At 40.5% G+C, this 65,479-nt stretch overlaps 2 long non-coding RNA genes across 3 annotated transcripts; one reads left to right on the plus strand and one right to left on the minus strand.

Moving 5' to 3' along the window:
* Window positions 1-30,923: 30,923 nt before the first annotated feature.
* On the minus strand, window positions 30,924-60,431 carry LOC112947526. 2 transcript variants are annotated; one of them, XR_003249421.1, is made up of 3 exons: window positions 60,383-60,431; window positions 33,838-33,948; window positions 30,924-33,758 (listed from the first exon to the last, which is right to left on the minus strand). It is a non-coding gene; the product is annotated as an uncharacterized LOC112947526 (long non-coding RNA). The 2 variants fall into 2 exon arrangements; XR_003249422.1 differs by lacking the exon at window positions 60,383-60,431 and adding an exon at window positions 47,063-47,208.
* A 3,370-nt stretch (window positions 60,432-63,801) lies between these two features.
* On the plus strand, window positions 63,802-64,358 carry LOC112947544. Its single transcript, XR_003249424.1, has 2 exons — window positions 63,802-63,896; window positions 64,266-64,358. It is a non-coding gene; the product is annotated as an uncharacterized LOC112947544 (long non-coding RNA).
* Window positions 64,359-65,479: the final 1,121 nt, after the last annotated feature.

Below are 65,479 nucleotides of genomic sequence, written 5' to 3' on the forward strand. Positions count from 1 at the left end.
CTTCCTGATCTTATGTGTGTGTTTGGCTGGGGGCGGGGAATCCTGCACAAATCAAACCTAAAACCAGTGTCTTAATTATATAACACACAATCACTATATATAAAGACAGAGGACAAGAGCAATCCAAAGCACTCCCTAAGGAGCCACTTGCTGAGGCCTTCCCTCTGGGTGAGCTTTTCTGTCCAATATTTCCTSAACCAGAGGCCTTAGGTGGATGCTGGCACATCTCCAGGTAGAGCCTGCCTGGGAGAACTGGGTGGGACTTTCCGAGAGCGCCAACAGATGGAAAAACAACAGCTTAGAAACACAGGCCAGACTGATAAGGGCTGGAAGCCAAAGAAAAAAAAATCTAAAATGTAAATGAATGGAGGTCTCAAGTTTAATATCCCTCCAAAAAGACAGTTGGCACTGAGCAGTCTTATTCAGTCCATGAGCATAAGTGTGGAAAAGAAAAGTGCCCATCTCAAAAAGTGACAAATAGTTCCTTTATCATGCCTAAGGGATCAACAGCTAACTGCAGTTTGCTGCTTTGCAAAGACCCAGAAACCTTAACAGATATGTCCAAGTGTAACCTTCTCATTGTTCTCCATCTCTGGTATACAAGAATTGGCGTGGTGGCAGGCGAAGACTAGCATAACGTAGGCCTCCTTTCCTGCTTAGACATTCTTGTGTTAGGTTGGATACCAAGGACCAACATTTAAGTGTCTTGTGCCCAGTTAGTCCCCTAGATAAATTCCTTTGCTTTTTTTCTAAGAAAATTTCTAAGAAATTTTCCTTATAAGCTTAAAATTTGTGGATTGACTCCTCAAATGGAGTTTGCTTAAAGTATTCTAAGATTCYCAATAAATTAACACCAGGGAAGTACAGCATATTATTTAGCTCCCCTTTTTGTAATATTTAACCTTGCATTCATTTTATATAGTATATAGAAATATATAGCCCWTAGTGTTCTTACCATTAAATATTCAACCCCTTTGAGTATTCCTTACACAGTTAATTGATCATTTTAATGGTATTGTATTTAGTTCAGAGAAATTAAAATACCAAATTGCTGCCAGAAGTGATTTATATAGTTGAATTCTTAACCACATTCAAGCTCTTGCAGACACAGAATAGTTTGTCTTCCTTTTTCCTCTTTCATTACTGTGGCAATAGAGATTTTATTCCTTTCTTAGTGCACATTTGGATTAAAGGGAAGCTCTTCAAGGTCAAAGGATCTTAATTTTGGGACTGGAGCATCTAACTTATAAGAAAAGCGTAAGCAAGCTGGGCCTGTTTAGCCTGGAGAAGGTTGAAARGGCATCTAATCAATACGTATAAATATCTGAGGGGAGAATGTAGGCAGGAAGGGGCCAAACTCTTTTCAGTGGTGGCCAGTGACAGGACAAGGGGCAATGGGTGTAATTTGAAACACAGGCAGTTCCATCTCCATGTGAGGAGGAACTTCTTTCCTGTGAGGGTGCCAGAGCCCTGGCACAGGCTGCCCAGGGAGGCTGTGGAGTCTCCTTCTCTGGAGATCTTCAAAACCCGCCTGGATGCTGCCCTGTGCTCTGGGTGTCCCCCCTGGGAGGGGTTGGACTAGATGATCTCTAGAGGTCCCTTCCAACCCTCAACCATTCTATGATTTTTTTTTTTTTTTTTTTAACCCTCATGTCCCATGAGCCAAAATATGGCCTCACCATCTAAGTTTTAATAAATATAAATAATCGTATATTTAAAACCAATAAAGCAAGTCCTGCTTACAATGCAGAGGCCTCAACTAGCTCCAAAGCAAAAAACTTACCCTGACTTCAAAAGGAGTTGACTCAAGCCCTAGGAAATGGATTTGTAAGTGAATAGCGTCAGCACTTTGTTTTAGAAATAAATCATAATAAAATGACTTTTGTGGTGAGTAACAAGAGTTTAACATGAATCAGTGAATAAGATTTTCTCTCATTTAACTTAAGAGACCCAGGGCTGTGAGGAAAAGAAGAGTCTTGTTATGTTATTACAACCCAACCTTGCAGTAATGAAGGGTGGGTTGTCATTCCGCAATACAACAGCATAACTGAACAGCACTTAATGTTACCACAGCACAAGCTCCCACTGTCATACTTGGAGTGAAACCATAATCAGGTCATTAACCAGACATCACAACCAGTGTCTTACAAGAGGGTACACAAGAAAAAAATATCCCTAGTTCTTAGCTTCATCTAGCCTTGCAGAATCAAGGTTGCTGTCCAAGTGGAGTCCCTAATGATAAATATCTTTTCCTGCAGGATATCTATGAATTATGCAGATGTTTGATTTGAAGATGCACTGCTCTCTAATGCTCTGAAGAATTTGCTTCCTCTAATTGGAAAGAAATAGTAAATAGCTATAAAAACATACTCACTGTACCCATCTCAGGCATGTCTTCACTGCACCTCTCCCCTCCCTGCTTTTCCACCTGCCTTTTCTCCTTCCCTCCTTTTTTGCATACATCTAATGCAAGGGTCATTGACTTAATGCCCTTCTCCTGTTACTAGGTCCACGTCCACAGAGAAGCATACAGGTCTTCATATCGACTGCAAGGGTTACTACCCCTGAGCAGACTTCAGGCCAGAGATTCCAATGATAAAAGGTAGTTTGGGCTTTAGCAATAAGCTTCCATTTGATTCAATATACTGAGAACTATAGAAGATATTTAAAAAGTTAAGGAGCAGGGAGATGAAAACAAAGCCAAACAATCAGAAAAAACATACAGACATTTGAGCAACTAAGTCAGTATTTGTGAATATGGAAMGATCACGAGCTATGACTTGTGGCTGTAATCAGTAAAAGCTTCTTATCTCAGTACAGACTAACTTGACCTGCAATGTAGAGAGCGGGGGAGCCCCTCAGGCCTTGTCCAGCAACCTCACTAAGCTAAGTGAGTTCACATACTGGTACAAGAGCAGCTCAGAGGTCACCCGGAGCTCTTTGCAGGCCACAGTGAGGCTAGTTCACAAGAGGTTCAGCATTATTAACAGACACGCTAGTTTAAAACTAGCCCAAGCACAGCAGGTAGCAGCCTATGGAAAACATGCAGCTTATYTACAAGGCAAGCATTTCTGAGTATTTTGGGCTGGTCTTAACAGACCAAAGACTCATTGCTGCATCAGCCTGGATTTGCATTCAGCTCCTGCAGACCCRGGAGTCACAAGGGGGTAGGGGACCCAAGATGGGCTGTCCTGGCACCGAATGATCCATACACCCAACAACACACAGAAACCACACAGGAAGACACCTGCACTTGACCTGGGGAACTCTGATAACACCCACAGCTTTGATTATGCTTTTGCTGTAAATCATACTAGTGTAGTAGTTCTTAAAGGCATTTCTTTGTACTAAGATCTCCAGAAACAGCATAGCATGACAAGCAGGCTGGCATACCTGAGGTTTTCAGCCTTGCTCCTTCAAAAGAGATTCTAAGTCTACTGGGAATCAAGCAGACTCTTCTCCGTATCAGTTTGCAGTAGGTTAACTATTGATTGCAACTGTTTAAAATTTAACAGCGCTTTAGTAACTTTCATATTGATCTATTAAACTTGTCATTATTAGTTTTATGGAGGTTCTGTTAAAGATACAGAGGCCAGGTGCCTCACTCAATACCTATATATACTATTTTCAATCATCTCACTTGAGGAGGAAGGGGAGCGAGAAGGAGGGAAGTCCACGGAGCATATCATTGGATATTTATTTTACTAGTCCCTRCCTTGCGTGCTTATGCAGCTGACCAAATCAATGTTTACAACAATGTAACACAGATGTAAGTCATTGACATTCAAGAAGAGTCTGCTAGCGTTAACTGCTTAGAGTTGCACAAAACATACTAAGCAATGCAAACGCCAATAATTTCTTAGCTCATTTCCCAGCTTCATCTTCCCCAAAGACTAGGGTTACATGTTTGTTTGTACTCCATTGCACATCCCCTATATGAGGGGGTTGAGTTTACAAGAGAAATTAGAGAAATTTTCGTGCACTACAAAAGCCCTGCCAATAAGAGGGAAGGAAGGGAAGGCTTGCTCACTGTATTCTTAACTCACGTTAAGAATCTTTTCTTAACATGAGGAAAGAGATTTTTAAACAGGCAGATTTGGTACCAAAGTAATTTCCTGTCCCCCTCCCTCTTTTTCAGGAGAAAGAAAAAAAAAAATCACTTTTTTTTTTTTTCATTTTATAGAAGTTATTCTCCATTGTTACAAATGCAAGAAGGAAGAAAACATCTTTTTCTCATTCAGGACCACACCAGTATTGTCAAAGATATTTCTTATGGTTTATTTCAGCCAATGAAAGGCTGGCCTGCCAGTTTCACACCAAGCTTATCACAGCTGCTACAAATCATTCCTGTCCATCACRGCTGCAATATGCCTCAGTCATCCCCCAAAATCTAGAGAGTGCTTTAATCATTTCACTGGCTTTTGCTGGTATTCGGGCCTCGCAGACTATTAAGAGAAGGAAAAGTTTTGCAACTAGGTCAGCTACATTGTCAGCATAATAAATCAATTCTTTTTTTTTTTTTTTGCACCTAGGTTTATTCTACTTTGCAGTTTTGGAAGTGATAATGATGCATATTTACTTCAAACTTCCATATATAAAAAAGCATCTCTTCCCTATTTTTCTTAATTATTTCATTTCCTTTTGCCAGACCCTACATGCTTAGACTTTCACATCACAAAGCTGTCAACTGCTTCATGATGGGAAGTCCCTCTTTTCCACCCGCTCCCCGTCAAAGGAAAAAAAAAATCATCACAGAATTAAGAGTCTTCAGCTAATTGAATTTCTCCTGTTGTTCATCTGTGGTTTAAGTACATGTTATACCACACATCCTGGAGCTGTCTTTCTTGCTTGTCTTATATTTTTACATTCATTTAATCAAAATCAAAAAATAGAGACCCTATTCTCGCATATTATATAGGGAAAAACTGACTATAATGTGCAGCTTGAAAACAGATCAAGTTATCATAACACAACAAAAATCCTCATTCAAAGCTCAGAGTCACTAAGTCRCATCTTGACACAAGAAGTCAGAAATATTTCTCTGTTCTTGTATTATATTCTGAGAAATTCAGAATGGGGACAAGTTCGAGGAAAGTTTCTGAGCTATAGACAAGTGTCCCTCCACAGTGGAAAMTGCTTTTCCAGAAAGGACCACAGCAGGTTCAGGAAGCAGTAAGATATCACTGCCTTCAACTCCTGCTAGTGCAGATCACGAGTTCTTAAGGTAGCACAAGCTAGGTGTTTCCATGAYGTTTCTTGGATTATTTGATTTTCAGGAATAATATATTTGTGTTACTAAGTGTATGAAGGAGAATTCTTAATTACTGTTCCTAAATAAATGAACACAAAAGAAGTAAGTATTCCTTCTGGTCACCAAAGGAAAGCAAAATACGATACAGCAGGGTGTCATGAAAAAAAAAAAAAGTCACAGAACTGCTAAGGTTCCTCTAAAAAAGCTGAAATCTCATCTGAATTGAGAAAATCCCAGTTAGAGCTGAYTGAAGGACACAAATGAGCTTTACAAACATGGCAGACTTCCTCAAAGAAGAACCTTCCCAAGCTCATGATACTCATGATTGATAGCATCTGTAGAGAGTTGCTACTCCCCTCATGCATGCTGTGATCTAATCAAGGTTAAGGTTAGTAGAGAAGATGTAGGAGATGTCACAGAAGTCACCTCACAGAAGGATCCAGAGACAAGTTTTTATGAAAGGTCTCTCTGATATTAGATGTATTAGGCCTAGTTCCATACACAAAACTTTCAAGTTGTGGCACTCGGCATCAYTACCACACAAATGAAATCAAAAGAGGAGGTTTAACTGAAGTATCAATAATACTTGGAGAAGTTTTAAGCTTGGCCAAGATTCTAACTCCTTTTACAAAAGGGGACCAGGCTGCAGTCACAAAAATAAGTATTTGAAAAGAATATTTGAAAGCTCATTGAGAAGCTTTTCCAAWTAGATTATTCAATTAATTGTCTTCGTCTTTCATCCTGCTCCTACATCTGGAAGAACAACTTAGGGATACACCTCAATAGATGTGTATTTCTCAATCTTTTTAAATAAAAGATGTATGACAATAAGCCAATTGCCCTGCTTTCTACCTCCTCCACTTAGGCTGATTCTATTGTAGAAAATACCACTGGCTTTTTCTTTTAACAGGACTTTTGATTCCAAGAATTAAAAATGTTTACTTAGAATAGAGAAAAATAGACATTTTTTTCTTTTGCACCCAAGTTTTAAAAGGTTTTGAAGATGGCTATCTAGAACATCAGGCATATAAATTCAGTGATATTTGGCTTGACCTATCATAGAGCGACCTCCCAGATTATTTTGGGGGATGCTTGTCTACCAAGAAGAATGGCATTGTGYTTCTAACCATGCTAGCTTCAGTTAAAAGGCAGTTACAGGCTGGCTCAAGTGAGAATTCAGCAGGGGTCCGCTCTTCACTTAGCAGGTTGGTCTTCAAGGGCACCAATGCAGACTCATGTACTTCCCACGCTTGACTTTGCTTCTGCATTTCACCACGTGTTGCATCAGCCTGGGCAAACCAGGGCATGGGTGAACACCACATTGCACTTGAGAGCCCGGCTAGGAGCTACCACCAGCYCTGCAGCAACGCACCACTGCTGCGACCACAGAGCATCAGACGTGCTCTTTGAAGCAGATAAGGACTACTGAGAGACTTAAATCTTCTCCAGAACAGACAAAATCTCCTTTTGTGACAATTGATTAAATTCTACCCTCTTTCACCAAATAAGCCAGGTAGAAGTTTAGGTTTATTTTCCTGCTAAGAAAGGCTACAGGAATCTACAACTAAACAGACAAACATGAATATTACATCCCCAACAAATCCCCAACATGCTGGAAGGAGCTCTTGGGATGCAGAGCAGCTCATATTATGCCGCCCAAACAAACTGAGTCATCCTCTCTCTAGACACAAGTACCCAATTCAGCCTACACAATTTGACCTTGGAATTCATAAAAGTCAGTGGAAGGAAAGATCWTTGAGAGTCCAGAAGCCTGACAGACAATTTCTGAGAGATATCAAGTTCCCTTTTTCTCTTCCCCCTCCAGAGAAGGACAAGCTCACACATCACACTTGTTTGTTTGTGGGAGGCTTGTCTTTGAACAGTTGGCACTACAAAGCGCCCCACAAGCTTTTCATTTGACTTACCAAGTTGCATTTGCAGGTATGCAGCATACCAGCTAGCAGCACCATTCCCAAATACACTGACCCTGTTTGCAGCACTAAACTCAGTAACACCRTCAATACAGTATGGTTTGACGCTGAAAGGGTAGCAGGCAGCTGGAGGGTTGACAGGGCTAAGAAGATGTTGTTGAACAACAAAAATAAGATTTAAAAATATTCCTTAGCAAGCCAAAATATTTCCTTTAGCATGAAGGAACAGAGGAAGTTCATTATAACACTGTACAGGCCACAAGTTGCCTTTTCAGGAAGATCTACACAGCATAAAGTCTCTGGGCTACCATGAATCTCTACTAACTAGCTAACAATTCCCAGACAGTTTAAATGAGAGCACATCCTACATTCCTTGGATGGGTTATTTGGTAAACAACTCTCAATACACAGAGGCAACATTTTTTATATAAATATCTAGAATGTTACAACTTAAGCAAAAGTGATCAAGCAACTCCTCTGTTGATAAGCTTCAGCAATGTCTTCCAATTTTGAAGTTTTCACATATATTTTAATACATGCATTCAAGACACTACATTCTCCTCTGTTACTCTTTGTTAGACAAGGGTGCTAGTCTCAGTAGCACAACTACAATTCACAGCATACATCACTTAGGCTAACCAGACTCAGAAGACTCAAACTCATACGTAAAGACAGAATTACTCTTCTCAAAGTCCAGAAGAGCCAGGTCACAACACACAAGGAACAAAAACAATTGAGCAGAGAATTATTATCACCTTTAAAAAGGTAGAATCTCAGCTTAAGTAAGTCAAGTACCTGTCAAACACATTCTCAATCACTCTGCTTACCTACCTCTTCGTAGGGGCCCAAAACACAGCAGCAAATCCAGCCTTRTCCAGACAGGCAGCTGCTCTACTAAGCAGAACTTTCAGCCTCATAGCACACCTACTAAAACTGAGCCTGCAGGGCTAATGGGACTGGGGAGAGCAACAGCCCTGCTCAGGAATTTTTCCCAGGCATCTGCATGGGATTATCACTTTGGGGTGGTCAGGTGTGATTTATCAAGTAGATGGTCCCCAGCTGCTGTTAGCAGCTGCAGAACAATACCAGGAATRCCCATTAACTGATGAGCAGTTAGTTCAACTAGTCAACACTCAGTTTTTGAGTGTTCCCAGAGTCTTTTTACTGGTCTCTGCATGCTTATGGGGAGAATGTTCCAACTTTGCTTAGCCTCACAAAGYCAAATATTAACATTTATGTTAAACTGAGCTTGTGACATTAGGACAAAAACTCAAGACAGTTACACATGAGGCTTTCTGAAAAGCCTTTTGTAGAAAACCTTTTGGAAGCACTGAGGTTCTCTTATTATGATGCAGGTTTCATTTAGTCCCCTTTAACTGGCATTAAATAGATGGGGCTCTCTCATCTGACCTGGGTTTCCTCAAGGAGAGCAATGATGCAGTCGCTCTTGATGGTTTKTTTGTTGTCAAATTTGGTTCTGGAAGGTTTTCCCTAATAACAAAGTTAGACTTTCTTTCTCCACCTGAAGCCTTTGGCTTCTTATCGAGATTAATCAGCTATGACRGCAACATGCTCAATGTACAAAACTTTTTTTTTTCCTTGTCAGGCATACCCAGCTCTGGCTTGCTCTTCACCCAAWCTTATTTTCCACAACATTTACTTGTGCTTTGCTATCTCTAAATTTTCTATTTGTCTGTCTTTCAAAGAATGTGTCTCCCCTAGTCAAATGAGGAGCTCTGTGTGAGGCAAGTGAGTTCTTGCAAAAGTGACAGTGTGGCATAATATCACTCCTGCTTTTCACACATTGCTGACACATTATCCACATGTTTCTGATCCACCTCCATCCTCACTCCTCAAACATCTTGTCACTGCACATCTTAGGGAAGATCAAACCTCAGAATGTGTCAGATGTGCACTGTAGGTAGAGCTGCCAGAGCAATTGATTTCAGGTTTCAATTCTAGAGAGTCTTATAAAAGAAATTGGACGGAGGATGGGAAAAAATGATAGTTCATCAAGAACTAGGAAGGTGTGGGGGCTCTGCAGTCTGAAGTTATTTAGGAAAGTAGGAAAGAAAACAGAAGAATGAAGGGAAGAGCCAAATCAAGTGGACATAACTTAAAAAAAAAAAAAAAAAAAAAAGATAAAATCCAGATTTAATTTGGGAGATAAGATAAATAAATCTTAAATAAGCCCAACTTGTATGGGCTTATTAGGTTGACTTGATTATGTCTTCCCCAGAACTTCTGTTCCAACATGGCAAAATCCCCATGCTCCTATGTTATACTTATATATGTAAATATGTATGACAGTTCCTCCGGAGTTCACAGGACAGGTCACTCCAAAATAAGCCTCCAAAAATGGCATGACAGACCTTCTTGCTTATATTCTCTCTAATTCTGTAGTTTAGGCATTAAATTCCTGTCTGGAAAACTTAGCCAGATTCTGAGAGGACTACCCAACCAAAATAAGGTTATGTAGAACAAATCGAGAAGTCTTTTATATCTACAGAGCCTTCATTGTCTTCAAATGATGTTCTCACTCACACAGAACAAAATTTACAACCRCAGTTAAATAAATAAACGTTTTGATCGTGTGGAGCAGTGCATGGAGCACAATTTAGTTCCACCAGAACATTAGGACAATAAAACTTTTTTTTTTTCTTCTTTTTGTTAGTGAGGTTAGCAGACAGAGGCTTAAATGCCAAGATGTGTCCTCAGATCAAGGAAAGAAGACTGACCACTTTAGGCTCCCTTTTTTTTAAAAAAAAAAAGAAAACACTTTTTAGTCCATATCTTAATTAGTCAATAAAATTGCTATGTTTCAATCTTTTCCCCAAGTATGTTAAACTCTGCCCTGATCTATGTTTTCTTCTGAATTGCATCCTCATTTTGTTCTCCAACTTTATATTTCAGCAAACTGCTGCTAATATTCAGATGTGTGTGTGGGGGGGCCGGGGGGGGGGTTGTTTTGTTTTGTTTTTCTTTCCTAAATATTTTCTCTTCCCCTGCCACTCTTCCACAATACTGTTTAGGCAGACAGCTATCCATCACTACTGCTGTTTCAAACAATTGATATCTCCTTTTTTATTTTTTTTAATCCCATCTTGGGATAGTYCAAAATGTTGTTGACTCTGAACACTCAAAAACTTCAATGTTTAGTTTAATGTTTAACTTTGCTGCAAGAAATTCTTGCATTTTCTCACAAGCGGTCATAACAATTATACTTACACGGATGTGCTTTTAAGCAAGGAGAGTTATATTCTACTCTACTATAGAATCAAATGTGCCAAGTTTGCAGATCATACAGCTTATCTTATGTCAAAACTCACTATAAAACACACCTTTCCTCCAATGAATGGCRGAAGTTTTTAGCTCCCAGCTCCCACTGTCCTTGCAAGCAGCATTTCTTCCCTTGGAGGCCAAAAACCTCCAATGTGGGGATTGCCAGTAGCTGCCTTCCACGAGAGACAGTCATTTAGGCATCTTTAGATGAGCAAAGTCACAGGAAGAGACTATCTATGTGACTATGCCAAGCTCCAACACCTTGTATGGCATGGAGTTATTTGGATCTGCAAGACAAGAACTAGCAAAGGCAATTCTTTTTCAAATTAAAGTTTTTTTGGAAACATTCTTCCAAAAAAAAAAAAGTCATGATATAGCCTCTACCCACAAGGGACACATGTAGACCTATGTTTTTATTTCAGTTTCTTGTTATGAATCACTTGTCATGACCAGCTAATGTGCTGATTGCCTCATATAGTGCTTCACTGTGGCTAAAGGCTTCAGTTATACTGTCTAACATAACCCTGCTGAGCTGCTCTGCCAGCTYYTGATATACTGACWTACTGACATACTGACGTAACATCAGTGTTTTACTGATATCTGCCAGAACTACTCAATGGATAGCCAGATACCACTCAGCCAGATACCAGCAACCCATTTCAGGTTGTCAGTGACCATTTAGACATCAGAGCTTGTGTGGTTGTTATACAGAACGTTATATATATTTGGTTTTCTTTCCTTTAAGGACTGCTTTTCCCCAGGTACCTTTCTCTACACGGCCCATCACGGAGGTATGAACCCTCCGCTTGGGCTGTGCAGAGCACAACAGACAGGAGCTGTGRGCGGATTTCAGCCACCAAGGAGCCTGTCAAACACCCAGAACTCAACGGAATTTGCGGGAATGTTTCCGCCCTGCGCTCAGGCAGAATCAGTCTTTCACTGCTATGAGTCCAGATCGGGTTGCTCTAAAAATTGTCAACGGCATTTTGGAAGGAGAATGGCTTTCCATGATTTTTTCCAAATGGAAACAGGCTTCCAGCATGTTATTGGCCTGTGCTTATGGTTTTGAGAATAGCAGAGGAGGGATAAAACAGGAAAGTATTTTTTGTCCCTCATGGGAAGTCTTATGGGGGAAACAACTGAGACTGGGATTGGTAGATTCAAGACTGAGTGGGCCCATACTATTTTTAGTAAAAATCTTCTCATTTACCCTTGGTGGGCTAAGGATTGGGCCATAAATCAAAATCATATTTAAATAGTTGGATGGGGACACTATGGAGAAACTATTCAGTGGGGCTTTGGGAGGAACTAACTACCGATATTTAACTCTGTCACTGTCCTTTGCATCCTCCTCCTGCCATTCTGCTGTCAGGCGCAAAGGGGATGTTGCTTACAGACTACTAAACCAGAGTAGTTTAGAGGACAACGTAGTATTAGATCTACAAGCAGTTGCTTGTGAGGGTGAGTCATTTACTACGTATACTCCTCCCCACCATGAGTACAAAACAAACGCTTTGTGTGGAAGTCTTTGGCATCTACAGTCTTGCTGTTTACCCAAGCGCTCTGCCTTGTAGCTAGTTGCAACTGTCACACATTGCTCTCTTGGTGGTTTCCTCCTTGCATTAGCCTTCCTCTGCAAACAGTTTGTTTTCACGCTGGCACTTGTGGGTGATCCGTTCTCCATCAAATACTACCCAGGACTACTAGGAGGATCTACGCTGGGAACAGGCCCCCAGTGTAAGGAATGAGCAGAATTCCTTTTCTCACTCTTCAAGCACCCTTTTGAAATTTGCACTCTGCACTTGTGCAAGGTCATGACCAAAATGCCATWATCTTGCATGTATTTAAGTACACAAGTTAAATTAAGCATGTGCAGAAGCATTTGCAGGATGCGGATTTAAATGGAGATTTTATTTTAAAAAGACATTTATGTATGCAGTGAAATGCCGTTTGGAAGGAACATTTTAATACCTGGTGTGTCTGCGTTTCCCAGATATTTAGCAATTGAAAAAAACCCAAACTTTTTAGCTCTGGTGTAGCTTTGGATTAGCAGGCAGGTCCTGAACATACAATGTATTTTATTTCCTGTGAATGGTTTCCTCTTTATTAATCCAGCATGTAAGACTTTCATTTCTTACCGCGGCCCATCTTTTTATTTCTTKCAGATTTAAAAATCTGTTGTGTTGGCACTTTACTTCTTGGAGACCACTGGTGTCATTTTCTCCAAATTGTTAGCGTAAACAGTCTGTAACTCGAGTAAGCCAAAGGTGGGTGTATTAATCTTCCTAGCGCCAGCTAAGCAAGCCTGGCAAGGCACAGTTCAATTCTGATATCAGGAAAATAGTAAATAATCATCTTTTTTTTTTTTGTTTCAGTGCTGAAAAACCTACACCCTTGTAAGTTTATTTGGCTTTTAGAAGCTAAAAAATGGTTGGGGGAATGACGAAAATGCTTTTTATATTTGTACACAGGAGCAAATGTGAGGAACTTAGAAGCAGAACAGCATGGAATATTTTAAATAGCAGTCAAATAGGAGACTGGCATATTCAGACATCTGGCATCCTCAGCATGGGTTAAAGGCGGCCCCATTGCGTCACATAAAGCAGCACATGACTTAGTGAGTTAGCAAGCTAATAAGTGGCTAAAAGTCAGATATCATTAAAGAAACCAGCCACTCTTCTTGGGGAGAAGTATGCCCAGCATCCACCTCAAAATCCAYTGCATCAGCTGCAGCATGTGGTTGTGGAGCAAGCTGTCCCTGTCCGTGAGCAGAAAGTGGTCCAGGTGGGCTTCCTGTGGGAGGTGACACCCGACTGTCGTGGCTGCAGATACAGCTCGGGGTTCCAAGCTCCAAGCGGGCTTTCCATGAGCAGTTGGTGCGGCGGCAGGATTCCCGCTCCTCCAGCAGAGCGGCGGGAGCTGTTATCTCCACAGCAATGTCCCCGCTTTGCCTGCAGCCCTCAGATAGAGCTCACTGGGTTTCTGGACGGGGACAGACTGCGCAGGGACGCAGAGGGGCAGGAGGTGGGATGATGCCAAGGGAATGATCCAAACCTTTCTGGCAGYAGTGCCTTCAAGTGAGGAGATAAGAGCAGCTTTGGACAGTCAGTAAAGCCTCATTTGAGGGACGTTACTGGAGGTTCAGGAACACTCATTACCTCCTCCAAAGCATTCAACACATCCCAGGAGATGATGAGTAGCCTGAAGCTATTTTATGCTTCCTTCCAGGAGGGTCAACACACTTCCTAGCACTTTYAAGTGGGGAGCAGAGAGAAGATCCCATCAGAGGTCTGTTCCAGCCAGGTTTACCTGTAACCTTTGCTTGCAGGGGGCCACAGTGGCCCTACTGCCTATGCATGGGTACCAGCCTGAGCATCCAAAAATCATCATTTAGCAGTTCACCCACAGGCTTCAGTAAGACCCAAAATAAAGCAGTTAGGCTGCCAGCCTTTGAGAAGCCCAAGCACTCTTAGCTCCTCTYGATGTGGGCAGGGGCAAGTAAGTTGCTCGGGATGCTTCCATCCCCAAGATTTCCATATCTACAGCCAATGGAATGGTTTGGAGACACAGTGGCTCCTSAATTTTTCTGATATGTTCCCTACCAGAGGAGGTGATAACATTTCTCAGGAAAATACATCGAGAAATCTGTCCCAGAAGCTTTACACACAACCATAATTTGCAACCTGCCTTCCAGCTTCTTGGGTAGATACCGGCACGCTCTCCCATCCTGAGCCATCCCAGAGCCCTGTGCTCTGTCCCGGCTTTGGGGCRGCCACACAAGGTCAATGGCACACTGCAGAAATGCTTGGAAACGCTTCCTCTGCCTTGTTTTTGTGAGAGGATCCTCACTGAGCTGAGGCAGCAGTTGTCTTCTTCCCAGAACAAATTTCAGCGTGTCCTTCCTTTCAGATCTGGACRAGCAGCTTAGCCCTGCTGCTCTGAGCTTCACACAAGAGCAGAGCAAGCCACAGCTGCAGCTTTTCCCTGGGCAGCAAAACTGCAAAGAGTGGGAAGGAGACAGCTAAATCCCAGCAAAATCATTCCTGGCTTCATGCAGATAGGTAAGCACATGTTTCCAGATCTTTAAAGTAAAATTCACTGTAGTTGCCAAGATGCTTGCTGTTAAAGGAAGGCACTGTCTTCTCCTTCTGTTTGAAATCAATAATTAACGCTGCATTTTCTCTGACATTCATGGAAAGAGCACAAGTAATAACAGGCACCCAAATAACACTGAGCTGTCTGTCAATCAGAGCCCATCGCTACCTGCTCTAGAGCCGGGCAAGGCCAAAAATATGGGACAGGAGCCAGGAAGAAAAATAATACAGCAGGAAGCTTTAATGCTTACTGTAACCACAGCCTGAAGCGTCAGCATTTCAGATATCAATAATTTACAGGCATAGATAATGACAAGAGCTTGGTTCAGCTTCTCATACAGCCTACACAGGAAATAAATCCACTTAAGTAACTGGAGACACAATGCAGCGAGTTCTGAAATGCCAAACCCCGTAAATTTTAGTCTAGAACTGATAGCCCCTAGTAGCTGATGCTACTAAGGGATTTGAGATTTGAGCCCCAGGTTGTTGACATAAGGGCCAGAGCTAACATTTATTTCAAGAGCCTTTTCCATGAGGCCCTTCGTGGCATTTCTCAAGAGGCTTACAGTACTATTCCAAATCATCACTTTTTCCAAATCATGGCTTTTCAAATGGGAAATATTTCAACTTATCCATTCCCCCACATTCAGACACTTTTCTTATGTCAAGCAGAAAGTACCAAACCCAAGGGAGATGTTGTCCCACTGAAATAAATGGGCATTTCATCACTGGTTCAGGTGGGACTGAATTCCTACGGCAGTGGCACACAGAAGGAGAAACAGAAAGGGGAGGATCCATCCACAGGTGATTTAAGGAAAGGCTACATCCACTCCTCGTAAGTGAGGAGAAAAAACTTACTTCCAAACTGAGCAATTTAAGCATTAAGACAGAAATACAGCAGCAGAAAGCTAAAGTAATTGCCTTTTCTACAATGGCAATGTATTTTTAAATATCTTCAATTCTTTTTCTTTTAAATAAAACACAATGAAGTAATAAAACTAGAACAAAATGGCTTCAAATTATATCAAACCCAGCTACTTGAATTCACAGGTTCTTCATGCTTTATTGAAATATGTTATAGATGGGCTCAATTTCCTTATAATCTCTGCTTCAGAAGAGTACATTATTTAAGACAGAGAAGCAGTGGTACAGGCTGCATTRGTCCTGACACGTGGATCATTTCTACTAATCCGCTAATTCCTACGCTCTCATTACACTGGACCTAATTTAGGCCTAACTCCCAGGTCTCTCTCCTACCGATTTCTGTGGCACTTTGTTCAGGCTTCCAGTAGGGCCAACCAAATGCCAAGTGGGTATCTCAATGCAGTTAGGAGGCTGTTTTCTAGAGCATRAGAAAATAAATCAAATCAGCCTCTGCTTTTTATATATTCCCCTTCAGTTTCTGTGAGTCCTGGACATTAGATTGCAAATGCTCTCTGCAACTGCAACAGCTAGAAACTCTTCGGGAATTGAAGCTGACATTTGCATGTACTGCTTTGAGTACTGGGGTTTTCTGAAGCATAACCAACACCAGGACACCCCCAAAAAGCCCTTCTAAGTTAGCAACATAAGGCCYATTGTGAGAGAATTCCTAGCTAGACAAAGTGACTCTGTCAGTTTGGGGCTTTTGAGCAAAATCTTAAGATTTTTTTTGGTCTCAGATTGGCACTTCTTCTGATTCATATGTAAGGCTAAGTTTATTACCAAACATGTAGATATGGGCAGATGAGGCACTCGGGGACGTGGTCTAGCAGGCAGGCTGCTGAGGGCCCTTACAGTTGGACTCAATGATCTTGAAGGTCTTTTCCAACACAATGATTCTATGATCCTGTGCTATATTTACTATCAAAAAAAAAAAAAAAAAAGATAAAAAGGAAAAAGTCTTTAAGGAGGCTGGACAGACTTTGTGATATCACATAAATTTCTCATTTTATTTCTGGACATTTGCTTTGAGAATATTGGAACTGCTGCTAAACATACACATGATAGAAGTAGAGGAAGGAACCAGGCAGCCCCTGGAAAGCYTGAGTAAGGCCTTCCCAAACCACAGCTCCTGTGACATGAAGGGAATGTTCCCTACATGTCCATGTGAGATGCTGTCGTCTTAAACAGGTCGTCATGAGGAAGATGAAGCCATGGACCTATCCACACATCTTTCTTAAGAGCTTCATGTTTTCACCAGAGCTTTCTTGAAGGCTGTTGTTATCTGATCAGGTTTCCAGGATTTAGAAAACTGCCTTACAGAACTGGTAGCACACCTGACCCATGTGTCTGTTACGAGGTGGTAAATGCACCTGGAAACCTGGGAAAAGGGCTGCAGGTTGCAGACCTCACTGGAGGCAAGATGGACAACCAAGGGGCTGGTGAACAGTCAGCTTCCTGCTTCTTCTCATCTCCACTAGTAGTTCTGCCACCACAGTTGGAAGCAATGAGATCAAAACACCTGAAAAGTTCAAATAGGATCTGAAATACTTTGAAAATCTGGCTCTCATGGAGAGGGCAAGTCCTTTAAAAATCTAGAGTAAAAGAAATAGAGAATGATCTATGTCTCCAAGCCTCTTCAGGGTAGAAGCCAAGAAAAAATGGGAGGAACTGAAGTTTCACCCCACCATTTATTCACAAAGGCTTCTTCTAGTAAATCATCAAATTCATGCAGGCACATGGAAGGTATATTTCACTCCATTTCCTTTCCAAGTTGTTATAGGTAGTACAACAATTGGGTCACTGTTTTAACTCCTCAGGGATGTTGTCAAAGCAGTATATAACAATATATGAAGTTAGAAAAAGCTATGTTGCCAAATTTATATTATTATGTAGTTTAGCACTCAGTGCCATAAATTTCAGACGGCAACTTGAGCATATCAAGCAGTTCATCTAGAAGAGACATTTCTGCCTTTTTTCTCTTCTGTAKTCCCATAATAGAAATAATTGGAAAGCAATAAAGGACATGTGACACAACAAATACACCACTGCATAAGATATTGAAGGCTTGTGACAAGGCAAGAGAACAGCTCAGGTCCTCAACATTCCTCAGGTTTGGTCTAGCAGCTTCTGACCCAATGCCATTCCCTTTGCGGATTCACTAGGGAAGAGGGGATGGTGAGAAAGAGGTTTGGGCCCAACCATTAGCCTCAGTGACACAGTTTCCTCTGGTTATTTTGGATGACCCAGGGCAAGTGCCACAGCTCCTACAGCAGTTACACTGGCTCATCGTGGAACCTGATGTGTATCACGGACCAGTTTTCACACGCACAGTGTTCAGTGGCAGCGTTGCGTGAGGCAGGGGCAGAGGTTTTGTGCATATGTAACTCCAGTACTTTTTGCTGAGCCGTGTAAGGTTACACTCAGTCATTTGCTATTAGGAAGCTACAGCTTCACAGAACTGACATTATGATAAGCATAATATTTTCATAATCTGCAAAGGCTAATAGGAGTTATTTTGGAGTAAGCACTCCTGCCTTTTCAGGCAGTGCTTGATAGAATGGGGCCTTCTCTAGGGGCAGAATATGATTAATATAACCTCACCCCCAGATCTAAGAATACTTTGATTATTTGTCCAGATAATTAAAGCTGTTTACTTGTGCCATGAAAGGCCAATTTAAACAGATTGTGAACCTTAGCCCAGGGAGCATGCAAGATTTCTGCAGCTTGTTACAGGCAAAGGATGCATTTTAAAGCTAACAGAATTATTTCGTCATTGTGAATATACTGAGGTGGGGACAGATGCCTCCTAAAAACAGGGTTATGATCTAAGCATGCTGCAGAAATACAGAAAGCTRTCAGCTATTTCATGAGCTTGCCTCAGGGCTAGAAATAAATTATTCTTTAAAGAAAAGTGCAACACCGACTATATCCTTTAAACAGCTGAAGGCATTACGTTAACAAAAATAAATACCCGCACGCACTGACCACGTCACTCTCATGAGGGGCCTCCAAACATGTTTTAAGCTGCGTGATTTCCTTCCATGCAGGTTCTGATATCACAATCTGGTTTTCATGCTAAGTTCATCGGTATTCTCCTAGCCTTGTGGGAGAATGAGTTATTAGAGACAGGGATGACGGGTGAGAGGCAGTGGGTGCAAAATCTCTTCCCAGGGCTGACAGGGTAGGAAGAGCATGGCTATAGGCATGGGATATATGTGGGGAGCACACGGGTTACACAGGTGTGTGGCTACTGAGGTGGTGTTACTGCCACTCTGGGGCATCCCTTCGCAGGAGTAAGAGATTTTTTTCTGGTTGCAGAATTAAGCAGACAGGCTAGTGATCAGAAAGCCCTGCTCCTGAGAAGGGTGTTACGACCTGCATAGGTGAATTGTATCAACAGACTGAGCGGGTGTTTTTAATCCCCTGGAGTGCAAGCAGCAAGGTTTGGCGAAGTAACCAGTAAGCAAATTCTCTCGTCTTCACTGGGGTCCTTGGTTCAAGGTTTTCTGTATGTGTGCAGAACTAGAGTGTGTCTTAAAAGGAAAAACAAACCTACAAACCTGCTGTGAGGCTTTGGAGGGGTCTGAAATGTTTCCCTGCACGTTCAAACTTCTGCATACATCTCGTGCCCTTTCAGGACTCCCAGTTTCCATTTGAAGATAACCAGATTTTACATAAAAAGACTTTTTCCCTGTAGTTTAAGTTTCGTTATGGAAAGAGCTGATGCAGAGAAATATCATAGTAATTTTGTTCTGAAGACAAGAAAAAGTATTAAGGGAATCCAAACTAGCAGTCCATTCACAGTTCCCTCTTCATTTTCCCCTCTAGCTATTAAATAACCTGCAAAATGAGCTGTCACTACTGCCCAGTTGCAGGGCAAGGTCACCTGTGAAATAACAAACTCTCATAGACAGTAATTATATAGATCAAGGAAGAAGGAAACAGTATTAAATTAACGAGATACAAAGGAGTGGCATACACTTGAAGGGGAATTTGTGAATTCATTTGGGGTGCAATGCATTTGGTTTATACATCCACTGATAAYAACAACAGACTCTTCTACTGATTCAATATTAAAATACTAAATATCATATAGATTTATCCTTTTTTCCACACACAAAAGCCCTCTCCAGATAATAGTTTTTAAAAGTTCCTCATTTGAGGAGATAGAATTTGGTCTTTGAAAATGTTATGAATGAACTTTAAAAGGCAAAATTTTGGCCCTCTTATCATGCTTGCCTCTATTCTGTTCAGCCTGATACAGGCTTGATGAAGCATCCTGAGCAACACCTTCCATATTCTTGACAGCAGGAAATAAAGCAGCAAGAGAAGAAACAAAACAAAAAMCCAAGGTGTTGGAAAAAAAACAGAAAATTGCTGCTGAATGAGTCAGCAAGGTCTAGATCTTTGTTCTTTCCACAGTCATATGCAAAAGTGACTCTAGCACAAGAAATCCTTTTAAAGAACTGTATTTATAGACAAAGCATGAAAATCAAAAATAGGCTTTTAACACCACTAGGTCTCTTCTCCASCATTCTCTAATGCTTTGTTAGGAGCACTGCCATACCAGGAAGCAAGTCTCTCTGATTTTAAAATAAATAGGATATGAGAAAAACAACAAAAACCATCCCTAAACTGTAACTGTAAAATCTACCTCTCCTTTCGTTCAGTTTAGTTAACCTAAAAGAACTTCTGAGATATTAAATGTATTAATTAGAGCAAGCTAAGGAGGTAGCTGTCCTCAGAAGACCATATGGCTGAGAAGCAAGTAATTCCACATCACTGGTTTGCTGGCAATAATGGAGTGAGGCGGAAGAATGAATTAATTTTAAATCTCATCCATCGGGGAATGGATTGTTCACGATGTTCTTTGTGCCACACAATGACTGTAATTTTAAACTGTTAATACCTTTCTATGAGACACATAAATGGGTTATTTCTTTCCTTTCACAGGGCCAAATTCTGCTCTTTTGATGTTCTCATGTAGGTCTTTTTGAGATGAGYGGAAGTCGAGCCAAGTTTCGCAAGTGTGGATTTTCTTCAAAGCGCTTTTTCGTGTAGCAAGACAAAGCCAGGCCCAGCTGCTCCTCCCCACGTGCCACAAATTGCATGCAACACGGGTAAGGCAAATAGATCTACCCTTAGATTCCTTCCTGGGTCAGGATTTCCTCTCTTCTTTCTTTTCTGCACCCCTGCTCGGGTCAGTGGGCCTCTCTCTCACGTTTGGCCTGTATTGGGACCCACGGGTCTGACAAGCAGCTTCCCCCAGAAATATAAAATACGGGCATGTGTCCTTCAAGCACAGGGCACAACTGACCAAGTTCAAAATGCAGCTATTATTTTAAATATTTCCAAGTATTGTGCACCATTACCAAGAGTGGACAGTCGCTGCTGCTGCATGTTATACATAGTACCATCAAACTTGATGCCTTGTTCAAAGGGATCACTRGATTACACTGTGCCAGGAATTACGTTACTCACTAGCAGCATCTACGACAATGGCTGATATTGGCTGATTTATACACAGGAGCAGGGATGTGGGCACTTCAAATTAAGTACAATCTAATAGCAATGACTATAACTGAGAGACCCAAATGGAAGGGTAATCCCGTATTTGCTTCCTAGTTTCAAGGCTCCCTGCACACAAGGGCACCCTATCACTGCACAAATGGCAGCTGATCAAAGGTATGAGCCCCTCAAAGGGCTGAACCTGCCCTGACGTGAAGGCTGTGCCCAATCCCATCCCTTCGGGCCAAGATACAACATGCAAAGGGGGTTACATAGCCTAAATCTCACTGGGGTCACTCACGGACAGGCTCCTCAGTGGCTAGATGCTGCTTAATCTACAAAGGGATCTTCCAACCAACCTAAAGAGCACCTATAACCACAACTGAAACATATCCTGCTTAAATTGCTAAYTCACTTTGAAGACACTTGAAGTCCAAAGGTGCTCAATCTCTCATTAGTGAGAATTAATCCAGTTAATCTCAGTCTGGGATCTCAGTTACCAGGTGCTGGCCTGCCTGGCAGCCTGATCAGCTGGGCTCCAGGCATAAGGAGAGGAGGAACGAAGCAGCCCTCAGATGTGAGAAAACTGCTCTACAATTAGCAAATTTGGATTTAAGAGACCTCGGTTAAATTCAGTCATCTTCCTCAAGGGATGCAAGTGCCCCTCCAGGCTACTGTTAGCCCTATCCAACAATAGTGCTATTCATCTTCCCTGAAGGGACAATTCCCTTTTGTGTGACGTATTTAAAATATTTAGACCACAAGGAACGATATTTTAATTCTCACTACACTGTTTCACTCAATATTAAGCTATATAAAGTATTTATAGGTGCAGGGAATGGGACTCAGGGGTTTCCCTGAACCAAATTACAAAACTACAGAACCATATCCAAGCTCCTTAGTAAGATGAATATTTAATTATTCCACAGCAAGCAGAGGACGTCCAACAAAAGGAACTGAGAGCGTATCACCTGCTGACAGAGGACAGAGTAATTCCTTTTGTACCACTGCAGGAAAAGCTTTCAAAGGGAAGCACTCTCTTTAAAGCCTGCTAATGAAGCAGTCGCGCTTCCATGCAGGTGTGGTCTAATCTATTCCATACAAGACAAATGCAAGAGCAGGAGCATTAACAGTATTAATGTACAGAGGAGAACAAAAAAGAAAGAAAAAAAAGAAAAAAGAAACTGTGATCTAAAAGGATCTAAAAGGGACCATAAGAAATTGGAAAGAATTATGCTGATGCTTTTCTATATCATTTTCATGTTCAGGTGTATTCTCCACTACTCACTGCATCAGCAATCACACACCATGCAAATGTGCTTCTTTTTTTCCCATATGGAATCAGAAAACATGCAGCTGCACTTTCCCCTTTCCTGCACTATTTTCCATTATATATATATATCTGTAGAAGATTAGCATTGACTAGAAGAGCTCTGTGAGGCTGTTCGTTCAGAGATGCTGTCCTACTTCCCCATACCTAGAATGACAAAATTAGAGAGGCYAAAGAACATGCTGAAAGAAATGAAAGTTTGAGAGGAGGGAGCACAGAGCAAAAAGAAAAGTAAGAGAGAGGCTAAAAACCTCTTTAACAATGTTTGAGCATTAATAGACAGCTTAGAAAACATTGTCCTACTTGGAATATATCCAGCAAAGTCTACTGGGTCACTGCAATACCTTTAACAACAGCCCTAAGCAAGTATTTCCTCCAGCACTTTGGACAGGTCATGGGAAGAGAGAGCAGTCGGTTGTTCACAGAAGGACCAACAGCAGCCTGGACGCAGGCGTAGGCTGGTGCTGGGGTGGCAGCAAAATATGCCAAAATATGCGAGCAAAACAYGAACAGCTTGGTCTTAAACTGCTCTCTTCACAACTAAGACGACTACAGAGCCCTCTCTCCTTGCGGGGCCTCTCCTCCTTTTTCCAGCATTATTTAGGCACATGAAGGCACTCGACAAAGAATTGAATAATAGAAGAAAAGCAGTCCCAAAGCGGGCTGCACGGGCAGAGGTAATGTCCCTAATTCTCGCTTGCCTGATGTTCATTTCTGCTCCACTGCGTGTGTACCTGACAAAATTAAGCCTGTGCTTAGTTCCGCGCTGCTGGTGAGATGTTGTCAATGGGTCATAGCGGGAACTGGAACAGCTTGTCTGTCTTTCCACTAGCCCTGGCACCCTGCTGCTTCTGCTGTGCTCCACAGGAGAAAATTTTAGCAGGATCTAATGTATAGTTTTATATAAAAAAGGGTCCAATTTGCTAGGAAAATGAGAGAGAAACAAACAAACAGTATGCATCAGATAGCTTGCTAAGCAGTGCCCTGGCAGACGGACAGGATTTCTCAAATTTGGGCCTGAATCTGATTCCTGAATGAGTCAGAGCCTTAGGTAAGACCTTATGACAGCTAAACAAACGGCTGTCACGCAACCCTCTCCTCGCCCACTAAAGCTGAAGAAGGGGCCTCCTCGTTGCTCTAGGTACTGCGGCTCTTCCAGGCTATTACTGCTCTTTACACGGCCCCGGGAGTGCTGACACAAGCCCTAAAGAGATTCTTAAAAAAGGCGGCCACAAAGATACAGCCGAAGAAAAGATAAGAGCTGGGAGCTAAGGGAGAAGCAGTCAAGCCGCCAGCTCCATTGCTTACTGCAGAAAATACGGAGCGTAATTGGAAAAAGTTTTAAGCCRTATCTCACGGCAATTTGTGCAACTGAGGAGCCTGATAAACACAAATTAGCYTTGCTTGTTACAATCTTAGAGTCATTATTGATAGTTTTAATGCATTATACAGATAGGATGAGAAGAAAAATGATGGCAACAGCATTTGCTACAATTTCTTTTTTTTTTTAATCAACCCACAGAGCCTTTCATTTGGGGGAAAACATAATACTAGAATATTTTCTCTTATTTCAGGTTTACATTTTCCCATGAACTACATTTTCATTTTCCGTTGTTAAAGACCTGAAAGGTCTTATCTCATAATCACATTAACTATTTTATTCAAAGTACTTTTGCAATTATGTCTTTACGTATGTATACACCTAATTTGAAAATAAAGGTCATAAAACGTTAGTGACTCAGGAAGACAGAGTCATGATTAAGCATTATGCAACAGATCCACGTTCTTACTATTCCTGTAAGTTTCTTTATCTTATGGTAAATTTAAGAAGATTTGTGTTTTTTATTTTTCATTATTATTTTTTAACAAATGCCCTTTGAACAGCTGATATTATAAAGCTAGCCTAAGTCTGCAATATATATGTTCGGTCTCCAAAATCAATACATTGAAGTAAGCGGGAAAGATTAAATGACTTAAGTTTAGTAGTTCAAAAATATTTTCCYATTCCTCCCCATGAGAAGCCCTGCAATTGTTCACATGACTTTCTCCCACAGAATTATGAGTGTAGAAAGAAAGCAATTACATTTTTAAAACTAAGCCAAGGAACTAAAACACACACTGAGAGCTGTGAGGTCCAGTATTTGGGTAATAAGARATACCACATTCAATACCTATTAGCATCAGATTATCAGTATTACCCTAGATACCCACTGGTCACCCTGTTGGAAATAACTTGGACCTGCTTTTTCAAAGAACTTACCCTTAAAGCAGCTGGAGTCCTCCAAGGTCAGTCTCTGCGGATTTCATCGGAGACCACCTATGGAAAAATATGTAATTTTACTTAATCATGTGATGCCCTTTTCTTTCTGCAATGCCTTTACCCACTGCACCTCTTTCAAACCCTACGTATCTCCTCAAATTCTGCAGTTGGTTACCTACAGAAAAAGAACACACAACTAGGAAATGTTGATCTAATACTAGTTGATGATTTTCTATATAAAACCTTTTTTTTTCCTGTGAACTGATGATTTATACAAAGTGAGTCATTTTGTGGAATGTACTAATTTGAGTCTTTTTTTGTGCTAAAGTACAAAACATGATATCACAATAGTTTCAGAATAATACGGTTTGACCTCTAATTTCAAGTGTTTGGAGAACTAGTTAAAACTAGACTCAACTTTTTCAACGTWATGAGTGAGAAATTTATCACATGACTTTGTAAATATATTTTCAGTTGTTTATTTCTACTGCCTTTTCAGAACATTCCCTACAACCCCAATCATGGCATTTCCCACAAATCAGAAAACTTGGCCCTTCATACGTCTCAAGACCTTTTTAATAGTTGCCCAAGGGAAGTAGCCACCYGGCCTCATAGAGCTGTAACTGCTGGCAGATGCTGTGCAGCATCACACCGCGCCGTGCTCCGTGTAGACATTGCACACGTTAAAAAAGGCCTTATTTAAATCGCTGCTTTCCAACAGCAAGCGTGTTCCCTGTTCAAACATGGCAGAATGGATCTCTGTGGCACAGCAGCCTCTCCCTACCAAATTTCCTGACGTTGCTTCTGGTAATAAGGAAAAGGACATAGGAAATACTCTCGAGTAGCTTTTAGTTTTCTAACTTGGGTATCACAGGCTAACTTTCCCAGGCTTCATTCTTCAAAACAGCGGGAATATTTGGAAAATGAATAAACCAACACCCACTAAAGTGGAGAAGCAAGCCTCTTATCCGCACGAAAATTAGAAAAAGAAAAAAAAAAAAAAAAAAAGCTCAACAAAGTTAAAGCAACTGCAGGGAATTTCAAGGGCAATATCCACCAATTTTAATAATAGGCAGTGCTATCAGCTCCACTGATAATAAATTCAAAGCCTCCCTCTGGTCAAATTCCTCCTGCTCAACATCAACCCTACAGGCTGGTAAAAATGCTTAACAAAGTGCTTCGGGATTAAATTCGAGGCTTCTTGCTTCTCAYGTTGCCTTGCCCTTTTTTGCTCAGATCACCCAGGCACATTCTCAGGTTTCCACTGGGAAGATGACCCCTGCTCGAAGCTCGGCTGACCTGTGCAGGGCCAGCAGAGATGCCAGGGTATTTACGTCGCAACTTGTAAGAAAAACGTAGGTAAACCAGCCAGGAACAGAAAGGAGCAGCCCAAGCCAACAGCAGCACTGAAGAGCACGTAGTACTAACTCACCGGTGTTACAGAGCAGGCTGGACAGAGTACCTGAAGGATATGTTAAAAGACGCAAACGCTGCACCAATTAACAAGCAAATGCAGGGAAAAGTTGTTGCTTAGCTATATTTTGCATGGAGTTTGCTGAGTATATTCTCTCTGCAGAATAACAGCAACTGATAATGACCCCTTATTTCGTTTGTAGCAGCGTTTGGCTTTATTTGCATCAATCACGAGGGTTCATTCCGTCTCTTTTATTAGGTTTGGATGTAATGAATGCAGGATGGCTGGCAGAAAACCCGGTCTGCTCAGGAGGAACAAGCTGTGGGTTGGGTCTCATCAAAGCCATTGTGCTGATCATGGTTAGCCAGATAATGGCTAATATCTGTTCAGGAAAGAGAACTTTGAGGGTTAGTTTTTTTTTTTTTAATTTTTTTAAAGGAGAAGTGAATGTTTCCTGACCCTGCTTAATATCCCACTCACACATTGAAAAAAAAACTTTGGCTTAAACAGAATTCTCACTGAAATATATGGAAATACGGAGTATGAGGCTATCTCCACTCCCGAAGCTGGGCTAACTAGAGACCTCTGGCAGCTCTTAATCYGGTCCTTGCCCCTGGCCTAGCGCAGCCACCACGGCTGCTCTCTGGAGTCCAGGGAGGGCTCCAGCTTGGGGTATCAGTGAGGCTCGACCAAGAGCTCTATCCTCTCCAGCCCATCTAGGAGCTGCACATGAAGAAGGAGCCCATGCATGAAGCAGCTTAAGCCCAGGTCCCCGGCCCAGCCCTGACTCTGGCCTCAGCTAATACCAGTTGCGTGATCTGGCACTAACTGCTCAAATTCCTACCAAGAATGACCAGCTAGCACAACAAATGGAGAGGGGAAAGCATCATGGAACAAGAGCAAAGGTGCTAAGTGACAAATGAAGCAGCACAGTAACATTGAAATACATATACAATTTGCCACAGATACAGCAAACGATTGTCAGACTGTTTGGGCCTGAATTTCTTCTCTTCTTGAAGCGGGTGAAACTATGGAAAGTAAAAATGAACCAAAGATTTACATATAATTTAATATAGTGGGGCCAACCAAATTATATTGGCATCATGTTGGACACATGTTTTGCTCCACAGCCTAGAAGAACRGGTACAGAAAATACTGCACTCCCAGAGACTTGTTTGAAAGTTCCTGTTTGATGATTGGCATCATAAGTGAAATCAAAAAGGGAATCAATTTTTGAAGTGTTTACAACAGGCTTTGGTCCAGCCAGGCTGACATGCTACAGTACACCCTCRCTGACCGAAAAAGAAACAAAGTGCACATACTTAAAGAAAATATATGTCTATATTTGTAGGAATTGCTGAAAAAAAAGCCACTGACTGGGAAGCCACCTGGAAGCCTCAGCACTCAAGGACAGGACAAGCGAGTGAGATACCCGGGGTTCAAGGGAAAGGCCTGGAGATGAAAYGTAGGCATCCAGAAAGACACGATGATGATACATTGCAGAAATTATCCCCAGAGTGGGCGGATGTGAATTCGATATAAAAGCAAGGCACAGCCTTGAAAACAGAAAGGTTGGAATTGTTTTGGAAATTCTGGGGGTTGAATACTTATGGTATACTAAATCCCAATTAAAGTTTATTTTAWAGAAAAACAGGATGCCAAGAAGGTGGTTTTAAACCTTCTTTGGTTTAAACAGAATAGCCATGGTTTCATCAGGTAGCCAAACAAAGGGAAAAAATGATGATTTTGGAAAGCTTGGAAATGAAGAAAAATGTACAGAAAATTATGACAAACAGGAGAAAAAAATCACTTTGGAATTACTCATCTACATAAAGCCAAATAGTTGCTAGCTGACATTAGATTGCTTTAGATGTGCTAATGTTGGAGCACTGCTTCTTAATTATTATTCCCATTATATGGAAATAGCACTGACTCCACATATAGTTCCCTGCGCAACCGAGGATAACATCAGCTTTTTGGGCCAAAGAATTTTTCTGGGGCTTTTTCTTGAATAGAATCCACTCTGACAACTAAATTCTTTCCACATTTTCCACTTTTCAAACCCCAGACCTGTCTGCTGGCCTTTTACCTTCTCTAGACATTAAGTGCAAGAACTTACCTGTTTGCAAAAGGGCAAGTCTTTTTGGAAACAATCTGGCTTGTCAAGCAATAATACTCACTCCTCCTTATCATTACTTACCCTTTCAAATATTTGTGCCTCCTTAAGATGTTACTCTGACACGCAAAGTAATTGCCAGATTGCAGATGAGAAAAGCCATTTTGCCTGCGCACACCATAGACCTGCTGGACCCCACAAATCACAGAGTTGTTCTGTTTCTTTCTAAAAGAAGAGGAACACTAAGAGGCCAGGAAAAAAGAACTAAAAAAGAAGCACTTCTAAACTTCCATTTTTAACCCATCCCTCTGGGTTCTGAGCATCTTTCAGCCAGAAAGCTACTCTTTCCTCCATTTATCATAACCAGCATCAAGCTCAGTGCACACAACGCATTAAATTCCAGTAACTGTGTTTTATTCTGCAGGTGAGCTTATTTGTGTAGTTTTGTTATGTTTCCAGTCATGGCACATTTGCTGCTTTTATACYTCACAAGCCTTAGCTTGGCTTATTTTTCCTCTAGTTAAGGGATGCTTCACATAAAAGCAGACTATAAACATATCATTTTTATATGAGCCACCTGGATATTATCATTGCTGTTATCATTTCCCACTTCTTTATCATTGCCTTTCTTTCTTTACCAGATGTTTACGAAATCTCTGTGGATCACCTTTCATATAGTTTGCTGAGAGCCTGAGCACCCAGCTCCAATTTAATTATTTCAGGGCTTGCCACTTCTTTTTTGACGTTAGAAGATTTCACACAAGAAGTAGTTTTCACACAAGGCACGGGTTCTCAGTCTGTACATTTCACAAATATCCTAATGATGGCCCCGATGCAGAAGTTCCACTCTGGTGTAGAATAAAGCACAAACGAAGACATCAACTCTGCATTATTATTATTATTTACTATTTGGCTTTCACCCACTAATCTGCAATGTATGCATCTTGGAATTCAATGCTGAGATCCTGGCAAGCTTGAGGAGGCACTGGCCTGCATGACAAGCCAATGGATGGAGATGGCCACCAAACCACCTGTATTAGGAGCTGGTGGAGCCAGAAGGGCAGACAAAGGGGTGGCCAGCGCTCCCASAGCAGCTGATTAACTCTGCTCAGCAGGGTCTGGGACAGGGAGCAAATGCCAAACGCGGGGCAAAACAGCAGCCTGAAGGCCTAATGAGCAACATCTGGGCACCACCTCACTCCATCGGGTCTCCCTGGGGAGGACGATGATGAACGGTTTGCTCCTGCCAACCCCAAAGAGCTAATGATCTGGACAGGAACCTACGTTATCTACCTAAGGCTCTTCCCAAGGTCCCAGTTGCAGAAATTTCCAAATTCCAAAGGGACTCAGTAGTCCAAAAATAATACTGCTGTAGTTACTCTTTCTTAAAGATTTTTGAGTAGAGCTTTGTCCACATACACTTTGTAATACAGTACAATTATGAAAATGGTAAATAGCCTGATCTGGACCAAAATCTGACTTYTATTGCACTCAAGTAAGCCATTAAGATCAGCTGTTGGAAGCATATAAGTAAGGGAATATATTTAACTTTTTCTAATGACCTAGCTGTGACAGGTGCCCAAGTCAGCCCCGGCTTTGCAATGGTTCTGACTAGACCTTTTCTTATAATGAGCTCCCCAAAGAAGACTGAGTGACTTTGAAACTGCGAAAGCCAAGTTTTACTAGAACATTAACTTAACACAAAAAAAAAAGAAATACAGAAAAAGCTTAAAATGACCAGCTTAAGCAGAATAGAAATTAAAAAGGTTACCGAACGTCTCACATTCTGATACAGGTTTGGTTTCAGTGAGCTCAGTGAATTTCTTGATTTGTGGCAAACTGGCCGGATCCGCTGTGGCCCCTCACCCTAACCTGCAGGCTCCAGCTCCGTGCTGTTGCTCTTCCACCTGCCACGCTGCTTTTTTGCAAAGTTTTTCCACCCACGTATGCCCAGCTGCTGGAGAGACAGGAACCATCTGCTTTTCTCTCCAAGGGGCTAGCCTTGACCTAGCCTCTATAAAGGGACATCCTAAAACTGTGAACAACTGARTGGAAAAATATTACTCTCATCTCCTGTGCAAGTCTACAACAGTTTTATAATAACCTGCTTATATATCTACATAGAACGGGAAATACTAACGCTGCTATAGGCACCACCACCCTAAAATAARCATAATGCAACAGCACAACATAACACCTAAACAAAAGTACTATTACTGCCCACAAATATTTGATTTTAAGCAAGAATTCATAAGCCGTGGCCTTTGGAGGCTCTTGATCCTCTGCGTTCCACCTATTGCAGAGAAACTTGAGCGAATGCAATCTGGGGAGAACATGCAGGGCAGAAAAACCACAATTAYACAACAACCAGCACTATCCAGAGTGGGAAACAAGTGGGTTCAAATAGCAGGCAACAAAGGAAACAGCTACAGGTCCCCAAATTTTCCTGTCTTGAATGAATTTCTACATTGGAAAATCCTAACCTGACACAGGCAGCACCCCCTGAAAATGGAAACTATTATATTTGCAATATAATGTGAGTGACTGACTGGGCTGCATTCTTATGTGAGCTCTGATCAGGCTGGCAGGATGCAAATATTTAAAGACAGGATTTTCAACAGCCAGTAAAAATTTGGGAAGAATACTCATCCCTTCCACTTGTCTTAGAGAAAACATTTTTATTTTAATGAACAGTAATGTCCTGCCATTTCTTCTTAGTTTTATTTTTAAAATCATCTATTATTTGGCTTTATTTGTATCAGTTGTGGGAGCTTATTCGGTCTTTCTCTTTTAATAGTTTGGGGTACAAGAAATGGCAAAACCTCTATTGCCTTTRGAGGAATGAACTATGTGGGCTGAATCTCATCAAATGCATTGATGTTATGCTGATCATGTTTAATATCTGCTCAGGGATGTAAAAACTTTTTACCAGGAGTAAAATTCTACTGGCTCTGCCCAGTACCCATAAAAGGAAGCTAATCTAAGGGTAACTCAGGGAATATTCTTCACTTGTTAAAAATTCCTGTTTTAAATAGATTCCGAAGTTGGCTCTAAGCAAAGACACTTTTTCCAGATTAATAACCCTCTCCTTTCTCAGAATCCTGAGCAGATTTACATAGAGCCCTCAAGTCAGTTCATAAAATGTGCTTAAACTGATGCAAGAGAATTTTATGACAGAAAAAATGTTCCCTCTTTTTGAACATTCAAAAATGTACTCAATATTTCTACTATACAGGGCAGCCCAAGCCTACAGATGTGTTTATTACTTTTTTTAAATGTAGCCCTCTCTTCTTCTCAAATCTTTCAGTTTCACGCCAGATTAGTGAAAAGGGTGCCTCTTGCTAAGCCTTTCCTTTAAAGAAAATAAACCAAGAGACTAAAGGGCATCATCTAATGATGTATTTATAGCTCTGACTTTCCAAAAAATGTAAATTCGATGAGTCTGAGATTTGTGATGCTTTAGGATATGCAGGTCCCTCAAGAAGCAAGACATCTGCTGATCCCTTTTAAGGTCTTGCAGAACTCCCTGATCTTGCATTGCCGGTCTTCTCTCTTGAAGATATCARGCTGCCCTTCTCTCTCTTCTGCTTTTGCCTCTCTTCCCAGCTTCTCTGCCACCACACTTTCCCGATGCTTGCCAAGAATCTTCCTTGTTTTCAGATACTGGATAAGACATTGGGATCTTGCTGAGGGCAGTGGTGGGTCCCCATTCCCGGCAGTGTTCAAAAAACCCATAGATGAGGCACTCAGGGACAGGGTTTAGCAGGCAGGGCAGTGACAGGTTTACAGTTGGGCTTCATGATCTTGAAGGTCTTTTCCAACCATAACAATTCCAGGATTCTATGATCAGGTGTCACATCTGGAAAAGCCCTGGCCACCCTGTCGAGGCTCTGGACACAGGAGACCGAGGTTGCTGCTGGCTGTCAACCACATCAGTCMGACTAGGAGGTTTTCTAAGCACTACTGAGCCTCACCTTCTCCCTGGACATCTGTGGCAAAACTCCTTCTGGCTTTTACAAGAGGAAGGCAGAATGTCAGATGAGGGACCAGGAAGAACAGATCTTACTTCCAAGATCCCAAGTGCTACTTGACAACAGGCACAGCAGGCCCTCAGTGAGCACTGGTTTCTGTGGAATATTGACTGTGTTTAGAAACATTTTGTGTCATATATTGCAGCCTAAAGTTCTCTACCTGTTCAGCTAACTCATTCAACAGAGCCAGAATCCCAAATGATTAGATTTCTGAGGAAAACCTTCCACTGAAATATTCTGAGTCACATTCCTCCCATCCTTTAATCTGTAGGAAGTGCCTTGAAAACTTATTTGGAGGTAATTTGAATTTAAAAGAAGAAATAAATCCACCCCAATCATTCCAACAGCAGCTGACTTCACTAATCAAGAAAGATTTTTACATAGGCTGGGCTCTTTCATCAAAGACATCATCAAACCCTCACTGGGGTCACTCAGAACTTCGCAGGATATTACATAGCATCTTTCATTGAAGCCCTGTCCCAAATTCATTATTAAACTAAATAAGACTGTCAGAAAATAAGGATGAGATTGAGCCCAGGTCTTTTGTGGGTATGAAGGACCATGGCCTTGGGCAGAGGTGCAGATAATTMCAGCACTCATGCTCCATTCTAATACCCACCACAAAAGTGAGTAATCCAAATTATTTTATAATTATTTTAAATTGTTATGTTAGAATTTACATTATTTTATATTACTTTATATTACTACACGGCAGGAACACTCRAGAGCATTGTGAGGTGGCATGTTTAGTGTCACCACGTGACTTCCATACCCATGCTATTCAGTTAATGAATGAAAAGGCTGTATTTTGGTCTCAGTTGACATTTTGTGTTTGTTTTCCATTTAGGGAGAAGACATTTATTTCCTTTGTTATACCTTCACTGTCTTATTTCAAAGAATGAGATCGCAGAGACATCTCACTGTGTGGCAGGATTTTAGCTTGATTTCCCACTGAAACCGCATTTATGTGATCCTTGATACTATACATGTACGTACAAGGTGATATTCTGCATTCTGAATCCATCACTGAATTTCAATCAAATTTCCCAAAGATTCTGCAGGTTTCATGAAAACAGGCAGCAAGCCAAAGGACAGGAAGTTCTCCAGTGAGGAAGAGACTAATAAGGTCACTCATTCTCAAGCAATCAAAGACTTGAGGAGCAGAAGGAGAAAAAGAGACTAAGACAGTAAAATGTTGAAAGCCAGGCTCTTTGTTTCCTCCATGCAAGGAGCTACTTGCTTACATCACTCCTACTCTACCAGCCATTAAAATTCCACATATTCTATAGTGAATACAGTATATTTTGGTTTCCAAAATGCTGTTGTATGTGCTTTGTGTTTCACACGGTTGGAGAAAAAACTCTAGAGGAAATGAAAGCTCAAAGAGAGACTACGACTCCTTATCAACTGAAGTGCTGGGATTGTGCTGAAGTTGTCCTGGTGATATCTAGTAGGTCAGCAGTTATTCCTGAGTTAATTACTGCCAATTACTGCTCCACATTATTGTGTTCCTCTTCAGTGGCTCTGTAAATAAGTGTGGCAGTGAAGACTGGTCAGATATTTGGTTCTTACCAATCAAAGGGCTGCTCAGAAACACTGAGTTGGTCAGAGTCCTAGCTGCAAGACAAGTACCCATCATGTTGGATAGGAAAAGAGAAAACCTTCAATAGCCCCAATGCAGATCTTTCCCACTTACGTTTTAGGATAATCCTTTGTGTCCTTGAAGCAGGAAGGCCAATGTCATTCCAGCTGTATTGGCATGCTCAAAAACTCAGCCTTTAGCGTAGAATAATGATGAAACTTGATTCTGTAGGAGAAAATCTGATTGAATTCCAAAGATGAAAATATCATCCCCAAAATAGAAATAATGTTAGTAATTAGCTAAAAAAGAGCGGGATTCAGTGACTTAATAGTACCATTCAAACAGTTTTAAGCTGTTTATAATTAAGAAAAAGTTTAAAAGAACAGAGCATCAACTCTCCTGTTATGAATGGAGGTAGTTTGCTAGGGGTGTTTTGGCAGCCAAGCAATTCCCAAAATAGAGCACTGGATTAACTCCCAGCTAAAAGGAGCAAAACTTGCAGATGTTGCTTATACAGACAAAAAAAAACAACAACAGAACATACAAATGTGACCAGATGCAACAACTCTAAGAACTGTGTCTGGCACAGAACATGTTCTACCATCACACCAAGAAGAGATACAAGTATTTATGCTCCACATTTTTTGGAAGGCCCTGATTCAGCAAGYGTTTTAAACAGATGTTTAACTTAAACACATAAGTATTCTCAGTGGGATTACTCATACGCTCATGCACATGTTTAAGCAACTTAATGAATCAAATCATATAACTTCTAATAATCTGATCTGCCTATGAGTCAGCTGGCTAACAAGATTCACCATTTTTTCCTGAAGACACAAGCTCCTCTCTTATCTTTCTAGACTTTATTTGCTGCACTATTTCCTTCAGATTTACTACTACTTTTGGGTTTTAGTTTGCCTAGTTCCTATTGTTTTTGTTCATCAAATATTTCTTATACAAGTGCTTTCTAAAACAAGGCAATCAACCCAGAGCAGCACATTTACAGTAATATACAATTAACTGGTTATTTTTCTCTATCAAGCAATGGCTGTAGGACTTTCTGCATACATTTATACTGATAAGCTAGGAAAGTAAATACAATTTCATTTAGAAACCTAAGGGGACAATTAGAGATAGTTGGTTTGCAYGGCCTCATTTTGAATTATGCTTATAACATAATAAAGAGTCACTAGGAAATTATCCAGTTCAACATTTCTCTAAATTTTGGACTGTCCCATTTGCCTCGCCTTAGGAAATGTTCTGAGGGTAACCAGCAATGCTACAATGCAAAAACTTGAGGTGACTGCAGGAAAGAAACAGGTRAGAACGTTTCTTTAAGTTAGAAGAAAGCACAACAGGCATCTGCCCACTTCTAACAATAGAGGCAAGAGACACGTTCATCGAATATGAGAAYGTTCCTCCTTGTTTCTCTGCCCTCACGTGGCACAGAAGAGGCAGCACAAAGGTGCTGTCTGCTCCTCTACCCGTGCACAGGCCAGGATAGGGAGGCATGGCCAGAAAGGCCTGGTTCCCCATTCCATCCCATGTTCCTCCTCAGCCTCTCTCCTGAGTGCAYGGGTCTCCCCCTCTCCCTCGTGCCACCTCTGACATTCTGCACACCTTTCCACATGCTGCTTTAACCTCCTCACGCAGCACAAAACTAGCAGGCCAAACAGCACCCCTGGGAGGCATCCTGCAGATTGGCCAAGGGTTTTGCACAGGAGCTGCTGGCACCATCCTCTTCAGCTGGAGAAGATTTCCATATGGAGCCAAGGCATCCAGTAGTGCCATGCGTCCTAGTGAAAAGGCACCAGAGCCCCACATTTCCACGCACACTGCAATCACTGCAGTGCCACAGCAGATCTGACATCATTTCCATCCCCAAAGCCTTCCTGAAATTGCTGATAGTGAGTTATTTACCTAGCTCTAATGCTGCAGGACTTTGTAAGAACATTATGAGGATTAGCTTATATTAGTAAAGTGCTTTATGGATGAAAGTACTAAGTGTCCGGGACAGAGGTTACTGACCCYGATTGCTTTCTGGCATTCTGCATTAAATATGCAAGGGAAACAATGCATTTAATCAAGTTACTAAAGCCCAGTTGATTAGGAAAGAAATCTCTCATGAAAACGCTCAAAGGCGAAGCTCTTTTCAAGAAAAAAGGACAGTCCACTCTCTTATTCTGGTGTAGGACACACTAATCACTGCTACCCAAAGAATGATGCTTTAAATCTGGTCAGCATATGAGAAAGCTCATTCACCAAGCTCAGCATTGCTGTTAAATCCTTCCCCTGAGAACTAAAAAGCAKCAGACTGCAGCTACGCATCTCACGATGCATCCTGAGAGACAGCACTTTCAGAGCTGAGCAGAGAGGTCATCAGGCCATGYGCCCTGGGAATAGGGCACAAAATTAATCACCATTTAGGAGACAAGAAGAATTGCCCTCTGAAGTGCAAGGTGCTCATTCAGATAAAACTGGAATGTTGTAAACGGTGAGATTTACCTATTGCTAGTTATTAACCTTCATCAGATGTAATTAAGCCCTGCGGGTAAAGCATAAGCTCAGAAAGATTTTATACCCATGTCATATTTGCTAAAGGGAGGCTAAATACAGTTTCATTTACCCCTTTTGCTTTGCTGAGTGGGAATTCTGTTAGGCAGCATTTCCCTGGACATGCTAGAGGACATCTGAGAATACTGAGTGGAGTAACCTACATTTCGAGATGTACATGTACATCAAACATTGACGGCTACTTCAGGATCCACAGTTTTTGCTGTCCTATATGTCTGCTTATATTAATTCTTCTACGTATTTCCTCCATCAGCACATAATATGAAGGCAGTATATGACCAAGTGTGAGAAGCTCTCCTTAGAGAAGGGAGACCTAGTCCTGAGAATTTTGTTCAGTGTCTCAGCAACAGAACACATACAGGTATTGGAAGTTTATCCTGGTATCTGCTACCGAGACATTAAAAGAGGCTGAAGCTACTGGTATGTTAAAGCCAGACATGACTAAACCTCAGTAATACATGTTTGGTGCTCTGCTCAATTATTTCATTAGAATGAATTCATGTCTAATGTGTCACCTGACATTAAGAWTCACATTTAATACATTTAATCGAGGCTTAGCTTAGGTCATTGATGTGCGACTTACTGGGAAGTTCCATGTCAAGAAAAGCCCTTAAGCTTGCTTGTCCATGTGAAAAAGAGAARCAATTTTAAGTTTATCACTTTGAGGAATACCATATCAGACAATAAAAACTGTAAAGACTAAAACATATGTGGGTTTTTGTGTGCAGTTTCTGCCCAAATTTCTCCAGTCTCTGGAGAATTTGCTTCAGCAATTCATTTACAAGTCCCATGTTTGCAAATGGCATTAAATCCATAGTAAAATCTACAACAGCGATTTGCTAAGTGTAATCATTTTGTCCACAGGGAGCTGAGCAGCTCCATGCTCGTGYCGGCAAGAATACCTTAAATCACAGCACTGGAACTGCTGCTCCTGGGACTGCTGCACTAGAAAGAGCCGTCTTCAAACGCAGCGCTCAGAAGCATCACCAGAAATGCAAGGAGGAGGGAAAAAGGGAACTACTGCTGCTGGAAAAGGAGCCCCCACATAGGACTRGCCCCCCTTAGCATTAGTTCAGGAAAAAGACCAACCACTACCACAGTTCAAAGTGATTCACAATGGGAACTGCTAGCATTGATGAGGCTCTTGGGGTTTCTGGGAGATGTCAGTGTGAGATGTCTGCAGAAGGTCACGAGAATAAGAGTGGGACTTAGAGTGGGAGAGTAAGTCTGTCTTCTCAGTTCACCTCCTACCAGGAGAAGGCCAGTCAAGAAAGGGAATGGGGTTTTGAGCTTTTTGCCCAACGAACTCCCCTCACAGACCCTAAAAGGAGCACAGGTCAGTGCAAGCTAGAAGGAGCTCTTTGAGCAGGAACACTAACCTTTTCTTGCACAAACTAGAGAGTCATTCTGCTCTCTAGGGCTGCAGAAGGCACACAGGACACATGGCTGAAAACTCTGAAACATCTCAGTGACATAGGAAGAACGTACATTTCTGCTGGTAATGTCAGCCTCCCAAAGGCTGCTTCCACTGAGGTTCAGTGTATCCCTCCTTACTGCACGTCAAACAAAGCAGGGAACTTAGTTCACCGAGTGGGATGTTAGCAATGTCATCACTGTCATCTTCACCCACAGGTTCAGCAGTGACTCAGTGCATTTGAAGATGCCACTTTTGGAAACAAAACTGAGCACGCTGCTTGTGACAAAGGCTGAGACCCAGGCCCGATACATGGGCAGGATGGGAAATGCATGGGAGGGAGAGGAGCAGAGGTGGGTGGCCACATGACTGTGGGACATRACTTGGAGCATGCACAGCACCCTTGGGCTCCTCGGTCCCTGCCATGACATGATAGATGAAGAAACACAAATATTCTGCCATCTTCAGGAAGCTGGTGCTCACCATCACTGGCTTCTCTGAGGGGGAAAAAAATCACACAAGCCAAGCAGCTCAGCCAAGATCTGTTTGCTTCACAGCCCCCCATATATGTATCCCTGCATGCCCAGGGCTGTCCTGCAAGCCTTGCTGTTGGCCCTCTGCCATGACARCACCTTTAGGTACTGCCAGGCCATTCCTCTGATGGGCAATAGTTCACAAACCCCATAAAAGAGGGGCCTCAACAGGTTAAGGAAGTTGTACATAGCCATCCTGGCTATGTACATAGTTGTACATAGTTCCTGGATGCTGCCCTGTGCCCCGTGCTCTGGGTGTCCCTGCTGGAGCAGGCAGTTGGACTAGATGATCTCTAGAGGTCCCTTCCAACCTCAATCGTTCTGTGATTCTGTGTATGCAACAGCTTCATCTGCAGAGCCACCACATTATAAGCGAGGCTGACCAAACCTGGCCTTGAATCACAGGTAGAAAATTATGTAGGTAAATCAAATACAGAGTGSCTGTAATTGTATGTTCATGTATCTCATTTTGATCTTTAAAAACAAAATCTCTGCAACAATTTCAAACTTCATTAAGGAACTTAATTACATCTTTTTCTCACATGCAGGGTTGTTTCTACTGTCAAGCTAGCATTTTCTCAGAGACTTGAAAATTATTGTCTTTTAAGCTTAGGGGACCTAAGGTCCCCTTTTATACCATCTTTATCTGGGAATGATGTCTGCTATTTCTAATCACTGTTAATGGCCATGCATATAAATATCAATAACCGCAGTTCCCTTTTTAAAGCAGAACTCTTTTTCCTGCCCTGATTATATCTTAGATGCCAGTACTGTGATGAAGACAGTGAAGAGCAACATGAGTTGTTCCAGGGGAGCAGCAGCAGCAAAGAGATAAGGCCTTGCCAAGAATTGCTAATAGCAGATTGTAGAGTAGGGTACATCCCAAATGTTTAAAAATAAGTCTGACATTTGTGTATCAATGGTGTAAAAATCAAAGGATGGCTGTCATGGGTAGTAACTCAGAAGCCTGGGATACATATCACTATTTTAAGTGGTAGTAAAGTCTGTATAGCAACAGTATAACTAAGSAAAAGCTGCTAGCAAAATTGTTGCTGTGTTAGTGATGACTGAAGGGAATGTTTGGTTAGTTGCCAATGAATCTTTCATTCCTGCCATTATTTTTTCTGGCAAATAACTGCGCACATGAATAATATTCACAAGCAATGTGGACATGGCTAAGGGTGTGCATGTATTCAAGCCAAGTCCAGCAGTCTGAGCAAGGATGTATTTTTGAGTTTAATTATCATGACTTGGCTTGGGAATAAATTGACTCGACCACAGAATTTGTCTGGGCTATTAATTAGTCTATATTTGTCACTGTTTCTGACATGCATGCTAATACCAATGTCCTGAGACTGCAAAGGGACTTTAAAAGCTTATGAAAGCATGAGCCTGATCTGTCCAACACAGAAATAACTGAATAAGAATCCAGACAGCAACATATTATAGTTACAGAATCATCTTACCTATAAATTGAAGCACTTAGATTTTTTCAAAGCAAGGTAGAAGAAAAAAACTCATCTTGAAAAGTCTTAACCTAAACTTTATAAGCCTTATTTCCTCAAGTTTCCACTAAAATGAGGAAATTTCTCTGAAGAGACTACATGATCAGACTCCAGAATTTTGTGAGCAGCATGAATTTCCTGCTGAAGTTTTGCCATTAGTTAAATATAGAAATGGCAGAGTAATTCTCAAAGTAGATCACTTCTAAATCTTCTAAGAGGATTAAAATATCTGATTTGGAGACACAGTCATTAGACAGATGACTTCTTAGTGGGAAGCAAAGCTCAGACCTGCTCTGATATTTATCCTCAAACTTCTTTTGCTACAGTTTACTTTGAAGGTACATTGTCAAARTGTTGACTCTCTATTTCAGCTATACCGAGTTCAGATTTAAAACGACTTTTATTTTATTCAGTCAGTATATGAAGCTCTAAATAAGTTTTTTTTTTTAAGTTGTGCTGCCAATCAGCTTAAGTTTAACGGGACATACAAAAGAACTTGCTGCAAGTTCTTCCAAAGAAGAAAATGCTTGGAATATGAACTTGAAAAAGAGATGCCAAAAAGAAGCAGAACCTAAAATAAAATCATGGCAAAATTTATGATAGCAGGAAACAAATGAAGTCACTCCCCTTGATTTCAGGGTGCATGAATTACCACCTTCTCAGAAGAGACAACTAGAAGTGTTTAGGCTATGCTTAGACCATACCCTGCAGAATAACTTACTCACCATAATATTCTTCTACAGCACGGATTCTGTATTTCTTGTCATTCCTGCAGATTTTATCTTAGAGAATCATGAATTTCTTACAGAGGTCTTCAGAAGATGCCTAAAATCCTAGACAATAATTTTCTTGTAATTTTCTTSAAAGCACTCAAGTGCCACAAAAAACACAGTTCGAGTACTGATGTGAACTTACCAAGATGCAATACTTCATTTTCATATTTTCAGTTCCTCAAGTTACTAAGTTGCTTGCATTAAATTCAACTGATAAGCACAGAAGTAGCCAAAGTTTACCAATTACAYGAAAGAAAGGATATGCTCTCTTTAGAGACTCCTGTTTTAAGATCTCTTGTGACAGTTTTCAGCTGGGCACAAAGCAAGCTACATATTTTAATGGCTCACAAACATCATGAAGTAAATCCTTAGGATGCAGCCCTCACAGAAGTTKGGCTCTAGGATATATGTCATGTGAGCATCCTCCCCTCGCTGCTCTATCCATTTTCAGGCCTGCATGTGGAGGGAAGAAACAGAGTTCCTGTGTCACTGTCCCTAACTTGCCATGTTAACACATCCACCTGCATTCCAGCTTGGCAACACGTGTTGGACTCACAAGGAAAAGGATCCTCAACTGCTACAGAACAGCCATTAGTGCTACCGCTTAACTCACAGCCATGGTGAGAATGTGTCCCAGCTGGTCTCATGTAGGCTGCAGGATGCATGCAGATGTCTCTGTAGCTTACATATAAATTTACCAATTGGTAAAGCTTGCTCTCTATAGGTAGATTAATCTCCTTGTTTCCCGCTTTTTATGGTTACTGGCAAGTGCTAACCAGTTTGCTCATATGAATAAAGGGCTCGGAGAAACTCGGCTATTGAAAGCTCTGTGAGGTTTTATCTGAACACACTGCACTAAACAGCAAGATATATATGATGCTCACTTTTCCACAATAAACTTGAATTCCCATCATTAATCCTAGCAGCCTCGCAAATTCATAATCTAATCTCCAAAATAAAACAGGCCCTAGCAYTTTGTAGTTTGAGGTTGTACATTTTTCCTTCAGCTAATATTAAGATTGCTTCTAGTTAATTAACAAAAYCAGATATAATTCAAAAACAACAAAAAAGCATTTAAAAATACAGTAGCAATGTCCATAGTATAGCCAGCACTCTCAAATGTTCCACTTTGCACTGGAATTCGTATTTTGAACCCAAGTCTGGGGCCACATTTGCTGCTTTCTTGGAAAAGCAGATTAATTTCAACAAAAATCAGTGCAACTCCATAATGGTTAATCATGTTTCCATACCACATACAGTTATCAAGCAAGGAATAGCAAAGAGGATATTCCCATAGCACAAACAGCTCGTCTATCCCATACTCTTTGAATACCACTCCTGTCATAGTGGGACAGGTACAGTTTAAGGTTCCCAAAGCCTATCTATACAGGAACAGCAGCAATTCATTTCTCAAAGGGTTTTGTTAAAGCTTTCATTGTTGAAAAATTATGTAGTAGGAATGATAACAGAAGACATGATTGTTGCTATTGTCTTACAACATTTCTCTCCTGAAGTCAATACTTCAATTTTTCCAATGGATTTGCCTAAATACTAAGCAGACATTGGCATGTGCTGAGCTGAGTATCGTGTATTTTTGAACCAAGAAATAAATACCGTCAGAAYTGAATCTCCTATCGATAACAGCGTTATGAGGAAATAAATCTTTATATCCATGAGTCRGTATACGCATAGGGTTTCTGAACCCTGTCATTTGTTGTTATTTTTCTAACAGGTTGTAAGAAAAAGAACACAAGCYAGAGAACTGTGACCCAACATCCCAGGCCATATTTGGGGACTACCCTGGCATGATGCTCTTTTCTCCTGCATTTCACCACACACAAGGAACAGGGAGAATAACAGTCACTGCAGCAGCAAATCACTGAGCACCAAAGCCATGGATAGGGAGGCAATTCCCCTGATGCCCACCTGTCCCATGCAGCTTTCAGTGCCTTTCAGGGCACCAGCTGTAACCACTTGTGCTAAACCCCATGAGCTCGATGCCTTGGGAGTACTTTTATAATCATCCAGCCACAAAGYGGGGGGGAAAAAACATAACCTGATGTCAAGAACAGGTAGTTTGAGACTGATATTGCCTCCTAGGGATGTCCGTGACAGAACTTCCAACACCTTGAACCTAAACCACTACATGAACTGCAAGCAGCTTACTGCAGGTAGCATTCAGCTTCACAGGATGGTTTACCTTCCACATGACAGCAATCTCACCCACCCATGCTCGCTAACACAGGTCATACTGATGAAGACATAAGCCAGGAAGCAAGCAGGAAACCTAAATTTCCCAAGGGCTTAGATTTAGCTTCTCAACCCACGGAGCATCCCCTGCCAGCAACAGCATTACCGCTCTCCCTGGGGAGCTGAGCTCAGCTGTGTGTTCACTTGCTGTGCAATCACACCTTCACTGCCAGTGCAGACCCACCCCTAGCCTCGAAGGGAAGCTTGAAAGATAAACCCCAACAGACTATAAACAGTTGCCGCTGTTTCCTAATCTTCTTCCCCTTTCTTCTCCCTTCATTTAAGCCTGRCCTAACACACTCATTCACATATCTTCAGGACTGTCTTTCAGGCTCCCTGCTCTCAGGTTACTATTTGTATTCACCAATACTTCATGTAGGGTAAAATGCTGTGGCAATCTCTAATAATAAGCACTGTCCTGGGCACCTTATGGCATTCTGCTTATCCTTTAATACCACACATATGACTATGCCTTTTCATGGTAAGCCTCACAACAGCTGCCCATTGCACATCTCCATTTGCTGCGCATAAAACCAGCAATGCCTTTGATCTTCCGAGTTTAGTTTTCCTTTATTCACAGGCAGACAAAGCATGCTTGCAAGACTGCAGGAGAGGAATAAAAATACAGGGGACCCTCTGCACCAAGTTGTATCCAAACAGTGTCTCCCCAAAAAGAAGTTTGCAGAGAAAGAACAACAGATATAGCCCATTTCTGGTAAAGTGAGAATACCTAACTTTTTTTCTAATCACAGGAAGATAAGATGGATACTTAYGGGAAATGGATATTCTCATCCTCCTCCAGGTAATCACTTGGAAAAATTAAAACTGCCTTGCATAAGCATGTGGGAATTACTAMAATGGTAGGCAACAGTGCAAGGCCAGAAGTAGAACTAAAAAGTTTCTTTAAAATACCCCACCATCTATGCAGATGTCAAGCCCTAGTCAGATTATAAAAGGGCTTAAATAACTTCAAAGGAAAATTAACACATGCAGTTGATTCTTCATCTCAGAACCTGGTCTGTCTGAGCACAACTGTTATAGTTTCCTTTAGATCTCCAAAAGGAGAATTTTAGGTTTAATTTTTTGCCCATTACAATCACAAATAGCCATGATGGATAAGAGACAAATGCCCATCAAGTCACCTGCCAGTTTTTACCTGGATGAAACCTCCGTGYTTCTTTACAAGACAGAAAATACTAGAAATAAGATACAATAAACTGTCATCATTTTACTGGAGATATTCATTAATTCCCTTGTGGCTATTTATAGGGATATTGGAATTTAGGAAGATTTACCAACTTGGCAATATTGCCAGGCCTGTGAAAAAAGTAAACCTTCTTACACATCTCATATGCTTCCCCTCCCACCCACAAGCAGTGAATAAAAAYGCAGTAAAAACTGAACATTCAGAATTCTTCTAGCATCTTTTTATTCCTAGAATTGTTTATTCTTTATGTTTTAATCTCAGTCATTTTATGTTGCAGTAGGTTTCTTTTCTGAATACAATCTCAAACTTGATTGCAGAGAGCCAATTCTTTTCCAGATTTSGTTTATTTTGTATCATTTACAGAACTTAACTGCCCCATGAAAYCTCTAAGTTATAAGTACTTTTTAATGAAGTTTGTTTTAGGAGCCACAAACTAAAACAGCATAAAACTAGGAATATCTAAACAATGACTAGTGCAAAGAGCTTAATAATGTTATTTTGTTTTCATAAGCCAAAACATAATAAGAATGCCCAGCTTCCTTAGTCTTGAAGGAAAGTCCCATCCTGAGCTAATATGATTATGACACTGAAAACAATTTGGTTCTTTCCAAAATTATTATTATTTATAACATAATAAACCAATATTTATTTTTCTTGTACCAGATTTTTCACTTGGTGCCCAGTTCCAAACTAGTTCCCTCATCTCTATTKTCCTCTCAGTAGGAACTGCTTCAGCTTTACTATACAAAACTATGTTAAAATCATCCCAAAATTAAATATTGTTGCTTCTCTTTAGAAAGTCTACTCAATAAATTCCTTTAATTTCCAGCCCAAACTTAATCAGATGCTGCTTATAACCCTTTGTCTTTGTGCCACAGTTGTCCACACTCCCTCTTCAATTCTCTGATCTATTTATAGAGAACAAGCATGTCCTCAGCAGCTTTRATTTTTGCTGAACTAAAACTATGTTCCTCTAATCTCCTTCTTATACATATGGTTTTTAATGCCCTACTCATTTTAATAATCCTTTTCCACACCTGTTCAGCTCTGGACCTCTGTTCATTGAATGTGTACATCTAGAATAGAAGGAAATATTTCAGAAGGGCTCTTCCACCTTAACACTAGCACTTCCCTTGCTGTACTGGAAGGCAACACCTTAAGCTTTTATATTTCTCTTTTGCAGGCTGCCAGACTGATGTCTCATTTCTACAATTGACTAATATTCCCACTGCCATGATCTTCACTGATTGTTTAGACTTGGCAAGTTCCAAATTTCTTCATGAAATACTACTCCCATACAGCACCGAATCCTCTTTGCACTTCTCTAGGTGTCAGTGATATTCTGAATATACCTGGAATGACATCCTGGTWGACAGTGCCTCACAAGTGCTTGTTATCAGCACATTGAGCACACCACCCTTTGTGCCAAGGTCATTAACAAAAATATTAAGTGAGTTTTGTCTTAAGATTGATCTTTGAGGAGTAATCACTCTACAAGCACAGAGATGCTCCTTCAGCACATACGGCAGCATCCTCCCTACTCTTTTCCTTACTCATTTTACAATTCTTATAAGTGCCACTTCTCCAGTTCAGCCTGATGTCACACAGAAAATTACTAGCTGAAGACAAGAGACTAAAATGCAGTAAATATAAAACCGATCGTCTATCAAACAAAAATGTAAGGTTATTATAAACCATCTTCAGCAGAACAAGGTTTATCTCACTCTGTTTACACTTATTATGTGCATTTTGATGTTTTTTACATTAAAAAAATCTCTTAAGCTATAACACAGTAATGAGGCCAAACACACAGACCTCTATCAACTATCCTCTCTCCACAGCATCCTTGTCTCAAAGGCTGTTGGCTATTGGCCCAAAGATCCTCATATACAACAATAATCTTTGCAAATTTCCTTCTTAGGAACTTTAAAGTCTCATTGTCAATTCTTTTTGCCTTCTCTGACCCCAACAGCACAGGTGCATGCTGCTCTTTATGCACTACCAACCTGGATGAGGTTATTTCCAATTCTGAACTCATTTGCATTACCATCCTCTTCTCGGCCATACATTAAATATTTTATCCTCCTTATAGAGACTGGCATGGATTAACTATCTCTGCAGATGCTCAAAACAGATTTAGCAATATAACAACATTCAGCACATCTGCCAATCAAGTATCACAACCCAAACTCAAAGTTTGAGAAAGGGAGGTACYCCAATTGGTGATATTTTCCTCACTTCACAGAGGAAGTCTGTGACTCATGAAGTGCAAGATTCCCATTCCCAAAATCAGAATTCAACTATTTTCCCTTAATCCACAATTCAGTCCAAGGCTAGACACTCAGAGCGGCCTGTTCTCCTGCTAGCCTTGGATGTAGCTACTGCCTCACATTAACCAGTTCTAGGAGTTTGGGTTGAGGTCAACCACTGACACCCTGCGCAAAAGAAGAGTCAAGCTTGCATGTTTTCAGTGTGAGCAGCAACCAGGCTTGCAGAAAAGCATGTGGCTCTCAACTTGCTACACTTAAACCTGCTCTCCGGTTCATATCTAACAAACATCAGCTGAAACACAAAACTAGGGTTCTGAAAAGTGAATTTAAGGCAATATGATACATCTTCTACCTGGAGCTAGGATACGAAGCACACACCAAAGCTACCATTTTAACTTGGAGGAGGAACTCAAAGCACAGGCCCAAGGCTTTGGCCATGCATGCTGCCTGTGTGCTGAATCACTCTGGCACCTGTCTCTCTATCCAAGCAAGGCAGCTTAGGTGCAGGGTTGGGGTAGGCACAGTCTGAAAGCTGTGCTGGTGAGCAGCTGCCAAGCTCAAAATGAATTCAAAGCACAGGCTTTGGGTGTGCCAGCAGACCTGACCTCTTCACACCACCCTGTTCTTACCATTTCACCACAAAAATGACATCCACAGCACTGTTCTGCATTAAGGCTTGAGCAGGAGTAGCCATGTTTAAGGTAGAAAGCTTAGCAAAATATGGAGCAGACATGGCTGGACAAAGACACAAGTCACTTAGAGCAACCAGCTTGCAAGCCAATTGCTCAAGCAACTGAAAAAAATCATGCTCACCCTCCTGCAGAGCCAGCAAAGGGGCACCTTACACACTGGGTTCCTTGAAATTCAGCACTGCCACCATGGAGTTGCCATCAGGGAGTGCCAGAAACAGCAGGACAATCTTGGTCAGAGCAAACAACAACAGCAACCCAAGTARAAGTGCTTTGCTCTAAAGGCAAGTAGAAAAACCATTAGCAAAACCAGAAAGCAAACACTTTTCTCCCCAAATTCTAGGCTAATACCTCAACTGTATTTGTTCACTGTAAAAGAAAAATAAAAGCTTTACAGTTGAAGATGCAGCAGCTATTTGTAGCAAATAATGTTGCCACCAAACAGACTTTTAGTCGCTTGCTGTGTTATCAGTGAATAGCCTGATTTTTATGAATATGCTCATTAGTTGTAATTGTTTAACAAATGGCTTATCTGAACAAATTTCATCCCCGAGTTCTCTGATCTACTTGCTGTCTTTGATTACTCGCTAGATATGGTACATGATTACTTTGCTTTCAGAATAAGTAAAAAATGAACAATAACCAATAACTGTACACACTTTCATTTGTGAATGCACATGATATGTCTCATCATTGAAGGTGTCCTTCTATGAAACCAGTTTGACTCTAGCAAGTGTAATTTATTGAAGCATCTATTCATTACAAAGTTTACTTTAAAAAAATATGAAATTATCTTTAAATGTTAATTCATCTCTTGTTGCACATATCCCTTTTAAATACACAAGAGAAGCTATTATAAACACAGAAATAAGCTCTGTAACTCTTTCAGAGCCACATGAATCTTTTGGTAGAGGTTATCTTCAAAGAGTTATCAGATCTACACCAAAACCCAAAGCTATGATAAAAGTTTATATTCATCTACACTGTCTCCCTGAAAATATTAGCAYGGTAAAAGAGCAGGGTCCAAAAGATAAAGAGAAAAAACAGAAATGGAGAAACTGTAGGCACTTGCAGCCAAAGCCACATTCTCCACAAAACAGAAAAACCACTACAAAGAAAACATAGTGAAGTGCTGTGAAACAGTTTAAAGTCTTGACAAGAAGGAAAAGTCTCAATGTATATATCTAAAGAGAGAAGGACACCAAAGTTAGAAACTCTGCTTGTAAGGATATACAGGGGAACAGATCTGTGCACAAAGGTTTCATCCATTTGCTTATGCTGGAAAATAKTACACAGTTTTGGAATTATTAGTCCCATTAGCCACAAAAAGCACTCAGCTTTTTCAGTGCTATATCAATTGCTTTTTCACTCTAAAAATCAATATCTGCTAAATATAGCATACCAGTAACAAATAATGGACYACAAAGTGATTTGTTAAGATTTTTTAGAATGTTCTGCAAAAAAGCATGGTTTTAAATTCAGTGTGTGGTGTATCTAACAGGCAACCGGCCTTCCAAAAGCTGTGCTAAAACTAAGGAGTAAAAGAAAACAAAATCCTTAAAACAGAGAAACAAATTGAGATTCCCGCTTGATGCCCCTGAATTTCAAGCAGCAGTCTTTAAAAGGCAATTGCTTAAAGTATTTGCATATAGTTCARCAGAGAGTTGAACTGTGCATGGCACCCACTAACCTTGTATTGGTTTTCCTATTGTCAGAGATTCCAATGGCAGACTTATTCATCCTTCTCTTTTCCCTAATATTTTTAGCTCATTTCTTTTAAGATTAGGAAGATCTTATTCTGGGGAGTAAACAGACATTCATCACCTACCTCTGGAGAACTTTGAGTAACAAACAAAGCGAGGCAGGACACGAAGATGGAGCAGCTAAGGTCCAAGGTAGCTAGAARAGTGAGCTGGGAAAAGTCCAAACAAGAATTTAATCCTTCTATGAAGATAGRCAAAGCTGTAAAGAATAATAATGTATGTTTTAATGTGCAGAGTGGGGGAAAACCATACACAGGGTGGAAGCAAACACATTATGTAGCAAGCTGCTTTTGGACAGAGCTGCTGTATGAGATAAAAGCAAAAMCATTTTCTAAAAGGCTGTAAACAAGAACAGAACAGACCCAGAAGAATGGAAGTCTATGTATCCTGCAGATAGAAAAGGGGACAGTAACATCTATTAGAGCAGCAGCAGCACCCTAGTTGTACTAGAACTGTTAGATCAAGCAACTGGCCTAACACCTTCCATATAAATGGGATATATGTTAATCAAATTGGGCAGTAGCAACTAGAGGTAGTTGCACATAAAAATTCCAATTTTAAAAAAATGAGAACAATTAGGCGCATATGTGGTTAATCCAATATTTTACATGACAAGCTTCGTTCTAGAAGAAATATTTTCAAGTGTGCATATCTTAAATATTTGTTAAGAAAGCAAAATTTTGAAAGACCATGCAAACTGGTTCTGCCCTACTTTCTGCAACAGAGCTTGATTTTTGCACCAACACTTTTTAAGTCATGCTGCATATGAAAGTTACAGCACCAAAGGTAAACCAGGGAAGTTGTACACCTCACTCTAGATTATTCCTGCCTACTTCTTCTGTCCTACACTGCCTGTGACTACCTTTTTATATATAATTCATGTAACACAGACTGAAGATAAATTGCCTCAATAAGTTGTGTCATTTCATGCAACAGTGAGTATAACATCACTGCTCTTTGCATTGGCACTATTGGAAAGATACTTGAGTGTTATAGTGTCACAGAGGATTTTTATCTATCATTTTTAGTTTWTGTTGTGATTTTTGTTTTCCTGGAACCAGAGTTCCTATTAAAGTCATAAACATGACAACTTTTGGATGAAWACTAATTTATAAAAGTCATTAATATAATTTATTAGAATTCATCAGCACTTTAAGCAGTTCAKTCTATCCTGACATAGGAATAGATACAAGTTTTTCTCTCTTTAAAATAGCAGTGAAAAAGTGTTTATTATAATGCAATACTGACAAGTAGAAGATTTTTCTTACATTCTCACCTGCAATACTATRGTTTCAATTGCTGGAATCATTGATACAAAATATGTTTTTATTGTCTTTAAAATTAAATTTGCAGAGAAAAAAATTGAAATATGTGCAGTAGTTGCTGAACATACAAAGCCACCAGGGAAATCCAATGCCAATATTTGCCTCTTAGTGTTAATCTCACATGAAGTCTGACTTATTTGCCAATTGATTGATTTTGACCAAATGGACACAGTAGAAGAAATGTAWGGGGATTTTCATGCATTTTGGCTAAGTGGCCTCAAATACAGCATTGCCAGCTAGGATGAGCACCTCTTCTCCAATAACATTGGCCTACATGCATAGAGGCAAAAGAATGGGATTCAGAAAGGAATAATATTTCAATTCTCAAAAGTACTGAGGCAAATTTTACTACTTGGTCAGGGTGCCAGGATTCAAGCCCAACTGTATGGGGACACCCTTTCTCCAAAATAATCTCATCTTTCTCATGAATGTCCAAATATATGGACAGAGAGAATGAGAGAAAAAATAGACACTGATAATTTTAGAAAGTGCCTTCTGGCAAGTCCAGAAATAGAACTCAAATTCTGACTCATAGGTCTACATTCTGGCCACCTAACCACATCACATTTCCTAGAGACTTGTTCCATAATGCATATTTCATAAATATTATGGTAGAAATGCATTATAAAATCATCATAAAAACTCATAAGTGCTGTTAATAGTTTACTATGCTTATGTACATTTTAAAGTAATGACCCATTATGGGGTCCCCAGAACGCAAGATGTTACATCACATCATTAATGCTTAATATTTTATAAATCACTAATGTTAAGCCATCAGAGCAGGGCTATGAAAGCCTCCCAAGCACAAGTAAATGGAATTCTGCAAGGATTTATTTTAATAGGGAATACAGAAATGCCAAATGATAAAGGCACTTTCATCAACACAGACAATACCATGCTATTGTGAATGAGATTACTTTGAACTTAATATATTGCCAATGTAGAAAAAAACAGTATGTCTCTCCTGCTTCTTCATTCTACATTCTGATTTCTTTGCATTTAGCAAAGACAAACTGTAAATTGCTTGAAGGGGATTAATGAAATAAACCTCAGCATACAAGAATTATGCTTCCTAAAAATATTTGGGTTTGACATCGTAGAAGTGTAAATGACATTTTGTTCCCTGATTTCTAGAATCTCATTTTGCATGCAGTTTCCCACCCCGCCCTGTTCCTTGGATACACAAAATTCAGTGGCGGGAATACACATATGGAAAGCACAAGAAATGCAGGTCTASAGCCTCACATGTGTATATGTTTCTAGAGACAATATGCATACATAGAGACTCATATGAATTTGAGGAAAACCAAATGTTTTAGGAGATTTTTAGTTTTTTTCTTCTTACCATACAGGAAAGTTCATCAAAACGAGAACTGAAGACCTCCTCTATGCACTTGTATGTGCAAGAAACAAAATTTCACCAAATCTATTTCACTTAGTCATTAGTGGAAAAGTGGATATAAATCAAATATTTAAACACTTGACGTATCAGAAAGAATGAAATGGCAAAAGATGGAAAAAATGTGTTTTTTTAAATCATTCACCACTTCCAAGTCACTGAATGCCTGAAAGCAAAAGGACTTAAATCTTCATGGACCACCATTCTAACAGAAAATCATAATATGGAAAAGCGAGTACATTGTTCCTACCATGAAAGCCTAGTACACACTGAGCTCCAGAAGTACACACTGAGCTCCAGAAGAACATTAAAGCATGTAAGAGAAAAAAAAAATTTGTGAGGGGCTTCAGTCTTTGCAGCAAAAACCACTCTTCTCCCCTCAGCACTTCTGAAACTACAGATGAGTATTTCCTACTCTGTGTGTTGTATTTGACCTGGCAGAACTGAGCATCTGAGAAAGTGCTTGATTATGCTCCAAATCCACAAACTGAAAGTGAAAAAATATCCAGTGTTTAGAAAGTAACCTAGGAAGAATAAAGTAGGTAAAAAGTAACATTCAGCATAATTATGCACATATGTGTATTTTAAAAATGGAACACAGGAAGTAACTCCTCTAGCACTTATGGGTGTATGAGTATGGTTAAAGTCTATAYAAACAGAATAAACTCTCAGCATAATCTTTATAAGACTTTGATGAGAATCCCACTCTTCTGTTTATTTCTAGAATAAGCATTTACCTATAGAAAGAAAGTTTAAATAGTAGTGTTGTTCAATGACTGAAATATCAGAAACAGTTATAGCAAATGTATTAAAGAATGAAAATCCTCTAGTCACCATGGTTAAAAACAATGCAGATGAGAGCTAAACTGGGAACCAAAGACATCCTGAAAACAGCATCAGTCCCTTGATTTTTAAATCAAGATCTCTCTTCTGCTCTATCTGGGATCTTAAACAACTTCAAATTATACTGAAAATGACAGTTTCAACATAAGGAGGAAAGGATAGAAGTTGCCCTCTTGATGCMGAAGAGGCAGTGTCAGAAATACAGGTTGCCTGTAATGAGATGATGCCGTCAAGCCCCATAAGGAGTTACACAATACTTCCTACATCAGGAATACTTTGGAGTCTGCTACTCACCAGGACCTTAAATGGAATGTTTCCAAATGAACAGGTCCTGGTAACCTGGGCTCCATTTCRTTGACTTGAAAACCAGTTCCCAGTATCTAGCTCAACTTCTGAGGGCTTCTCTGAAGACTTCCTGGCAAGCGCTGCAGAGTGGACTTCTATACAGTCTTGCTCTCCTACCTTATCCTTCCAGCCTACTGGGGCAAAGCTCTCAAGAGCCTTCCAAGCAGAAGGAGGGCCAGAAACCTAGAAGTTCAAAGGCAAGTGCCTGGCTCCTTAAAAGTCACCTCGTGCAAGTCCAGGAAACTGAGCCAGGGAGGCTCTACACAGCCAGGAATACCAAGGCCTGCAGAACCAGCCCTGATGTAGGTCAGAGTCACCCATGAGCCAGGCCTCTCTGTTTCTAAGAAAACTTTTTGCCCTACAAGGGACTGTTTTCAAACTCTTTCCATTTTGCAAATCTAAAGTCATTACCATGCAGGTTTTCTGTTCCTTCTCGCCTGGCCAGTTCCTTGCCAATTCTGGCCTACCACTATCTTCCTTTGCCCCATTCTCASATTTTCCCACTCCTTGGTCGGCACATGTCTATCTACACCTCCTTAGAAAATCTTTCACAAGATTTGGGAATGCTCACTATTCTTTTCCATAAGTACCTGTTCTTTTCAAAGGACTCTCTCTGACCACAGTCAATTGTGACACTGCAGTTGAGCCTCATGCCAGTGGTGAGTTTCCAGCTGGATACCTCACAACATGCCTCAGCTAAAACCTGAAGCAGCACACTCCAAGAACAGCCCCAACCCAGCTCCACACTGCAGAACACTTAATTAACTTAAAGCCTTGGGCATTTCAGCAGCGTTGGCCTGAAATGCTTTACACACCATTCACGTCTAAAGGCCTTTTATCTTAAGTAGCCATAGGCCCGTGTTTCCAGAAGTGACWAATTTGGTCATATTTAGGAGATGCTTAACCAAAAAATGCTGTGAAGAACTTGTTTTCTCACAAAGTGCCAAGGATCTACCTTCAGAAATTAGCTCTTACAGGAAGCAGGAAAAGGAGGGATAAAAAACCACAACTTTGGATGCTGCCTCCTTATTTTCCTCAAAGTAAAATATTTCTTCATTTTCAGAATAGAGTGGTTTTGCTATGGGTATCATCCCTCTTCATTTTTTCCTGGAATATGCCAAATGAACAGTTACTTCAAATACATATATTTTACAACTATTTACTTTAAATTGTGATTTGAATACTGCCAAGTATTCAAATGCATCTACAATTACAGTGGTTGGGAGTRAAAAACACCAGGAGACCAGCAATCAAGCAAATTGATCTCTATCTGTACCAGCATCCATCCACTCCCTTTACAATATCAGAGATAATGTGGTATTTAGTGTTATGTATGTCAGATGCCTGTAATTAAGGAGTAGAAGATCTATATGTGTCTTTGCCTGGTTTCTTCATTCAACTGACTTGTAAAATATTCAGAAGTAATTCCCATTAACTGCTGCACTATTTAATGGTGAGGACAGAAACAGTCCTTAGTGCCTCCCTGCTGCTAAATACAGCGCTCCACTTGTTCATCATAATTCTTGAGAAAGGCTTTCTTAAAAATATGAGGAGACTTKTAAGAGAAGCCTTATGGATCTGGATCACTGTTCCAGGCCTGCCACCTTGTCATGAATGTAAACATTAACTGGTATTTATTTTTTTCAGATTAGGAAGTTTAAACAGCTCAAGCAAAATCTGTACAGGAACATCAAGACAACATTTCCTAAAAAAAGTACAGGAAAARGGGAAAAAGTATTCAGGAGTCGCATCAAATTTGTTTTCTCTTAGGAGCCCAGATTTGCCTAATTTTTTAATAACCTAAACCAGCAAGCATTTCTAGGTCATGTCATTTTTACCTTTTCTACTTTCTTTATATCAAGACCGCACATAAAACTATCTGTAATACAATAGGTGGAGGTTTCCCCTAAGTTAAACCCAGGCCAAGAAACTTGCTGCTCATTCATGCTCTGTGCTATCCTAGGCCATTTTGCAAAACTAGAGGCAAAAAGAACTAACATACTCACATTGCAGTAGCTGCCACCACCTTAGTCTCCCTAGCGCAGCATTTGCTGCACAAACCATTATTGATCTTGGTTGGCAGGACAACCCAGGTTATATTTTTACATCGACAAGCTCTTCTTGAACAGTTTCCCCACTCTATAGGACAAAAGCAGGTTTTCTTTAAGATCAGATAAATACAGATTATGCTTTGCTACCATGTCAGCTAGTTATTCCACAACCAGTATTTATTGTGGAAGTTGAAGAAATTGTCACTTCCCACTATTTTTACAGTTCTCATATATTTCTCCCACAGTATCTCAAGGTTATAGCAGAATACAGGGTCTTGCTCCCCATCAACACTGTTACTRAAGAAGGCAGTAAGTTGCATTTATTCTTTTTCTATAGTATTTTTTCTACTTTTGCCCCAGCACTTCAGCTGTGTAGAAATGTGGTCATAGATCAACCTCTTCTGCTGAGAAGGAACTTGCAGGGTCCTTTCTTGGCAGCTAGACCCTACCTGTGGTATGTTATATGACTAGACACAAGGCAATAGTTGACAAATATAGTTATCAATGGGCTCAGAACCATCTACAGGTTGAGCCATGAAAATGACAGTATAACAAAACAGCAATATGTGGCAAAATTCAGGTACCTACTCACTAGTTAGAGCTGTCTCTTAAGTAAACACTTTGCAAGGGTATCAAACAGGCTTGCGTTTCATGCTAAGTTTCCTGTTAGTCTTTAAATTGACTCACCTCTCCCAGAAGGCATGAAATAATCCTTTAAATATACAGTCACCTAAAATCACAAATTGCTGYTAACACGCATATCAAAAGATTTTCTCTGAAACTGTACAATGCCAGGAGCACTTTTCCATAAAAAAATTAATGAAGCTTAAAACAGCAATTTCTATCATCCTTAGAAACTTGTCACTTGTCCTTTTTTAAATAAATCTGTTGAGTGATTTTTAATTACATGCAAAAAAGTCTATAGGTATATATGCATATCAAGTGAATAAAGAGATTATCTAAGCAAGTGAAACTCCAGGGCCTGAAAAGTTATGTTGAAATATAAATAAGGCCCAGTTAGAGACTTAGAAGGACCAAAATCAGAAAAAAMCAGCAGGATTCAGGGCTTATGGCAAGTTGTCTTTTCTACCATGAGGCTTCCTCACATTCCAAAAAAGCAGCCACTCCATTCAAGATTTTTTAAGTTTCTTCCTAATTTTGGAAAATTTTCATGCTTTTGCATTATTTTAGGTTATAAAGTACTAGGTTATAGGCTAGCAAAAAAAAAGTTTATATGCATACTATTGCAATCAGTGGGTAACAATATGACTTATGGTATGCAAAATTAAAGGAAATCCATAGCCTTTGCAAGCATAGGGTCTTTGTTATTTCCTTACAAGACATAATGACGTATCTAGTTATATTAACTATTTATCATAAAGATTTACCAGTCAGTTTCACCTCAGCTAGCAGTGGACCTTTAGCAAAATGGGACACAGTTTTCATTCTCCACTTCTCAGCTTTCAACTACAATGTGTTAAGCTAAAGGAATCATTTATTTTTCCAAATGTGTTTTTTTAAACACTTTTTTTCCTTTTTTTTTTTTTTTCAAATTCTACACATCGCTGAGATTCTGCTAAATGACAAACTAAAGGAGCTGTGAGTTTGGGGAAAAATGTTTTCTTCATTTTACAAAACACTCGTAGGTGTAATGRCTACTTGTAGTCTGAATACATCCTATTTGAAAGAATCTGCAGCAATGGTGTAAGAAGCACTTCTGCCAGCTTGGAAAGAGTGATGGATTCTGGATGCTTTATCTAACTTACGCTTTCTTAAGCATTGTTACTTCATAAAGGCACACTTTGTCATGACCCTCACCTTAGCTTTTGCATGCACTGACCAACAGCAATCAAATCCTACAGAAGCACAGACAACTTGGACACTGCAACATTTGTGCAAGATCAATGTAAACAATCTGCTGTCTGGGACAGGAGGAAACCCTCAAATGTCTTTACTGAGGAATGGATACAGTTCCCAACCCCTACTCAGCAGTTAGAATCCTGACCAGGAAAAAGGGTCTTTAAAAAGCCTCAAACTGCAACTAAGCTACATAAGATGCAACACTCAAGCTGGAACTGAAGGTGAAGTGGAGCTAGTGCTTCTTTTATTATGTAGATAGAAAGTGTGTTATTTTACTTCAATATCTTTTACTTCAATAAAGTATTAGTTCCTCACACCTGCTTTCTCTCTTGGTCCACATCCTGCCCTCCCACAGCCTAAAAGGGTTGTTTTAGGTTTGGGTTTTTTCCTTTTTGTCCCCTCAAAGCAGCAGTGCAAGTTTCTGGACCCTGGCAGCACTGCTGAARTTAGCACAGCATGAAGCACTGAAGCCCTTCTGGAGGTAATTCACCTAAAAGGCAGCCTGAAAGGCTTGCCCATCACTGCTCTGCAGCTTCCTACCCCAGCCTCATTCATCCTGGGGCAGCTGCACAGGCTGCAGCAAAGAGCACCACATCATGCCTGGTCAGCCCACCTGAGCTGTCCCACTGCTGGGGGACAAAAACACAGAGGATAAGTCACAAGGAAGAGGAGGAAGCTGCTGACTGATRGTGTATAAGGCATTAGAAGGTTTGCAGGACACTGCTCAGATATTGCTCAAGGGATCAACACTAACTCAGGGAGACAGCTTAAGTTTTCCATATGCTATTTAGCATTCACATCTTCGTCAATTCATTTACCCACAGATYCAGAAAACAAACTCTCCCACCCCACAGCACTGAAATTCCCTCCTTTCTACTACCTATGGCTTTGCTTCCAGTTCTGAAGTAACTGTTTCTGACAGCTCACTAATTCACCTCCTGTATCACAGATTAAGATGTGTCCCATTTGCTTTTGGCTTGTGCAGCTCTCATGTGGTGTTTATTTGTGCACTCTCTGAACTTTTCATGCCTTTCTGGCTAAACCTTCCATCCTTTTAATGTTTTGGATTTTCTGTCATGCCCAGACTGCATACTATTTGCAAACCAAAGTCCTGTATTACATTACTTCTCTTGCTTGGTAAAAATCTATTTGCTTTAATCCTAGCTTAATTGCATGTCTCCTCTTTTCAAGACCTGTTCTCTTATCCTAGATACAGGTACTCAAAACTGCAAGGCAGCTCTTCATTCTTTATCAGACAAGAAGTACTCTATGCTCCTCTTCCATAAATTCTGCAAAAAAATATATATTTTCATTTTCCTCAGATGAGACAATACTCCTCAAATTCCTGCACTACAGTTTTAGTCATCCGCCTCTAGCATACTTGAAAAACCTGAAAACATGAAAAACATTTTCTGCTTCAGAGGCTGCTGTTACCAGGAACAGAAGCAGCTCCACCTTCCTTCCAGGCACCACTTGCAGATACAGAATGCAGTGCTGGCCTCCAGTTTCACCACAGGTGCACGTTTGTAAACTCTTTAAACCCTCTGGCACCATGTACTGTCCAGCAAGTGCTCAGACCCAAGAATTTTAACATGAACATATGTCTTTTTGCRTTCAAGTTCTAAAATATCAGCACAGTATAATCAGAATTGGTAGATAAAACACTGATAATTTCTCTTGGCTGTTGTGATCATGAAACAATGTTGAGCTTCCAGCTGCTTCTTGAAAAATGGGTGTAAGAAGAAACACAAGTGAAAAACATTGAAGGTAGAACTGGTGGACAAAGACATGAGTAGAGCAGGGCACAGCATGGAAAGACTCTTAAAATATTGCTGTATTTTCACATTGGTTGAAATACAGGAACAGTTTTCATCACTGGTTGAAGAAAGCAAGGGAAGATTATTCAGAACACTCATAACAAATCTGACTCTTGCTTGATGCCACAATCTAGTAAGTTACAATTGCATCCACACTGTTTCAACTCATTTGCCTGTATACTCAATATATAATAAGCAATTTCAAATAAAAAATATACCTTATTGTGAAAAATACAACTTGAGTATATGGTTCCCATTTCTATGGTAAAGGGGTGTAATCCTAWCAGTTCCTATTAAGACATACCAGAAATGGCAACACACCTTCTACCTGTCAGATTGAAAAAAATAAGAGGTCTCCTTTTTTTTTGCTGACAAACGCAACATGACATTTGATTTTAGCTTTTTATGTCCTTCTCATAAATCCATTTCTTTAGACATTGTCTTAARTGAGAAATTAGCTGTTGTAGTTCAGATTATCCAGTCTGCCAAATTGTGGATGAATTTGAATTTAAGAGTAAGAATAAACTTGGTTATGGTTCAGGTTTCTAAGACAGCATGAAGGTCAGCTGGACTTTTTTAAGGCATTGGATCTGTAAGATCATGTAAGGGTAAAACTGACAGCAGGATTTGACCTTAGCTAAACCCCATATTGCTATCTCCCTTCAAATATAGGCAGAGGTAAGATACAGCATCCATTGCAACATCATACAAGAACACAGCCTCCCAACACTCTGCATACTGCATTCAGGTATTTTTGTTCTGTGCTTCACATTGCCACTTAGCTTGTCTCAGTGAATAAGATTTTGGTTGATTATGTGGTTCAAGTATTTTGGAAAACAGAACAGGGAAAATAGCACAGAAATAATCACTGATTAAAGCTAGGAATAATTTCTTCTGTTTTAAGAGAATTGATCATCTTTCTACTGTTTCAAATAGTCTGTTTATCAATTAGATTTAGATCATCAAATACTGAAGTACTACAATGATACAAAATATGATGTATATCAAGGTAATAAGAATTTAAATACATCTTAAAACATATGCTTGAATGTAGAAGCATGAAAACTATATTATGTTTCATTCTCATTTTGTAAAGTTGCTCATTGGTCCAAAGTTGTCAAGGACAATGAAAACAGCATCAAAAACCATGATTAGGAAGCAAAAGGAAAGAGGGGAAAAAACTGAATTGCCACAAAAAGAAAAAACAGACTATATAATGGAAGAGTTCAAGACATATAAAATGAGACATAGCATCATTAAGGAGACAGCAGCATTTCAAGTTGAACACATGGATTGAGAAATTACTAGAGTTACTTAGACATCTGATCCAAGCTCTCCTAATGTAAAGACACACTTGATTCATTACAAGAAAGCTCCAGAACCAATTCGCTACAACTCTAACTCCTCTATTATAAAACTAACAGTGAGCAAAACATGCACCCAAGCAAAGGACGAAACAGCCACAAGCTTAATCAGGCCATACAAAGCTGCAGCTCAGAGGGGGAAGTGAGACAGAAAGGAAAATAACATTTAAAGCTATAACTTTTTTTGTAAAGAAAAACCTAGTAGCGGCTTACAAAAATAAAGACTCTGCTATTTAGAAGAGCAAAAAAAAACTCAAAAACAAAGAAAAAAAATTAAGGTAGAGCAATTCAACAAAAACCCCATGGTTGGCACTTTCCTAAGTGCCAAGTTCACTTTCTCTAACACAAGAGAAAGAAATACACAAGAAATAAATATACAACTTAAATCTCACATTGTATTTTTATAACATCATTATCCTACAGCTAAATCATTCTCATTATGACGATCATCTGTCCTTACTAGATTTCTTCTTTGCCCCTAGAAAATCCTACTTTCCTCATCCCATACCCCCAATTCTTGAGTTATTTTTCTATCCTACTTTTCCCCATTCTGCATTCACCCCTTCCTTTTCTTCTTTTTCCTTATCTTTAAGATATTACCTTACTAAATATTTATCTTATAACTCTCTTTTATTCAGCTCTCTTTTTCCTAGCCCCATAACACACACACTTACATCTTTACAAACATTAGCCCCACACAAAGCAAAGAAACAAACAAACAAACAAAAAATTTCTCCTCTCAGCCTCTTTATAAAGGGGCCCCTAGGGCMCTTAAACACTGTAGTGGTCCTGACTAGCCTCACCTGGGACCTCTACTCACCCCCTGCYCATAGGCTCAGGAGCTCTATTTAAGCTCAGCCCTAGGCCTTTGGTCATTTCCTGTGTTTTGTTAAGAGGAATGGGTGGTTGCTGTTGTTTATGGTAGCTGTATTTCTGGTCTTTTTTTCCCCCAACTTGGACAATCATCCTCAATAAGAGGATGGCTGCAACTGCTGGGAGACCTTCTGCTGGCCTTGGGGAGACAGGTAACAGCAATGCAATACCCACCAGCTAAGTCAGTGAGCACCAGCCAAAACTCAGCTGGTCTGTGAATAGATGATTATAAGTCAATCACCTTGTCCCATAAATATTGGSAATAACCCTGGAGCCTGTTGCACTCTCCTTGCATGCCAGCCAGCTGTGATCAGCATCTCCCTCTGAGCAGGGACACCTCTCAGGAATGCTCCTCCAGGCTAAGACAGCCCTTACCAGCAACAAATCCAAGGTAAGTGAATAAGAGTGTGCTAAAACACTGCAAGCTTCTAAGTTGTAACCAGGACTGTGCACAAAATTCCTTAGAGACATACTGCTGATTAAGTCTAGGACTAAGATGGGATTCAGCTGCTCTCAGACTCATCTGAGATCCATTTAGTGCTAGAACACCTTCCTTCAAATTTTAGCTACATCTTAAATGTTATGGAACTATTTTCATACATATCATTTTTTCTTTTGACCAATTAGTAATCTGGGGAATAAAAAAAAACTCAAGAGAACTTGAAAAGAAAAATCAGAGGGAATTCTATTTTTTTATGTGTATATGGACACATAGCCCCAGAATATGGAAAGCAAGGCAGAAATGAGGAAAAAAAAAAATCTGTTCCTTAGCATGGGACAGTAGCTGGCTGCATCCTGTTACTCTGCTTGCCTTAATGCTGCCAGTAGTGTCCTCTAGCATTTGTTATGTTCTACTGTACATGCCTTTCAAAGTCAGGCAATCCTATTCTTAYTGTCCACAGCATCTTTGCTATAAGTACTTGAGATGAGTTGTAATCTCTAAGCCACTGTATATGACAGAAAAGACAGACTTGACAAATGAAGAGGGAGCTTAGACCTTTTCTCTGACAAATGAAGAACACAGACTGACAGCCAAATGAGAAATCCATTCCAGTCTCCTTTTAAAATGAATGAACCTGTCAGTAATCTTCTTGGTCAGATGAGCATTGCCAATAAGTCTGAACAGATAGCCTACCAAAGTTTAATAAATAACTACTAGCATGGGGGAAGAGCTAGTGTCATCCTGATGTATTGGAAAGAGCTGGTAGAGGTCGGTGTTTTGGGTGACACAAAGCACCAAAACAAGTGTGCTCACTTCTTACTATGCAATGGTAATCTCAAAAATCTTTCAAGTGTAATGTCCTTTTTGAGAACTTGTTGATTGTTTCTGAAAGAGACATTCTATAGCAGGAAACAGGTCACTTGGCATAACTTCTGGCAAGCTTGTGACATAGATGTTAATGTAGATTAGGAGCAAAGTTCAAGTAACAGAAGGTTCTCAGAGGTCTATCCCTCCTGGCCCATATGATGTGCCTGGAAGGATGCAGGGAATGTGCTGATGCTGGTACTGAATACTACTAAGCAGTACTTATTGGAAAAAAAAATCTCAGTTCATCACTGTCACTCATAGAGAGTTATTTACCAACTTATGCAGAAAGGACACACCAAAACTAAAAATGGCTACAGGATAAATAGTGTAGCTTGATATGGTATCCCACAGTAAAACTCCTTAAAAGCCAAGGTGTCACAGCACTTGGAAGCAGATRGAACTCTCGACTAGTGAGCACAATTGCTATTTCCTCTGATAGAAAACTGAAATTTTACTATTCATAGGAAACTTAAGGCAACACTTACTTTCTTGTTCAGGTAGGAGGGATTTCCCTCCCTAACTCTAKTCTTGTGAGCCTGGGTTCTGGCTCAGCTGCTTTGCCTCAGCCTCCAGCAAAAGGTTTGCTCATGAGTGCCTGTCACTAGCCTGGCTTCGAGGCCAATTCAAGTTCATCTGTAAAACTGCTTCCAGGTCTATCACAATACTAATTGCAGAGGAAAGTTAAATATATATATAATGCGTATTGTACTTCTATTAGTATTTAGATATTTTAAATTCCTATCAGTAGTATCAAAGTGCAATCAAACAGCAAACACAACTTGCCTGGCTTTAAACAGTGTTAAGAATGTTTAGCATTTTAAAGAGAGGCAGGCAAGTATAATCTAAATATTTTAAAAGAAGCCTCTGATCATAATGTGTAAAACAAATATTAACAATACCATCAATTTATACAAGATAATTCATGCTGGTCATATAGTCCAAGGCATTTAATCTTAAGTGTTTGATATGTTACCAATTAGGAAAGCTGTTCTAAGGTTTATTTCCTAGTTAAGCTTTGGAATGCTAACATAACACACTTGTTATGCACCTTCTTTCACAAATGCAGCAGGTTACTTTAGCTTAAAAGCTTATGCTTGTAGCACTACTAAAAACACTGTAATATATATATGTTCCTATTGTTCTTGGCAATAGAAAATACAGGTGCTGGGAAAGGGCCCTAGTRGTGTCACAGGCTGTAGGCAGATTCCTTGAAGGCACTGTTTGAAGTCATTGGCCAACCTGTGATCTCCAAGGAATTCCTAAACATCTTGAAGTGTTGTTTATTCCTTTGGAATCTACCCTAAATTTGAGTCTAGACCAAATGGATACAAGGACATGCTCTGAGGAGTTCCCAAGATTATCCACAAGCAGTGAAGCTGTGAGTGAAATCTTATCACGTCTGGGCTTGTCTTTACCATTTTCTATGGAACAAAAGGTAAGAGGAATATAAGAGGAACGGTCAATGGTTTTCACTGGAATGGGACCATCAAGTGTATTTCAGTTAGTGAGATAACATGATGATTTCTGACTAACTTTTGTTTCTGAGTAATTTAGACAACTATCTACCATAGGTGTATACAGCCTTCTGTAAAACAGGTTTTTGCAGGAGCTCTTTACATAATAAAAATTTCCAATGTTAACCTTTGTCATGCTTTCCATCCATTTAAATGCATGGTTGGACCTTAAAAATGTTTCCCAGTATGCACATGACTTGAGTGCCAAGTTATAGTTTTTAAATCAGAAGGCAAGTATGCATATCCTGTGGCATGGCAACTGCCACTCATTTTAAAATAAGATATGCTGATATTAAATCATGTGTTATGGTATTCCTGAATACCAGTGGTGTGTGCTATTTTCTATAACCCAGCTATAAAGCCATGTGTCAAACTTTTATTTTCCTTCTGCAGAAGAGGAATTGAAAGTAAGAGGCTTGTGCAACTTCACTGAAGTCAACAGGGTGACAGTCATAACTGCTGGAAAACTCAGTCTGCTGTTGCTGGCTTGAGGTATTGGTCACAGTCTGCACTGCATATGGGAAGGACCTGTATTTTATAGTAAATTGACATTTCTGCATTAGTACAAAATGATTGGGGAAGAAATCATAAATGTTAGAAGCCAATGAGAGCTCCTGTAAATACAGGTTAACTGCTATGCAGTTTCTTGAAACTAAACTTAAAATATTTACTAACATAATAGATAAAAAATTGCCCCAACTTATTGTGGGAAATCTGGGCTCCAAGCAGCACAGAGATATTTCCACTCTCTTTGCTCCTGTTTGTGTGGTCATGTATTGTCTTGTATATATTTGATTAAAAAATGCAACAAAAAATAGAACCAGAGACCTGATCCAGTCCCGTAAACTTTTTGGCTCGCAGCCAAATTGAAGATTTTGGTTCACAGCGTCAGCAGAAGAACTTGATAAGCTGGATCTGCACTGCCAGCAGGAGAGGATCTTCCCCTGACTTCTATGGAAAGCTCAGAGAAAGGCTAACGGAGGCTCCATGGTCTTTGTTCTTCACCTTATGAGAGACTGGGAAAGCCTGTTACTCCCTTGGTGTCATTCCTCTAAGTGTGCAGGAAGGACCGTGTTCTTGAAACATTAGATAAAAGTGATGAAATTGCTGCTTGCTCKTTTGTATGTTTTGTGTTTTAATCTATTCAATGAATGGTTGATTTAGTTGGATATTTAGGTTCCAACTGACACTTGGGTCGAAACACTTGATCTGCTCCTGTATTTTATCTAGAAGGGAAGCCAGGATACAGAGACAAGCAGTCTGTTTCCGAGAGCCTTTCYGGGTGTGCTCCAAAGGGGCCTGTGGCGTGGGATGCACTGTCTATCCTGAGAATGAAGCTGGATGCTGTGTGTCCTGCTGTGTTTTATGCTGCTGGTAGCGTAGCGGGCAGCTTGGCTGTGGCCATGTGCTCTGCTGGGCTCTCCCCAGGTGGACAGGCGCTGTCCTCCCTGCTCCGATCAGGGCCAGTGCTTAGGAGCAACCCGGACATATCCCAACACTGGCAGTCCAGATGGTTCCACAGGTGTCAGATGCCAACAAAGGGCACCAGTTTGAACTGGTGTCTTAGTGATTCCTTCCTTGGCACCGTTTTGCTTCCTGGTGCAGGCGCTTGTGCTCCTTGCTCTGTGCACTGCTGTGCCCATCGGTGCRCTTGGGGCACAGCTCGGCCTGCCGTTGCTCTCACCGCGCATGGGGCAACACGAAATCGTGACCTGTGCGCCCACATATTTACTTACAACTCTTAGCACAGAAACAAGATGCTTTTTAAAAGCTCCTTGGGTTTTGTGTGTGCATGTTCTCCCATTCCTTCTGCAGTGGGAACACCTCTGGCTAAGCGCACGGGCATCCCAATGGGGCTCACCGTGCCCATCGCTTGCTTCCGCACCCCTCAAAGGCCTGTGGGATCCTGTCAACCGCGCTTAGGGGGAGCGTGACCCTCGGTGCGTGCTCATGGAGGGATGCGGGAGGCGGCCTGCYCCGGGGTCGGGATGTGCCGGGTCTCCGGCTGGCGCTGCGGCCGGTGTCGGGCTGCCCCAGGGCAGGGCGCGCGGTGCCCCCGCGGCCGCGTTCAGCCG

Source organism: Nothoprocta perdicaria, unplaced genomic scaffold (assembly GCF_003342845.1).
Source record: "Nothoprocta perdicaria isolate Ctin4 unplaced genomic scaffold, notPer1 scaffold_235, whole genome shotgun sequence".
Taxonomy (NCBI): Eukaryota; Metazoa; Chordata; class Aves; order Tinamiformes; family Tinamidae; genus Nothoprocta; species Nothoprocta perdicaria.